At 46.4% G+C, this 70,532-nt stretch overlaps 3 protein-coding genes and 1 pseudogene across 4 annotated transcripts; all 4 read left to right on the top strand.

The window, feature by feature from the left end:
- The first annotated feature begins 3,476 nt into the window (after positions 1 to 3,476).
- Positions 3,477 to 12,830, top strand: MMP10 (matrix metallopeptidase 10). The gene is made up of 10 exons (XM_035008714.1): positions 3,477 to 3,581; positions 4,183 to 4,427; positions 4,521 to 4,669; positions 4,796 to 4,921; positions 6,358 to 6,522; positions 6,706 to 6,850; positions 8,270 to 8,403; positions 10,777 to 10,936; positions 11,569 to 11,669; positions 12,730 to 12,830. Exons 1-10 carry the CDS (start codon positions 3,477 to 3,479, stop codon positions 12,828 to 12,830), a joined length of 1,431 nt encoding a protein of 476 aa, XP_034864605.1.
- Positions 12,831 to 24,833: 12,003 nt separating this feature from the next.
- Positions 24,834 to 26,368, top strand: LOC118013055 (annotated as a pseudogene).
- Positions 26,369 to 41,746: 15,378 nt separating this feature from the next.
- Positions 41,747 to 50,915, top strand: MMP8 (matrix metallopeptidase 8). Its single transcript, XM_035008713.1, has 10 exons — positions 41,747 to 41,909; positions 43,678 to 43,922; positions 44,570 to 44,718; positions 44,806 to 44,931; positions 47,240 to 47,401; positions 47,761 to 47,878; positions 48,600 to 48,733; positions 49,274 to 49,427; positions 50,137 to 50,240; positions 50,397 to 50,915. Exons 1-10 carry the CDS (start codon positions 41,772 to 41,774, stop codon positions 50,498 to 50,500), a joined length of 1,434 nt encoding a protein of 477 aa, XP_034864604.1. The 5' UTR covers positions 41,747 to 41,771; the 3' UTR covers positions 50,501 to 50,915.
- A 4,234-nt stretch (positions 50,916 to 55,149) lies between these two features.
- MMP27 (matrix metallopeptidase 27) lies at positions 55,150 to 66,124 on the top strand. 2 transcript variants are annotated; one of them, XM_035008801.1, is made up of 10 exons: positions 55,150 to 55,277; positions 56,095 to 56,333; positions 57,371 to 57,519; positions 57,614 to 57,742; positions 60,358 to 60,519; positions 60,698 to 60,818; positions 62,268 to 62,398; positions 63,209 to 63,368; positions 64,639 to 64,742; positions 65,860 to 66,124. In XM_035008801.1, the coding sequence occupies exons 1-10, from the start codon at positions 55,176 to 55,178 to the stop codon at positions 66,102 to 66,104; spliced, it is 1,542 nt and encodes a 513-aa protein (XP_034864692.1). In that variant the 5' UTR covers positions 55,150 to 55,175; the 3' UTR covers positions 66,105 to 66,124. The 2 variants fall into 2 exon arrangements, with proteins under 2 accessions (XP_034864692.1, XP_034864693.1); XM_035008802.1 differs by lacking the exon at positions 64,639 to 64,742 and having other exon boundaries at positions 65,860 to 65,980.
- Positions 66,125 to 70,532: the final 4,408 nt, after the last annotated feature.

Genomic DNA, 70,532 nt, shown 5'->3' with positions numbered 1-70,532 from the left:
TTCCTACCAAAAAAAAAAAAAAAATCCCACCATACTGGTGAACCAACCCAACAATGAATCCGAATCCAAACTGAAAATATAGTAACATTATTTTGCGTATCCAACTACTATGAATAATAATGGCTATTATAGGTCACCATACATAATCACACTTTCTAATATTTACAGTAAGTACTAAAGCCACGATTCTGAGATAGGTCTAACCCCTGCTTTGACAATTTGTCTCCTTAGTGGATAGTCGTTTTCATGGCAAAAACTTGTGACCTAAAATCTTCACCTGAATTACTAGGAGAGAAATAAAACGGGTAAAAATTCAGCAGTAGGCTGTGTTCCCATACTGAAGCAATCAATGTGGTATTAAAAGCATGGGAAAGGAAGTCTCTGGCTTTGCACAATAACCCCAACCTGTAACAAGATCAGGATTTCTTTTTTTTTTTTTTAAAGATTTTATTTATTTATTTGACAGAGAGAGAGACAGCGAGAGAGGGAACACAAGCAGGGGGAGTGGGAGAGGGAGAAGCAGGCTTCCCGCGGAGCAGGGAGCCCAATGCAGGGCTCGATCCCAGGACCCTGGGATCGTGACCTGAGCCGAAGGCAGATGCTTAACGACTGAGCCACCCACGTGCCCCCAAGATCAGGATTTCTAATGAAAGAAGAAGTTGCAAATTACTGTGGCTGGTGTCATGATATGGCTGACCTGGGATCACGTGTGTGCCTACGATCTGAGAATCAGCCGTTGCCGGATGTTGAAAAGTGAGAGGTAACCAGTTTTCCAGGAATCGGGCCGTCTCTAGGCGGGGAGCACTGTGCATTTCTCAGGCTTAGGTACAGGACACGCTGAACCGTAGACTGCGTTCCATCTGGATGACGACCCGTGCGGCCCAGGTGCCGCAGGACTGACGGGCTCGATCTTTGCCCTCCCGTCGTGCTCCCTCCTCCGCTGCACTTCAGATAACTAACAAAGATCCTCTGTGGCTCACAGGTGGCGCCCACCTGAGATAACCACCCCGTGACCTCACCAGCACACCCCTCACTCCGTAGAAGCTGGCACCGGGGACAGAGGCTAAGTGTGTGGGAGAGTGGCGGGGCTGGCTCGTCCGCCTGGCGCCCCGGCGGGGGCTTGCCCCGAGTCGAACTGGGTAAACGCTGGGAGGTGGCTGGCTTTGTGTCGGGCACTGAAGCGCCTTCTCAGTCTGGGGGATACGCGCGGCCCTCCCCCCCTCCTGACACCAGGCCAAAAGCTGCAGGGGACAGAGCGGGGAGACGTGGCCCAAAAGAAAACCTGGGTTAGCGGGAGGATCCGATAGCTGAGAAGAGAACAGAAGCTAAAGAGGTGAGCTGTAGGCGATTTCAGGGGTGAGTCTCAAGAATGAGGAAAAACAAAAAGCGTCAAAAAACGTGTGAGAAAAGTGTTGGGGCGAGAGCCAAGGTGCACGAGCCAAGAGGCTTTTGGTAAAAATATAAGTGGTAATGGTTGATTTTTTTTTTAAAGATTTTATTTATTCATTTGAGAGGGAGAGACACAACACAAGGGGGCGGGCAGAGGGAGAGGGAGGCCCCCCGCTGAGCAGGGAGCCCGATGCGGGGCTCGATCCCAGGACCCCGGGATCACGACCTGAGCCCCCCAGGCGCCCGTAATGGAATAACACACATTTTAGGGCCTGGCATACAGTGGTGTATACCTAGAAAGATTTCAGCTTTTTTAAAAAAGGAACAGTTCTAGACTTGCCTGACCATGTACACACGTTAACGTGTTCAACAGCGTAACCAGTGACCTACTGGCAGACCCGGGACTCCCCCCGCTCCGGCTCCTTCATTGTGTCCAGGTGCGATGGGTTAGGGGTACGTCAGCGCACGCACCAGCTTCACTCCCGTGACACGCGTGCTTTGGTCCAGACAATTACAATCCCAGCTCTCGTTACCACATGAGCTTTCATGTGTCCTTCCCACAGCATGAGATCCGTCAACAGGACTTGCCAACACCAATGCAACGATGAGCCCAAGGGAGACAGGGCATCCCAGAGCTCGCTGGAGCGGTGCCTGCGAGCATCGCCAACGGCTGGTCAGACCAGCGAGCGTCGTCTGGTAAGCATTTGGGAGCCAGTAAGAGAAGACTCGTTCCCGGCATAAAACACACGTGACAAGCCCGTGAGTGAGGTTACATCCACCCCAGTTTTACAGATGACAGTAGCCCACAGAAATGATACACTTGCCCCGAGTCTAGCTGTCAGCCCCAGCCCGCGCCCAGGCTGACGGCCATCCACGCCACCGCACCTGAGCTAGCCCTGGCCCCAGAGCCGCCTCCTCCTGGAAGCCCACCCCGTGCAGTCGGCCGCTTCTGCGCAGGGGGCGGGTGGTGCTGAGCAGCTACTCCTGCACCCTCAGGAACTGACAGTCGTGTCACTTCGATGGGATACGTCCTTCAGGCACGGGAGAGATGATTTATCTCTAGTGGAGAAAATCAGAATTCTACTCTACGAAGATTTTAGGGTTCTCCATATTGATAGGTGGATTTGATAAAAATAAGTTATCGCAGACTTACGATGTGAACAACACCCCACTGGGCTGAGGGAGAGAAGGAGACAGAACGTTCGATGTGCGTGCGGAGGTGAGTGGTGACGGTGATCACTCCCTGATACAAATATCCATCCGTCTCCTCCTGTGCACTTGGTGGGGGAGGAAATGAAGATGAAAAGTTTTTTTTTAAAAGCAAAAAAGAAGGTAGGAGGCATTTTTCAGTCTAAGATACGCTTTTATTTATTCCAAGGTGATGAGGTTTTACAGAGTGGTTACTGTGAGCAAATCTTCCATTCTGAAATGCATAGCATCCGCTCAGAATGAGCGAACAAGGCAGGAGTATCCGTGTGCTCCTTCCTTCCTCAACAGACCCTCCTGTCCAGCACCAGCTTCCTCTGCTCGGTGTCCGCCCCGCCCCCCCAGGGACAGTAAATCCATCTGAAAATCAGTAATGGCTGAGGTCTGGAACTCAAGAAATGAAATACCTCTTCTAGGATCTTCTAGATAACAATGCCCACATTGAGACCAAAGTTATATCTGGAATCTCTTTCCATGCATCTACTTATTCCTAACTCGCTTGTATTTGAGTTTAAAATACAGTCTTTTTAAAAGAAAATGGCACTGCTTTCAAAATGTCTACACATGTGACATTTTACCAGGCTTTTCAGCTACTTCTCAGTAAACCCATCGAGGTGAATAGTCAATTCTTTTTCCTCTGTACGAATACAGAAACCACTTCTTGGAAATCAGTCATTCTTTCCTCATCCAAGTTTAAAAGGGGATGGCTTCACATTACACTTTTATGAATATTCTTGATGTTCAGATTAAAAAGAAAACACATGTGTGAATCATGCTGTTCAGATAAAAGCAGCATCCCCCTATAAAAGGGCAGCCACTAGATGGTAGACACAGAAGCCAATAGGCAGAAAAGGTGTTTTCTTGAGGTCAGGACAGGGAGAATGGGGCATCTCGCCACCCTCGTGCTGTTATGTCTGCCAGTCTGCTCGGCGTATCCACTGAATGGAGCAGCGAGGAAGGAGGACTCGAGCATGGATTTTGTGCAGGTACTTTGTGGTGGGAGCCACTGGCCAGTCCCAGGGGCAGGAACTAATGTGCCTGCTTGGTCTTGCCACACAAAGGATGCTTTGATCGGTAGTTACTGTGTTGGAATAAGTTAGCCCTGGGAACGTTAAAATGCTAGCAGTGGGTTGTCCGTACTTTTGAGCAGAGAAGGGAAGCAAGGTGCAGGAAGGGCATCGAATTCCTCCAGCTTGTCTAAGAAAATACTAGCAGCTGCTTTGGGGCTAAATGAGAGGAGCAAATGAGAAATGGGTGAAACTTCTCTGGCTTTAGAACTTCTTTGGTTGAAATAGGAGGAACACACTCATTTTGATTTTCAAATAATTTCAGGTAATAATGTTCATATTGTTACTTGTCATGTTTAGGCAAAAGAATTGATCCCACTTCAGTCTTGAACCAGGTCTATATTAACAGGATAAATTTCTGCCCCTTTTCTGCCTTTAAAAACCTTTCCTTTTCTATAGCTGGACGGAGCTCCTTTTCACATCCTAGATGGGTTGCTGACTAACTCTTGAACTACTTAATAATGCCAATTTGATCTTTTAAATTATTAGGTTGAGTTTTTGTTGTTTACTACTCCATTAGCAATACCTGGAAAACTACTACAACCTTGCAAAAGATACGAAACCATTTGTTAGAAGAAGGGACGGTGGTCCTGTTGTTGAAAAAATCCGAGAAATGCAGATGTTCCTCGGGTTGGCGATGACGGGGAAGCTGGACTCGGACACTCTGGACATGATGCGCAAGCCCAGGTGTGGCGTTCCCGATGTTGGGGACTTCACCACCTTCCCTGGCATGCCCAAGTGGAGGAAAACCCACCTTACCTACAGGTAATGGGTCCAAAGAGGTTTCCACGTACTACCGAGATTTTACAAAAGACAATCACAGGAGGAATAATGTCTTCTTCACTTTTTCTCTTAAAGGATTATGAATTATACACTGGATTTGCCGAGAGATGCTGTGGATTCTGCCATTGAGGAAGCTCTGAACGTCTGGAAGGAGGTGACTCCACTCACTTTCTCCAGGACTGATGAAGGGGAGGCTGACATCAAGATCTCTTTTGCAGTTAGAGGTAAAAAAAACAAAAAAACGAACATGAAATGCATCCATTTATCTAGTTGCTGTTGGGGGGGGGGGGGGGATGTTCCAAAGAGATCGTGATTACCTATCTTTCCAATAAAAACATTTTCTCTGTTAGACCATGGAGACTTTAACTCTTTCGATGGATCAGGACATGTTTTGGCTCATGCCTACCCACCGGGGCCTGGCTTTTATGGAGACGTTCACTTTGATGATGATGAACTATGGGTGGAGGATAAATCAGGTGGGTCACATACCTCTCTGGATGGCTTCAGGAATAATGTATAACACTATCCTAGAATACTTTGATTATTCAGAATGAGCACTAAATGTAACATCCTAATAACTACGATGTGTGAATGGGCATTTCATTATTTTATCTAGAAATGATTAAGGTAGAATGAATTGCATTGACTCACTTCCAACCTAAAATGTGCCCTTGGGGTTCTTCTTTTCTTTCCATTGGCCTCTTTTCCTCTTAAAAGATCAGGAAAAATGCCAGAAAGCAAAGGAAATTGTTAAGTCATCTATTTAAGTAAGCCTGTAACTATCTCTAGCTTAGGAGCTTTTTTCCCCCCTAAATTAATTCTGAAAGATTGTACTAGGTTTAAACACAATGAGCAAAATTAACTACATTTTATTTTTTTCAAGTGGCTTCTGAAGTTTGCAAACACATTGTTGAAACAATTGCTATTTTCAAGATTGTTTGGATTTTTAAAACAAATGCAAAGAGCATCTTTATGGAGAGTACAAACTTGTGCTGCAAGAAATGATCTTGCTTTATTTGAACAACTATTTTCTGCAAAATTACTTGGAGGCTTGATTAAATAATTTCTACTATTAATTTTAATAGAAGTTTTTATCATATAAAGAAAAGCTGAATTCAGCTGTGTTTGGGCTGCAGAAAACTGTTATTGGACATATTTTTGTTTTAAAATAAAGATTGTGGGCGCCTTGGTGGCTCAGTTGGTTAGGCGACTGCCTTCGGCTCAGGTCATGATCCTGGAGTCCCGGGATCGAGTCCTGCATCGGGCTCCCTGCTCGGCAGGGAGTCTGCTTCTCCCTCTGCCCTCTTCCCTCTCGTGCTCTCTGTCTCTCATTCTCTCTCTCTCAAATAAATAATAAATAAAATCTTTAAATAAAATAAAATAAAGATTGTACCTATCCCATGGCACCTACTCCTGGAAAGGTTTTTAACCACCAAAAACTATTTGATTATTTTGAAAAGGAGGAAGAACAACTCAGACTAAATCCCCACAGGAAATGACCAGTTTTGTTCCATAAGAGTTTGAGGAATAACATGAATCCTCTGTGACTAATGTCAACTGAGGTTACCACTGGCGTATGTTACTAAATTTGAACAATAACGGACTTTGTATTTCTAGAGACAATGAAGAGACACGTGTTGACATGGTAGTCTTGGGACCTCCAAAAATAATATCTTTTGGACACAGTGTTTATCATTGTCACTGTAGGTGAAGTGACCAGGTTTCCCTGACCGAAGAGAGACCTGGGGAGGAGGAATATGGTGAAAAGCTCTCAGATTATATTGACTTCAAGTGAACCTTGAAGAATAATTAAGTAGGGATTATGTCAATCACGAACCAGTCCACAAATAAGGAGGAGATGCCATGTGGTTCTCAGGATAGCCCGTTTGACTGGCATGTGTTCTTCCAATAGGAACCAACTTATTCCTGGTTGCTGCTCATGAACTTGGCCATTCCCTGGGTCTCTTTCACTCGGCCAACCCTCGCGCTCTGATGTACCCGGTTTACAACACACTCATAGACCTGGCCCGCTTCCGCCTTTCTCAGGATGACGTGGATGGCATCCAGTCCCTGTACGGTGAGCGCTGTTGGAACAGTCAGGCATAGCTTTGCAGGGATGGTCTTCGGGAAAACTTTAAAATGCTGCACGAAGCGTTTGCAATTCCCCTCAAAGTACCCTGAGTGTGTTTGGAAAGCACATACACGGACGACAGCATCGCAGTTGTCCTTCTGTTTGCCTCCCCGCATCTGTTCCCTTCAGGACCTCCCCCTGTCTCCCCGGAGGACCCCGTGGCGCCCACGGAATCTGTGCCTTCAGGACCTGAGACCCCAGCCGCGTGCGACCCCGCTTTGTCCTTCGACGCAATCAGCACTCTGAGGGGAGAAATCCTGTTCTTTAAAGACAGGTCAGACCAGAAGATTCCATTTCTCTCTCCCTTCTTTTGATGCACCATGCTTAGAAGGGAGAACAGAGACTTGACAGAAATGTTTAAAGAAAATATCTCCTCTACACTTTAACATCATTCAGATCTGGTTCTTGTTGCATTTTATCACCTCCTTAAAATAGTCCAGATCATTGTTTAACAGACTTACAAAGGATGATTCTGGGTCCCTAGAATTTTAAGCTGGACGAAGGTGTGGGGTTTTATCTGTGTTGTTCAGTGTTAGAGCCCCAGGGCCTAGAACAGGCCTGGCACACACAGTGAGTGAGACGAATAAGCAAATGAGTAATAGCTGCATTTAAATATCATCAACCATGCCATGCTTCAGAACACACGGGTGCATCTTTAGGAGTAGGACTATATCTTTACCTTTGCCAACAAACGCTACTATTTAAATTAATTAATTTCAGAAAAAGTGATCTATGCTTCTGGCACAATATTAAAATAGCACCAAAAGACACAGAGTGGAGAGAAAAATCTCTCTCCCACGTCTGACCTCTGCAGAGCCTCGTTCTCCCCATATGGGCAATCACTGCAACCCATCCTTCATCCCTTTACAGAGATATTCTATTCCCATACAAACATAAATAGGTGTATTTTTTCCTGCTACTTTTTTCAAAGATGTTAGTGAGTGCATAATATACATACCATTTGTGGGCTTTTACAATGGTGTAGGGGCCAAGGGCAGGCTGCCCCCAAATGTACCGCTCCACCATATGGATTATTTTAAATAAAAGTGACTCAAGAGCCAGCCAGGGCAGGAAGGACACTGAGACGGTCCTCTGTCCCCCTGAAAGCAGGAGATAAATGTCCAGGTGAAAGGTGCCCTCCTTGTGCCAGGAGGTAAAGACCCATCCTCATCACCAGAGATGGGACATTTGGAGCCCAGAAGGCCATGTCCACAACCCTCGTGACTTTTTGCTAATAGACTCACTCTGCCGGCCCAAGTCTGTTTGTTTACAATTCCTTAGTGACTGAAGCTCCCAAAGTTAAGTTTCCTTTGTCCTGTCAGTGCCTCACAGATTGATGGGCTCTTTGTCTCAAAAACTGCCCACCTTGGTCATTTCTTCAGGTCTCAGTATCGTAACAGGGACTCTGTGTGTACGTAATAAACTGGTTTTTTTCTCCTGTGCACCATCTCATGTAAATTTGCTTCTTAGTCCAGCTGGAAGACCCCCAGGGTAGAGAAGAATTCTCCTTCCCTTCAGTGAACACTACTAAGCTAAATAATTACATGGCCATGGATTTCATTACCCTGGGATCATAAGAAGGAAGACAGCCCCATACCGACTTCTGAGTTGTCATTAACTGAAAGAGAATATGTCCCTTTATATATCCATCTAAAGGACAAAAACCATTGTGATTAATGTCTATGTCTTCCAGGTATTTTTGGCGTAGATCTCACTGGAGCCTTGAACTTGAATTTCATTTGATTGCTACATTTTGGCCCTCTCTACCCTCAGGCTTGGATGCTGCATATGAAGTTACAAGCAAGGATATCCTTTTTGTGTTTAAAGGTAAGTGCTACATAAGATTTTAATTTGATGAAATAAATCCCATTGCAAAAGTTTCACCAAGACATGAATTTTCTCCATTAAATTAAATTTTGTGAGGTTTATTACTGCAAGACCTAGTATTGATGCTTAAATAGGACGTGTACAAAGAACATTATAAGTTTTATTTTAAAATATTCAATGAGACCTAAGTATGCTATCCCATGTTCATGAATAGAAAAATAGTAATAATGTAATATGGAAATGATACCATCAATGTAGTAAAAACGTCAACTTATCTATAGATGCAAGGAATTTTCCACTCAAATGCCAAAATATTTTTCACAGAACTTGACGAATTAACAAATTAACAAAGTTCTTAACAAATTAAGAACTTGTGTGGGAGAGCAAAGGCCAAGAATAGGCAGGATGCTCCTGGAGAAGAATAAGATGAGGAGGAATGTCCTGCATCGTGGCACTTGGGTGGATGAGATAATGCAGTGTCAGGGCAAGGATGGGTGCAGTAGCAAATGGGACTGACTGGGCCTCTCTGCTCCTGTATCACATTTGTAAAGTGCTGTTTCCACTTCCTCCACTGTTAATCTGCTCTTTGAGCTGCTATTACGTCTTGAGACAGTTTTGCTAACATATTTTTCTAGGAATTTAACAACTTCATTTTAAAAATAGACTTAATGAAACTTTCTGAGTGTTATTTTAATTATTGTTGAAGTTTTGTTCCCTTTGTCCTTCCTAATACTGAATCTTTGTGCTTCTCTCTTTACCAGTCTCTGGGACAACAGGATATGTAATAATTTGATTCATCCTCTCAGAGAACAGACTCTCAGCTTTGTTAATCCTCTCTATCGTATTTTGATTTTCTATTTAATTAGTTTCTGTCTGTATCATTATTGCCCCTGTCTGTGCTATCTTTGAATTTATTCTGTTGTTTTTTATAACTCAAGCTTGGTCCTTAACTTGCAGCCCTTTCTTCTCTTCTGGTATATAAACATTTATGCCTTTAAAACAGACTTACAAAGTCTTACCCCTTCTCAGCTTTTGCTTCATTCTTACAAGTTTTGTTGTATAGGATTTTCATTTTGTTCGTCTTTTAAGTTTTTTTTTTTCCGTTTTTAACTTTTTCCCTTGACTCTTAAGTTTTGGGGAGTATTTTTAAACCTCAAACTGGTGTGGGAATTTTTCAAAGTTAGGTATTGCTGACAATCTCACTCTTATGAGGAGTCAATGAAATATTGTGAAGTTGCGTTGGATATTGTAAAAGGTTCTATGACTCTGAAGTATTGCTATCATCCGTTAATTTAACTAGCACTTACTTAGCCTTGCAACATGCCAGGCAGTGTACTGGTTAGTGGAAGTCAAACCTAAAAGAGGCTCCTGTTCTAGAGAGAGTAGCAGAGACGCCGCCGCGAGTGTTACATCCAGTAAGAGCTGGGATTGAGGGAAGCTGGCCCTGGACCCACACCCAGGGCTCAGCAAAGACCCTGGGGGGAGATGACGTTTAGGATGCATGTTGAAGGAGAAGAACTTTGCTGTGTGGACAGGGGCTGAGTGTGTAGAGAGTAGAAAATGTCTTCAAGGCAGAAGGAGCTGTCTACACCGAGGGAAGACTCCATCTGGAGGTGCTCAGACAGGTACACCTCCCTCAGTTCAGGTGAGGCAAGAGAGACAACAGATGGACATTTTGGATTAGTTAACTGACAGGAATGTGAGGAAGGGATTCAGGGTTGACGTGGAGGGGAGGTGTGATGAAATAGAAGCACAAACGCTGATGGGATTCCACTGTCCTAATTCACTGAAATTTGGGTGGCTTCCTAAGGTATTCAGAAGAAGCCCAATCTGGACTAGTGACCATAAGAGACCCAAGGGAAAGTGTCCAATAAGTAACCAACTTATTAGTGATTCGAAGCTTACAAGAGAGTTCCAAGTTAGAAACTTAGATTAAAAGTCACCGGCAACAGGTAAGAGGATGAAAAAAGAGATGACAACCCACCATTAGTAACCCTGGCTCATACCTGGTTATATTTTTATACCAACATAGTGACCTGAGTAATATGGTGTGAGGAAGTACCCTTTGATGTTATGTGTAGGTATGGAACAGAGACTTGGACCCAGGACCAGTCACTGTAATTATAAACTGTAATAAACTCTAGTATTTATAGATAATAAATATATGACCCAGAAAGGACAGGGACCAGAATTAATGACTCATTTATTCATTCACTCACTGGGTGAGTATTTGTTAAATACTAGCTATCGCCTGGGCATTGGGTTAGCGGTTGGAATTAAAACCAAGGCTTCTTGTTTTCCACAAAAACATACTAAAATCTTCTAAAACCACAAGTCTTCACTAAAGTTTCTTGGCTTTCTTTTTTTCAATAGGAAATGAGTTCTGGGCCATCAGAGGAACTGAGGTACAAGCAGGTTATCCAAAAGACATCCACACCCTGGGTTTTCCCACAACCGTAGCGAAAATTGATGCGGCCTTGTTTGATAAGGAAAAGAAGAAAACGTACTTCTTCGTAGGGGACAAATACTGGCGGTAAGACTCAGATGGGATGGCTTTGTATGGAGGCCCGTTAGGGAAATTATTTGCTTTCTTTAAGGAAATCCCCCACTCCCACCCTCTAACTTGTTCTAACTTCCCACTTTCTGATTATGAAGAAGACAACTTACAGTTACTCAACTTCTCCAGTACAATAAAGGGCTCTCAGAATGGCTGGGCACTGGATTATAGATCCAGACACCAGAAGACATCAGGAGAGGCCACCTGAGTTCCAGACACCAGGCCACCATAGGAAACCCAGGTGTGTCAGACTGTAGAGACAAGGTCTACAGAGCAGGTGTGATAGAGAACCAGGAGTTTTTTAGCCAAGTGATTAACTCACTTCGCATCTCTTGTGTATGCAGTCCTCAGGCCTTTGTGGCAGAAAGGCATTTGGGCTCTGTGTCGAGGCTTAGAAACTTGACCTCAGACATATAGAGAAAGAACCTCTGTGGAATAGCATGATACTCTGGTTCCTGGAGAAAATGTTCGTTTCTGTGCTAGGCTTATAGTCCAGGAAAGTGATACATTTTTGTTTCCCCTACTTGAGAATGATCTGCGATTCCACACCGGGGAAGTAACAGTATGTCACGCACGATGTTGAGCTGTATTTCTTTCTCTTGGCACAGATTTGATGGAAACCAGTCCATGGAGCAAGGCTTCCCCAGACTAATAGCGGATGACTTTCCAGGGGTTGAGCCGGAGGTTGATGCTGCATTTCAGGAATTTGGTAAGGAGGTACTCCTTTTATTGCCCATGGGGACACTCGGGGGCATTTTATGGAATCAAAAGCATGAGGAGAATCCAAATAATTTTCAAATCATTTAGTTTGAGACTCTTTTTACTCTAACCTTCTGGACATTTTAACTTTCTAATTTCTGCAAACTGAGTTTAAATTTTATTTTTCCTGAATCAATTCCAAGTCTCTGTTTCATACCTACACATAACATCAAAGGGTACTTCCTCACACCATATTACTCAGGTCACTATGTTGGTATAAAAATATAACCAGGTATGAGCCAGGGTTACTAATGGTGGGTTGTCATCTCTCTTTTCATCCTCTTACCTGTTCTTCCCCATCCCAAGGGAATTTGTCTGGACTTCTGCTGCAGGCTGTAATTGCCTACATTAAGTCACGCATTTGTAAATAAATAGTAGTCTTCCCATATGCTCAAAATAGACAAAATTTTATTCTTGGTAATGGGCAAATGGGAAGGTACCACTTGTGCTGGTTCTGAAGGAATGTGCAGGGAGATGCCAGGGTTTGACCATCATAATGCTCATGAGGCTCACGATCTTATCGCTAAGATAACTTGACTTTAGTGTGTACGGAGAGGGAAATGGACCTCCAGGGCTTTGTGCTGTTGGCTGATTCTCTTGGGTCCAATGGCCTCCCAAGCTGCACCTTAGGACCTAGTATTTAAAGTAAGAGTATTTAAAATATGATAGAATCTTATTACTTTGGAGGTAGTGTAATCTAATGTTTTAAGAACACTGGCCTTGACGTCAGAGGAGATGGAGTTCTCCCTCCATCTTTAGATTAGAGATGCCACCTTGGGGAAACCGCCAACTCTCCCTAATTGTCACCTTTGTCCTCCTTAGTGACATCTCACACTTTTTCGGTAAGGAGAGATGAGACGAAGCACGTGAGCCCTTAGCACAGTGACACATTTATGAAGCACACGTCATAAATGCCATTCACTAATAGCTCACTCTTATTCCGAGTTATGCATGTTGCAAAATGGATTTACTTGAAGATGTCTCACTGTTTTCCTCGTCTATATTTACAGGATTTTCCTATTTCTTCAGAGGATCGTTACAGTTTGGGTTTGACCCCAATGCCAGGATGGTGACACATACATTGAAGAGTAACAACTGGTTATATTGTTAGATGAGAAATGAAGGATATAGATTCAAATGAGTATAATAATTATTCACCTAATTTATTATAAGTCAAAATGATGAGTTTTTCCCGACTGCAGTGGCCAAAGAAGATGAACTCTGTAGACACTTTTGTGTGTCCTGGAGCATTTATCCAGACCACTTCACTTGCTGTTGGGTCACACTGAGTGGAAGTGGGAGGCATCCGTGTGCCCTGGTCAGAGAATGTATCTCCATGGGTGTTTTATATGCTATTTAATAAAGATTTTTATTTTTGACCTGTTCCTTCTTTCTAGACGAATTCATTTTTAATATAACGACCACAGTGTGGACTGAGCACTTAACAGATGTTCCGCTAGCAGGTGCAGTGGGAACGCACGCTCCACGGATGGCGCCTATGACTGGCACGTACCCTCCCCCACTCTCTGGTCTCTCCACCCACAGGATGTTTATTTTCACCTCCAGATATCATAGGCGTTCCTTACACACCTAAGGAAGAAAGAGCTTAGTAGTCCTGTGCCTGGTCTGGACAAAGCTGGGAAATAGAATTCTAGAATATTGGCACTTAAGAAGCTAGCAAATCATCTAATGAATGTAATCACTTAGAGGTGAAATAAAACTAGTTTGAAATCCAGCCACCTCTTTTTTTTTTTTTTTTTAACCCTGACTGCCCTGGAGATCAAATTTCTCATATCCTCCTCACTCTTTCATTAAAATATTCTCTGGTTCCCGTTTTATAGATGGCAGTTCCTGAGTAATAATAGATTCTGTGGACATGCCAGCTGTGTGACAGGCTTATCATCACTAAGTTGTATGCTTCACACCACACCAGGTACCCTACAGAGACTTGCTCATTCTTTTACTGATTCCCTTAATGACAGACACTGTCTTGAGTACAAGGTGTAAGACAGTGAGGAAAACTCACTGAACCCAACCTCTTTGAGTTCTGTCTGGTGGGAGTAAGAAATCAGACACAACAAACACAAATTAATAGATAATTATAAATTATAAAGATGTTATTAAAGAAATGACACAATGATAAGGGAGAATAATGTTGGGGGTGGGAGAGAGCTACCAGTTAAAGTCTAGTTGTTCAAAAATGTCTCTCTGGGACAATCATGAAGCGGAAAAAACGCATCTAAATTCAGTTAGCCAGGCCTGGTGGGTGGGAGGAGATACACCATTCTAGGAAGAGAAAATGCAAAATAATGTCAAGGCTCAGAGGTGGAAAAATCTTGGCATGTTCCAGGGACTGCAAGAAGGTGGTGCCTGAGTTGTGTGTTGGAGGGTGGATGTGGAGTGAGAAGGTGTTAGGTAGGAAGAATCCAATCTTGTCCAATGTATTAAAGAGCTGTATCTTATTTTAAGTGCATTATGGATTTGTTGAAGGAGTTTCTAAGCAGAAAAGCGACATAAGCCAGTATGCAGGTTGAACGAGCACTCTAGCTGGAGAGAATTGGAAGGAAGTGGTGTTGGAAGTTGGAGGATAGGTTAAGGGATGCTTATAGGTGATGGGAGACTGGGACACATGATGGACTTATGATGTATCTTAACATCATTCAGATTCAGCAGTGGGTGGCTCGGAGGGCAAGGAAGGTGTTCAGAACCACGACTGGGTTTCTGGTGTGAGCACCTGCAGTAGCCTGGCTCTAAGGCAGTTGAGGGGGGCTTGGGAGAGAAGCTGTTTTGTGGGAGATGGTTAACAGTGAGGAAGAACCATCTCATTTTCCAAATTTAGCCATTTCTGTGAGGCAACCAAGTGAAGGCATCAGTGGGCCGTTAGGTGAAGGAGCGTGGAGCCCGGCACACCGAAGATGAGCTGTGGGAGACGGGGGGACGTCTGTGAAGCTGTGGGAATAGGTGGGGGTACGCGGGAGGCCGCAGGGAGAAGAGAGTGGTGAGGGACCGAATCCTCTGGCCTGAGCGTCAGGCTGGACCAGGCTGTGCTGCGGGAACGACGGCTCCCAAGTCTGCATAAAACGAAAAGCCCATCGTGGTGTCCGCGTGCGATTTCTACTCCAGGTTGTCCCCTTCAAGACCCAGTGGACGGAACAGCCACCCTTGGAAGCACAGTGTGCGGAGGGAAAGGGTTGCTGCTCTGTCTCTCACTGCCTCCTACAACTCCGTGGGGATGGGACACACGTCCCTCTGTGTACCTGTCGTTGGCCAGAGGAAACATGCCTTTTGCCTCCTCTAAGGCCAAAGACACACAAAAGCCACGCTGTCCTGCGCCTGAGCGGGGTCAGAAATATTTAGTCATCATGACCACAAAGGATTCTCTTGTGCAAAAATTTGTAACATTTAAATTTTTTCTTCAGGTATTTTACGTGAGATTTTTTTGAGTTGGAAGCACAAGCAGCCCAAAGTCCAAAGGAAGAAAACGTCATTTATTTACGGAAAAGTGTTTCTCCTCCCAGAGGTAAGCAGTGCTCCTGATCCCGGTGAATCTGTCCATCTATTCTGTGCACTTATGAGCATGTCCGTGAAGCCTTGTTTTACCCCCAAAGGGTAACCAATATTCTGATTTTGAAAACCATAATGTAACGAGCGTCATCTTCCACCTGTCACAGGTGGAAGTGCCCCTGCTGAGAAGCTCTGGAGCTGAAAGGTGAGGTTAGAGCACGCAGGGCTGGAGAGGCAACGCACTGACTGAGTCCCGTGAGCGCCGTCGGGGGCCATCCCGACGGGCAGTGCGGGTGCGGACGTGTGGCAGAAGTCTGACCGCCGCGTCCCGGGGTGATTCGGGTGTAGATTGCTTGGTTAGGCGGCTCACCGGCTAACAGAAAATGTCTTAGGGCGGGTTCCAAGAGTTTCCTGGCTCTGCGCTCAGAATGATGGTTTTCGCCTTCAGGCCGGATGTTCTCCTGGGGGCCTGGAAGCTGCAGCCTTTTTCTTTCTTCAATATGTTATCTCTGTCCACCAAATACGGCTCCGCTCTCCTCTGGGCGAGCTGCCTTCGTTCCCGGGCCACACGGAGCCAACCGCCGTGGGAAGGAGAGAGGACCCCCACGACCGGCTTAGACCGGCGAAGGGAGGAGATGCCTAATCCCAGCCTCATCCTCCTGCCTCCAGTGAGTGGGGGACGACAGAAGGGACGTAAAGACAGCAACATCAGCGTTTTCCACCTTGAATAATGGGAGGTGAGAAGGTGCAAAGTGTGCACAATCTCGGGGAGATGTTGGCAAAGAAAGTGCTCCCGAAAATGTTTTCTCTTCTGTTTCCAGGCTAACGAAGGCCTTCATTTGGTTGGGGGTAAGGAAAATGTGGAATTTCAATCTATAGGCCTATACAAGATGCTTTATATGTGCAATTCAGGTAGTCTTCGTCAGAACTGTAGTAAATAGTAATGTCTGCCTCTCGCAGAAACTTAGGCTCAGAAGGACAGACTTTCCTGGGATCAGCAACTGGTAGTCACACCAAGATTCTACTCCAGGACTCTGCAGTTTCAAACACCTTGCTCTTCCTGAGGCTAGATCAACAGACCGTACGCAGGTCAACCTAATCTAGTTTAACTTTGTCCCCATTAGGTGCTAGTTAATGTCGTTGCTTTTAAAAGGCACAGAAGTTCCGCTGAGATCGTGGCTCTCTGAGACGGCTGCATGACTTCCCGGGTTCTCCTGATTCTGCGGACCACAGTGTCGCAAAGTGGGTCAGGACCCCTGGCACCGAGACAAAAAGAGATTCTGCTCACCCTCAGAACTGGCAGAGAAGTGTTGGGCCTATGACACTTTGTGTGTGTTTAGAGATGTCAGGCTCGGCAACACTGAGTGGACGCCTCTGTTCTTGAAGATAGGAGGAATCAGACTCCTGCAGTTCTACCATTCCCTTAACATACACGGCCTTCCTGGACTTTTCATTCCTTCCTCCTCCTTCCCTGGTTCGGATAAGAGCACCACCTTCTTCTTGAAATCTCCGTCAACTTTGACTTGTTATTTGGCTCACAGGCACATTCACTCACTTGCCGTGTCCTCGGGACTCTGCCTGTGCTGTCTGTAGAGAGAGCAAAGTAAGGGCTTCGGCGGGAGAGTGGCAGAGGGGTCAGTCCTCACCACTGTCCAACCACATGCTCGTGCTGATGTTCCCCACCTCGCAGCCCTCTCACCTTCTCACCTGCAGAAGACCAGTCATTCCTCAAAGCCTGGATCATTGTCCACCTTGTCCGTGATAGCCTCCCACACAAAACTAACTCCTGACAGGGATTTGGTAAGTCTTGGGATCAGTTTAAGCAAAACCAATTTCTTAGAGCAAGAAACTCTTCCAGATGCGAGTGCTGATGAGGAGATTCAGCCCAGCGGGCAAAACACACATCCAAGGGGGTATAAAGCCGGGGCCAGTCACCGTGGAGTCAAGCTGATGAGATTTGAGGATGGGTCTGTGTAGAACCCCGCAGGTGGGGGGAACCCTGCAATACTGGGAAATCCAGGCAGGGAGATAGATTCCGACCCCACAGCAGGACAAGATCAGCACTGGGGTCGGTGGGTGAGGATTCCCAGTGGACGTGCAGTGGTTCAGGGAATCGGAAGAAATATGCCTTCGCCTAGAGGGAAGGACCGAGGGATTCTGGCTTTGGGGAGACAGAGGACTGCTGAGGTTGCAAACAGGCTGGGACTCGTCAGTAAATCGCTGTAGGGTGGTGGGAATGAGAAGGGAGAGAATGGAAGTGAATACAGTCTGAGTGAGTTTGGAAGGCGATCCCCCCGCACCCCGCCCGGCCCCAGATGAGAACGTAGCCCAGCCAGGGCCTTGGGATTGTCTGCAAGAACCTAGCTAAGCCGTAGCCAGACTCTCGCACCACAGAAACTAAAATAATAAACTAAAATAAGTAATGTATTAACCCCTAAGTTTGTGGTAATTTTAAAACCAGCAACAGCTATCTAACACAGTGAGCGACGTCAGGTGGAGTTACAGGAAGGTAGCAAGCATCCAGATAATTCGGGTCAAAATCCAGTTGTGCTACGGTCTGAAGGCAGAACCAGCGTACCCCTTTGGGAGCTCACCGTTTGCCAGCGACACCCTTGACATAAGACTGTGTCCAGCGTGAGCTTTAAGGCACATGTTTGGAGTAGGGAAAACTGGTCAGTGAAGCCCTTATGTGGTTCGGGCATCTTCCCCTTTCTCGTCCTGCATTTTACTGGCCTCCTTATCAGGCACCAAGCGGCACACAGCACTCGGAGTCATTAAGGAAATTACGAATGATGACAGGTTCGGTGTGTTTGAGTTATAAATGTCCCTCTCTTGCTATCGACAATTATTAGAGTACATGTGTTAAATACACCTGTGGGGAGAAATAGGAGAGTCCGAGCCCAACGGGGAGAGAAAGAGGAGAGGGATGAGAGACAGTGAGACAGGAAGGGGGTCAGGGAGAGAGAGAGACAGAGGGAGGGACAGAGAAAAGAGAAGGGGAAGCATGGAGGTGGTAAGAACAGTGTGGCCAAGAGCGCGTGAGCCATGTTGGAAAGGCACAGACATGATCCAGCCCTGAGCCGACCAGCGAGAAGTCTGACTTGGTGGAGGACTGAGGTGACATCGTGCAGGACTGCAGCTGGAAGTGACCCACGAAGCGACCTTGGGGTCAGCAGGGGAGAGCAGCCTGAGAGCAGTTTCATCCCAACCCTGGCGTGAGACGCAAAACCTGGCAGGAGGTCTTTATGCCTCAAATACGAGGGACAAGAGCGGCAGGCTGGTCCCCCTATGAGGCCAGCCCCAGGCGCTCTCCTCGTGGGAGCAGAGGGGCTTGCCTGAGCATGCTCCTGGAGGCTGGATGGCAGTTCTGCCTGCTCAGCTCCTGCACCCCAAGAACTCCCTCACCTCACAGACTCTGTGAGGTCTGCTGCAACAGAGACACTGGGCTGGGGACACCACGGACACACCTCTGCGCTCCGAGACTTTACACGCCCCAGAGGGGGACGGGGAAATGAGCGGCCTGGCTGGTTTGGTACCATTTGGTGCTTCGGCCATAATGGGGAAGCGATGCTGTGGGATCACCTAGAAGAGGCTCCGTCCCAACATCCAATACTGAAAAGTCCCTGGAGGCCACCAAGGGGAACAAACATCTAAGGGGAAAATCCCCGAGCAAGAATTGAGGAGGCCCGGGACGAGAGAAAGGAGAGCCTGGGGAGCTGCTTAGACCTGGTGCCCTAAATCAGGGCTTCTCACACCACCTGCAGGAAAGAACCCAGTTCTTAGATTTTCAATAGATTACAGGCCACTGTGTTTGTAAAATAGAATAAAAGGAATTACTAGGAAAAGGAAATGACAAAGACTTTAAGAGGGCCCAACTGTTACATTCCGTGGTTCTCTAGACCCAAGTTGCTTGTCTTCCTGCTGAAGTGTGGACTCGTCTCGTTTCCTGGGCTACTTCGCGATAGGACAGGGACCGACCGGCACGTGTACGAGTGGAGACAGGCGGGGGCGGGGGGCCTCAGGGAAGCCTCCAGCCGAAGCACTTTCCGGGGGGAGCCGGCGCGCAGACTCTTGAAAGCCAGGTCTGGAAATGACCCATGCACCTGACTCGGTGGTCACTGTGGAGCTTCCGCACCCCGAACCGTTAGCCCCAAGCGACTATTCTGACAGAGACAGCGGGCTCCTGGCAATGGGGACCGGGGGGCGGCGGGGGCTGGAAGAACCGATGGAGAAACTCAGTTTCCCTTTCTGCCGCTTCTTCAAAGAACTTGCTTATCGGGTGCGGTGCGAATCTCTACGGACTGACAATTAGCCCTCTTCTAGTTCAGTTTGATGGACAGGATTAAAAACAAGCAGAAGCTCCAACACACCCCAGAGGCTCTCCCCAACCTCTCCCCCGGCTCTCCATCGGCCTCCTCGCACTTCAGGTCTCCGCTCGGAGCTGCTTCTCCCAGATGCCTTGCACCTCATGCCCCAGGGCTCCCGAAACACTTCTCACACTCCGCTGTAACTCCTGCCTCCCGTTTATCCCGTACCAGGCTGCAACCTTCTTCAACTGTTTACCACTCTGGCCTCCTCAGGGGCGCAATGATGGGCATGACGTGGGTGGTCAGTAGATGATTGCTGAGTGAAGCAGAAACGGGTCGGTAATCCTGGGGAGGAAAGGACGCGGGACCTTGGAGTGGAGAGTGGGAATTACCGGCCATAGGTCAGGAGCGGGAGGGTGTCCTGGGGGCAGGGAATGGTGTGAGCAATAGCACAGAGCTATTGGTTAGAGGGATGCCATGCTTGGGGACTCCGAAGATGCCTGGTTAGACTCAAGGAAAGAATAGGCCCCTTTGATGTACATTTTGGAGATAACCTTTTGAAGTATTCCACTTGTCGACTTACAATGAAGAGCATGAAATTTTGTTCAGTATATGAAACAATCGAGTTAAAAGTCTCCACAAAGTTCATGTCACACATGACCTTATGTTTTTCATGATTCATTTGCCACATTCGTTCATTTGTTCATTCAATAATCATTCAATCACAGCATCAAATGCATTTTTTTGAGCCAGCAAAATGTAGATTGGAAGAGAAGGTCCTCAGCCAGGAAGCACACCGGAGTCCCCTCTGCTATTACAAGTCTTCAGTAACCTGGGAGGCACACGTTATGTTAGCCCGTGTGCAGGGCAAGGAATGACCGGGCCTCTGAAAGATGTAATCAAGGGAGATTCTCCATTATTTATTCCTATATAACAAAAAACCACTCTAAAACCTAAGGGCTTAAAAGGACAATCCGTCATGGCTCTGTGGGTTGACTGCTTCCAGCTCCCCCATTCTTGCTCAGGCTCTGATTGTCCTCAGATGAAGACTGGGGCTGGGGACATAGACCTGATCTCTCCAAGGCTGGGGGGGTGGCGCGGAGAGGGGCAGGAATGCATTTGCTTATCTGCCACATTGATACTTGGATTCGTACCAACTTGGTCCCTGCAAAGTCAGCAGGAAACACAGCTGTTTGGGGGAGAGTCCTTGGACTTGGTAAGTGATAGAGCACTTATATCTGAAGCTGATTTGTAAATGTACCGGTAAGCTTTTCTAACAAGATTAAAGGGGTGGTATTGCACTGTCATTAGTAAAACCGCAAGTTTGATTATGCAAGATGCATGACTTGGGGCACAGTTTATCTCTCTTAGAAACTCGCTGGTGTGGCAATTATTCTTAGACTTGTATTCGGCTCACGGTGGTGATGATCACAAGCAAGAAACACCTGACCACATGGCTCTTTCTTGGGCAAGGCTCCCAAATTTAGGGAAGACATGATTCAGAGGGCAGTTTGTAATGTGGATTCGGCTAAAAATATTTTTTGTTTTGTCTCGCGGCAGAAACAATTTAAGAGTCACATTTCCTTTAAGAAGTTGAAACCTCCTTTGAATGATCTCACCCGCCCCTCAGTCACTTCCAGGCTGTTTTTTTTTTTTTTTTTTTCAAGAAAACAACTTAGCATTTCTGGATCTGTTTCCCTTCTGTCATGTGAGAACATTTCATTAAGTTACTTTCTAGCAGAGGTCTTTCAATTCTAGGAAGAATCAGCTCTCACTGAGCAATGTATTTCAATGTGACAAGCATTGATAAATACACATGATTGCACTTAATTCTCCCAAAAGAACATTCCTCGGAGATATTATTCTTATTATCCCTGTTCTCCAGCAAAGGAGCCAATCTCCAGCCAAGTCCTCCTGGTGGGTACGTAAGCTGATAAAACCATATTTAATAATGATCTATCGTCTATCTCTCCATCCGTCTATCTTTCCTCCACAACTCATTCAGAAGCCAAGATGTCTGCATTGTTTCCTGATTCATACTTAGAGCTTGGTTGCCTGTTTTGGGGCCCAGAGACCTGAGTCCCAGACCCTCCCCCACTACGTTCTGTCTGCACACTCAGGCACGCCTCCGAATTCCTGTGAGGAGCTGGTTTCCTCGTCTATCCAACGCTCCATAGGATTGTTGCAAAGACAAGTTTAAGCTCATTTCGTAAAGGGGGTGAAGCCCTACAGATGCTAAATATTGTTCTTTTCCTCCAGAAGTTGACTAATTGAAGAAAAATCAATCAATCTCTTTTCAATGGGCTTTCTTCTCTTTCTTCCCTGCCTCATTCCTATCCCCTCTAATTGTAACAGAAACTTTCTGGGATCAAACTTGCCCTTCACACTGCCACTGCTCTGTCTCTCTTCCCTTCTTCACACCTCTTTTTTTTTTGGCAAGGAGAGCTTATAGTCACTCCTGCCACGGCCCAGCTGCCGCTTAGGACAAGACCCGTAAGAGCGGACCCAATGCAGGAGGAACACACGAAAGGGATGGTTGTTTCAGCTTCAATTTGTAAAAATGCTTGACTGTCTGATTAGATTCTGTTTATTTTACTTTCTTTGGGGTGAATAATTACTTAAAACATCCTACAAAGAGCAGGAGTGGGTGTTGAGGGGATGTTTCGAGCGCAACGCCCGTACGTAAGGACTGGTATCCCCCGCCAAGGTAATTTCCTTTCAGGTTTGACTCACTTTGTTTGTTTACATGCCAGGAACGTCTCCTCTCTGGTGTAATTTATGAAATAGTCAGGAAGATGTTCCGCACTGTGGTACATCAGTCACTGAGAGTGCAGTCCTCATGCGAGCCAAACTTCTCTCAAGGGTGGCTCTTCCCTAAGGAGTCTGAACCTAAATGCTGAGGTGTAGTTCAGCGGGGATGAGCGAGAACCTGGCTTCCTCGGCCCCTGCCCCCTGCACGGGGTCTGAGATGTGCGAGGGTGCTCAGGGCAGATCCTCGTCATGCTGCAATCCAGACGATGACTTGCTTGCTTGTGTGTCTCTAAAGTGTGTTTATTTCCTGCCTTTAGTCCTTTTTCTGTGAATCAGGTTCAGATTATGAAACAGATTATGTTCTGTTTTGCTGAATTTGCCTCTGCTTTGGACAAAGAGGAATTTTCACATGAAGCAAAACCTACGCTATTCTTAGGCACTGTATTTTTATTTTCCTAGGTTACTTGTGCCTCAGTCCTCATTTATTATAAGGCCCACTAGTTTGACCTGTTGCTTTTCTTCAATAAATCAACTCTTGGTCAGCTCTTTTCTTTAATTCGTCAACCTGTGGAACCGTGGGGCGTGCATGGGAGCCTCCTCTGGGGACCCAGGGGCCACTGTCTGTCACTAGTCCCTGGTTCAGGAAAACCAGAGCGGGATGGTAGTTCAAGCGGTAAAGTCTATTCTGCTAGAGTTATTGCAACAGAGGAAAAAATCTAGCACGAGGCTCACTTCTGAATATAGTGTGGGAAAGTGGCCGTGTGTAGCTGAAGAGCTAGGTGGGGGCCCGTGGGTGGAAAATGCTACAGGAAGCGTCAAGGTTCAGGGGAGATTCTGGCTAGACCAACTTGGCAGGATTCTTGCTGAGCGCAGACTGGGGTGATGAGACACTGAGAGATAGCAAGGGTTTAGTTAGTTTAGTTAGTTTCCCTCTAAACTGACTTAGCAAGGTTCCTGGCCAGTGTGGGCCCCCAAATTGATGGGACGCAAGGTAATGTCAGGGTCACTGCTTGGAGAGCAGAGATTAACAAAGCCCACGGAACACTGTGAAACTGAATTGCCTTGGAAGGAAAGAAGAGAGACACCTGCCAAAGACGAAGGAGCAGAAGAATCCACCATGAATATCCCGTCTACTTTGCACGCCAGGTTCATGGTGTCAGGGAAGGCAGTTTGCCTGTGAGAAGGGAGAAGCCATCGGGCTAGAGCCCTGGAGGCCCAGAAGATGTGTGTTTGTAGTACAGAGATACTAACCAGGTTTCCATGGATATCTGTGCTTAGGAGGAGGTTGGGTGTTTAAAGGGATTGCATCATAAAAAGAAGAAAAACAAGATCAAAGTGGGGTATGAGATCTGGCCAACACCCAGGAGGAGGAATGAAGGTTAAGGAAGGTCAGGGAACACAGGGTGCCTGGGGTCTCCAGGGAGATTAATGTCTCCGTCTTCTCTGCAACTGGGGCACTTTGTACCAATCTCTTACAGCACAAACACTGACTGACCCATTTCATGCGATATGAAAGAATAAGTAATTCTAGTCCAGTCCCACACATTAAATGTGTTCGGTCAGCCAGGAGAAGCCTACGGCTGAGAAATGAACCTCAGCCGTGGGTCTTTCGGACATGGCCTTACCTGGGACCTCCGCACAGCTATCCTTCCGGGTCCCAGGAACCAGACAAAGCAGGGTTGAAACTGAGTGATGAATTATAACACCTGCCTGTGGCCCAGGCAGCTTTCTCATCAACAATGTCACTTCAAGCTGATTCGTGATTTAGACCGTGCATGATCGTTATAAAAGCAAATTATATCAAGAAGCTTAAAAAAGCAGGAGGAGGGGCGCCTGGGTGGCTCAGTCAGTTAAGCATCCGACTTTTGGTTCCAGCTCAGGTCATGATCTCAGGGTCCTGAGATGAGCCCCACGTTGGACTCTGCGCTCAGGGAGGAGTCTGCTTGTCCCTCTCCCTCTGCTCCCCCCTCCTTCTCTCTCTCTTTCAAATAAATAAATAAAATCTTTAAAAAAAAGCAGGAGGAAATCCTTTGCAAATGGAGAAGCCAGTGATCCCTAGAGCCAGTCGTGGGGGGTAGAAGTGAAGGAGCAGGAGACACACTGACAGCCAGTCTTCCCTCACCCAGGAGCCGTGAAGGACTGGCAGAATCAAGCAGCGAAATCCAGTTGTTTCGAAGTCCATGGACTGTCCTGTAAGTTGTACATTATAGTGTAGATAGTGAGGCTCTTAAGATAGCACAAAATTAATATGAGAAAACAGCTATGTGGGATGAGGTGTGTCTCTTTGTGGATGTCCTGTTTGATCATAATCATAAGATTGCAAAGACAAGAAAAGATTCAAGATTAATCTACTTTATGTCACAATTTTTGAAAGCTGAGACCACAAATTGCAAAAAAGGGGGTGTGAAGCTTCTTGTCAGAGGTGAATCAGATAGCCTTTGTTTTTCTGGGGACGCCCTGGGACCGCACATAGAGCAGGGCTGCACCCAAAACCTGCCCAGGAGGTACGGAGACACTGGACGCCGTGGGCAGAGAAGGAAAGCGAAGACAGCATGCCCAGCCTTCCCGTTCTGCTAGTGCTGGTCTGGGGCGTGGGGTCCCATGGCTTCCTCGCGGCGACCTCAGGAACACGAGAGCAAGATGAGGAGGTGGTCCAGGTAAACGCTGAATTTCACACGCCACAAAGGTAGGAGCATTATGTTCTCATTTTTCCAACGTCAAAGGGTAGAAGCGCAAGCGAGCGTGGGATCCATTCTAGGGTAACTAGAACATAACAAAAACAAAAATCTACTTACCCACCCATGGACTTTCCTTCAGAGACAGAGGTAGAGGGATCCACAGAGAGAGGGAGCCCTGACCACCTTCACACCGACTTCCTGGGAAAGCTAGACTTAGCCACCACGCCAATAGTAAGCCTATGGAATCACTGCATTTGCAGACAGGATTTTTCCTCTGCACGAAATCTTCAAGGCAAGAACTTCTCTGTCACCACAGTGAAATCCTGAAGGTTCTCAGGAAGAAATAAGAAAGATTTCACGTCCTGTGTTTCACATTTTTTTTCTCTTTATCAGAACTACCTGCAGAACTACTACAACCCAAGGATTGGAACCAACAAATCGTAAGGCAGAGGAACAGCAGTTTGGTGACTGAGAAGCTGAAGCAAATGCAGGAATTCTTTGGGCTGAAGGTGACCGGGAAGATAGATGCTGACACCCTGAATCTGATGAAGCAGCCCAGATGTGGGGTGCCCGACGTGGCTCAGTACGCCGTCGCTGATAGGACCCTCAGATGGGAGCACACGCACCTGACCTACAGGTAACCAGACCCAGCACCAGAGCAAGGGCGCTCTTTCCCAGCGGAGCCGTAAGCAATGGGGCCCGACGTGTCTCTGTTTTTTTCCATTTTAAGGATTGAAAATTACACACCAGATTTGCCAAGAGCAGACGTGGACAGTGCCATCGAGAAAGCCTTTCAACTCTGGAGTAATGTGTCGCCCCTGACCTTCACCAAGGTCTTTGAGGGGCAAGCGGACATGATATCCTTTGTCTGGAGAGGTAAGCTCTTCTTGTCTCTTAAAACCATATGGAACTTCACCTCCCCTCCACGCCCAGACCCGCTCCACCGTGCTGAGGGAGGGGTGTTCCTAACGGGCTGTTGATTTTACCGGCCAAAGAAGGGAAGCATCATAGATGAAGAATGCCTTTGGGCTCCTTGTCACTGTTCTCTCCCCTCTGGGGGAAGCAGGATAGAAACGGGAATTTGCCGTCTCTTACCCGGTCTGGTCGGAGCAGCTCCGTTAGCCTCCGTTTCTTGTCTGCTTCCTGGGGGATTTCCGGGTGACGAGCCATCATGTAGGGAAGGGCCCGGCACGTCTGACGCGGCCCCTTGGTGCGTGAGACTCGTGTCCGGGGAGAAGACATGCTGGACATCAACCAGAGACTTGCCGCCAGCTAGGATCGGACCCCTTCTTTCAAATCAGGTTCTTCCTACGCACGACTCCCTCCTACGAAATAGCGGATCTCAGTGTCATTGCTGACTTCTGGCCATCGCTGTCCAGGGCAGTTGACACTGCTTATGGCGTTGTTAACAGAGATGAAGTCTTCTTTTTTAAAGGTAGAGCTTCTGGGGGGGGGGGGGTGTCAATGTTTCTATGAGTCCCATTTTCATCAGGTTCTTTGGCTGAGAATTAAGGGGGCCACTTAAGTCAAGAATCTTGAAGCAGATCTAACACACATGCAGTGAAAATCAGGAGGATTTAGGCACATATGAAGTTCCACACTGCCTTTCTGTGGGGTGGTGGCCTGTGGTTGCGCAGATACCCCGGCGAACACATACAAAGTCCTCCGTCAGGGCCCAGCCCAGCCAAGAGCCGAGAGGTGCCGTCCAGTGAGTCGCTCACCACAGGAGAATGTGTGGCCCGGCTGCCCGACCACATGCAGCCCCACACAGGCCCTGAGCTGCTGGGGGAGGGAGCCCACTCCACTCTGGAGAGATGCTCGGCTCAGGGGCACCTCACTGGGGAATAAAACCCTGCACGCGCCCCTCGTGAGCGCAGGTCTGGAGGGAAGCCTGCCGACTGTCCTCCAGAGTCCCAGGCAAAGTTTTCATGGTCGATTTTTTGGTTGACAGGGAGTAAATACCGGGCCCTTAATAGGGATCAGATGGCGCAAGGCTACCCCAAGAACATCTACCGCTCCTTGGGCTTCCCCCAGAAGGTAAAGAAAATTGATGCCGCTGTTCACGAGGATGAAACTGGGAAGACGTACTTCTTTGTTGCCAACGAGTATTGGAGGTAACGACAGACCCTTGGGATTCAGAATCAGATCACTCAGGGGAAGGAGAGTTGTCTTTTAAAATTATTCTCAGGGCGCCTGGGTGGCTCAGTGGGTTAAGCATCTGCCTTCGGCTCAGGTCATGATCTCAGGGTCCTGGGATCGAGTCCCGCATCGGGCTCCCTGCTCAGTGGGGGGTTGCTTCTCTCTCTCCCTCTGCCGCTCCCCGCCCCCACTCGTACTCTCTCTCACACACACAAAGAAATAAAATCTCTAAAATTATTCTTAAACTGTGCCAAACTTCCATCCTTTAGTGGTGAATGGGCGCAGCCAGACCGAGCATCCGTGAGTCCCCTACCTGGTATCATCTTGCCATGTCTGTCCTTGGAAGGCAAGGGACTTGTAGGGTGGAGTTTTAAAAGGAGATTAAAAGCAGGAGCATCCAAAAGGAACCTTCTTTCCCACAGCATTTCTCCTTGATAGGGCAGATAGTGGAGTCCGAGAGAAAATTTGAATCACATATTTAGAGTTGGTGCCGCTCTAGGAAGGGTCTAGTGGGTTCCAGTCTCCCATAACCCTGTTGAACTGGGACCCTTTCTAGTTAAAAGCTCCTATTATTTTCATGCTGGTGATGTGCCCACTCAGAACTATAAAAGCAGTTGTCGGTTTCCTATAAAATGAAAATAAAGGTAGCCCCCACCTCTCAGATTTATAGCGAAGATGAAATTATCTGTACACTCAACCTACTCAGAACAGTGACTTAACGCTTAATATTGAGTGTTATTTATTGTTATTAATCACATATTCTGATTTTTCTAATAATTTTTTTTACCAGGTATAATGAAAATACACGGTCTATGGATACAGGTTTTCCCAAAGAGATAGCTCATGGGTTTCCTGGAATTGGCAAAAAAGTTGGTGCTGTCTTCCAAGAGGGAGGTAAAGACCGTCCAGTTTCTCCATTTTTCCACCATAGAAATGACACATGGGCTGTTCCTTAGACATGAAATCAAATTGCATGTGTGAAAAAGTATATTTTTTTCAAGAGTTCATGTGTAAAATCACTATTTGTCTAATATTGTCACTATCTTTCATCTTATTTCTAAGGATTTTTCTATTTCTTTCATGGAAAAAGGCAGTACAAATTTGATCCTAAAACAAAGCGAATTTTGACTCTCGTGAAAATGAACAGCTGGTTCAACTGCAAAAATAAATGATGATTGACTATCACAAAGGAGAAAAGAAAAAATATATACTTCTTTTTTTTTTTTAAGATTTTATTTATTTATTTGAGACAGAATGAGAGAGAGAGAGAGCACATGAGAGGGGGGAGGGTCAGAGGGAGAAGCAGACTCCCCGCCGAGCAGGGAGCCCGATGCGGGACTCGATCCCGGGACTCCAGGATCATGACCTGAGCCGAAGGCAGTCGCTTCACCAGCTGAGCCACCCAGGCGCCCGAAAAAATATATACTTCTAATGAGCTCTGGGGAGGTGTTTTTCTGAGGGCCCACCAGATACTTCGGTATTTTATTTTCATCTCTTGGCAATACTGAGACACAGACATGTGAGTACCAGCTTGTTTAACCGCAATCTGAAGATAGTCTGTGTTAATGACATTGTGCTGTTTCACAAACTTTCACAATTTAGCTTCAAGTGAATGCTGAGGTCGTAATTCATCCTTAGGCTTAAGGAGGGAAAAGCTTTTTGTCACTATTCTATGCATTTTAGGCGATTATACTTCTCATAATAACCACATTCTCCAATGTTTTGTCTCTAGGTCAGGCCAATTCACAATGCAAGTATGTGGGAAGATAGGATGTACAGAATTCCAAGGACTTCCCATTGCATATGCATCACATAAAGGGAAGGGGCTGGTTGTTGGCCTTCCTCTCTTGTTTTGATTTCAAGCTAAGCCTTTCGGTCAAATATGGAAGGGATTGGGGCGCCTGGCTGGCTCAGGTGGAGCGCACACGATTCTGGACCTCAGGGCTGTGAGGTGAAACCCCACGTTGGGCACAGAGCTTACTTTTAAAAAAATAAAAATGAGCAGGTTTTAAAAACAATAATGATAAGGGAAGGGATTTATTGAGCTTTGGCTAGGGCTCCTGGTGGAAGCACGAGGTTAAAAGTTCTCAGCTATTCTTCTAGCTAACTTCATAAAGTTAGGAGCTTATCCCTGATTTCTAGCACGATGGGTCTTGTCCCCCGAGGAGCTGCCCTACAGAACACCTGGGGTGGGTTTCAGGTTACATTGTGCAGATGTAAGTTTGCGGAGCCTAGCTATTGCTGCTGAGAAAGGATCAATGTGATGCAAGTTGCCTTTTTTGCTCAAATTATTTCTCACAGGTTTTCTGGGGGAGCTCTGTGGTTAAGAGTACCTTGATTGTATAATGTGTGTTGTTGTTTATTTTTTTTTTCTGTTTACCCTGATAATAAATGCACACTCAGAAACTCTGGGCAAGACGCAAGCCAGCTGTGGGCCCCTTCCTTTGAACGAAAGCTGCGGAGTAAGGGGAGGTGGGTGCATCCTAGAATCAGACACAAACAGGGAGAACACTTGAGTGGGCAGAAGGACCCAGCTGGCATGGGGGGAGGCATCCTGTATGGGAGAGGCCCAGCGGCCTCCAAGGGGGCCGGGCTCTGGAAGCACATTCTGCTGGTGTTCCTTCTCTCCCACACGTTGCGTGGCAGACCTGGTGGCAGCAGGACCGCGAGAGACAAGGGATACGGTCAGGGCAGTGACCCCTATCTCACACACTGCAAAAGCTCAGGTCCCTACAAGGTCCCTCAAGCTCTGCCACCTTTGTGCCTCCTTCTCTCGTATTCTCCCCCTTGGTGGCTTCATTCCACAGCGGTGGCTTCTTTGCTGTTTTCCAGCACGTGAGATGTATTCGACCTCAGCCCTTTTCCCTGAGGTTCCCTCAGATGTTTGCATGGTTCCGTCCTGCACATTTTCTCCGGCTTTGCTCAGATGTCCTTCTTCGTGAGACCTTCGCTGGCCTCCTCTTTCAGTATTACCACGTGCGCCTCCCCTCCACACAGACATAAACACATTTGCGATGGTCCTACACAACTCCGCAGTTATCCCGTAGCCCCTAACACCTTCTAACATGGTCTATAATCCCTCATCACCTCTATTGTTCACCGCCTGTCTGCCCTCTTCGATGGAGGCTCCCTGAGAACAAGAGGCCATAGTTTGGGTCCGACTTTATTGTTGCTTTGTGTTGTTCGTCTGACTTACTGATATAATTCAAGAACCAAGTAAGGGCTCAGAAAATTAATAAGCTAATACAGAACTGATGCAGGATGCCAGCAAACCTGGGCAGTCAATAACAAGGTGTGTCATCAGCTTGACCAGCAATTGGAGGCCTCCAGCCTTCCGTCCTCCCCAGCCCGGATCCTGGAGAATCAGACATAATAGCAGCCCCCAGAAATGCTCAGAGCCTGAGACAGAATTTCTGAGTGGTTCCTGAGGGGGAGGACCCGCTGATGAGGATAAGAAATGAGAGCAGTTTGTGCAGACTTTCTCACCAAACACCCTGCCCCAAGCAGCTTCAATTCTATCTTCGTCCAGTTCACAGAGAACAAGCCAGGATCTGCCCAGGCTAGGGAACCTGACGGTTTCATGGAAACATTTGTACTACATATATCTGACAAAGGACTTTGACCCAGTATATATAAAAAGTTCCTGCAAATCAATAATAACATGACAAATAACCCAATTAAAAATGCACAGAAGTCTTAAATCAAACTAGTCATAAAGTTATAAACGGCCAATAAACACATAGAAAAGTACTTAACATCATTAGTTATCAAAAAAATAAAATTCTTATAAGGTATTATTATGAAACCACTAAATGCATTCATATTAATGACTGACAACACCAAATGAGGAGCTAGAATATTTGTACCTCTCATACGATATGGAAGTTGCCCACAAAGTTAAATGTTTACCTACTCCATGACCTCCTCTGCACATTCTCCTGGACTAAATGAAAATACAAACATATAAGAAGCTTGTTTAAGAAGGTTCATAGCTTTATGCATGGTAGCCCAAATCTGGAAATGATACATTCATACAATACAATATTATAGAAAAATGAGAGTGAATGATTTGCTAGTACACACAACAGCATAGATTAATCTGAAAACCATTATTCCACACAAAAGGGTACATTCTCTTGATTCCATTTATATGAACTTCATGATTAGGAAAAGTAATCTACAGGGAAAGAAATCAGAACAGTGGTTGGCTCTGAGGAAGCAATAGGGTTGGGTGAAAAAGAGCACAGAGAACTTTCTAGGGTGATGGAAATGTTGTAGTTCTTCATGAGGTGTGGGTTACATGAGCATGTATATCTGTAAAATTCACTGAATTATGCATGTAAGGTTTGTACACTTCACTGTATGTAATATCTCAAAAATATATAAATGAAATAGAAAGTAACAGAAAAAGGAAGTTGTGTTCATTATGTAACTACTAAAACAATTAAAAACAGTGGTTTACAAATCTTCCCAGAAACACTGGCCTAGATAGTTTTACTCATTTGTTTTGTCAGAAGTTCCTTTCAAGGAATACATCATTCCAATCTTGTGTAAACTCTTCCAGAGAAAACAGTGTATATTCTACCATCAGCACATATGGGGAAACTTTAGTGACAGTCCTATTAATACTTCAAATAAGAGAAGCCTGCCTACTTCATTGATACTTGGTCCACACAGTCCTGGAATTCTGGCCAAAAATCAGGACAAGAGAAATAACAAAGGAAAAGAAGGTAAAAATAACATCAGGTGTAAGGGTAAAAAGGGAAGAGTCCAAATTACCATTATTGGTAGACAATTCGGTCACTTACCTAGAAAAGCCCAAAAGAATCAAAACTCTTTGGACAGGACAGACATTTCAGTGTTTCCAAATATAACATCAACATACCAAAATCATGTTTTGATTCATATTTTGAAATCATTTATATTCATCTACACTCACAATCTGGCTACAGCAAAATCTATGATCTATGTAGGAAATAATCTAGCGAAAACAGAACAAGACCTCAATAAATAAAGTTTTCAGACCCTATTAAAGATAAAGGAGAAAAACTGAACACTGTATCCATGTATGGAAAGACCTAATACACTAAAGATGACAATTTCCCCCAAATTCATTTATAAATGTAATGAAACTTCAATTAAATCCCAATGGGATTATTTAGGGAACTTGAAACGCTGATTTTGAAGTTTTTACGAAGGAACTAATACACACAAGGAGCTAAGAGTTTTGACAAAGAGCAAGGACAGAGGGGGTCCCAGCAGACATGAAGCCATGTCAACGAGCCACGATGACACCAGGGCATGGAGCTGATAACGAAGCAGAGACAGACGCTAATGGAACCGAGTACGAGTCCAGAAACATGCCCTCGGTAGGACAGAGGTGGAATCACAAATCAGAAGGAAGAACATGGATTATCAAATAATGGCTTCGAGAAAACTTGCATGCTATGTGGGAAAATAAAGCCGGGTTCTAGCTCTCCATGAGGTGTTTGTGATTTCTACTCTTCACCACGTGTTTCCAGGTCTTCACCTGCGGGACACACAGAAGGATCACACTTTCTAGCCCAGGGCGGTGGTTTGGGGCCAGACCACTAGTTATGGACAGTGAATTGTGAGTGGAGGTGACGTGTGGCTCTTCTGGGCTAAAACATTCACTTGCTTTAAAAACCCTAAACATCCCCAAAATACAGCAGAAATCCTTTGTAATCTTACCACCCGACAATAAGCACCATTAACACTTTGGGTCATGCACTTCTGATATTTTTTTTTTAAGATTTTATTTATTTATTTGAGAGAGAGAGAGCATGAGAGAGAGCACGAGAGGGGGGAGGGTCAGAGGGAGAAGCAGACTCCCCCCCGAGCAGGGAGCCCGATGTGGGACTCGATCCCGGGACTCCAGGATCATGACCTGAGCCGAAGGCAGTCGCTCAACCGACTGAGCCACCCAGGCGCCCCGACTTCTGATATTTTAATGCTTCTGTTTTCCTCTATAAATATGAAAATACACTGTACACAACTTTTATCGCCCAGATTTTCCACATAGCAAATGTCATGATATTAAGTAGTCTCTCTATTGTATTAAGTGAAAAAGGACTTCTTGACCACCAAGTATGTGGATGCCCCGTTTTAGGCGTTTTGGATTCATTGGCAAAATAGTGTGAGCTGTGTTCATGGGGTTCACATTTCTGCTCAGGGAAGACAGATAAAGAGTAAATACAATTTAGAAACGAAGTACGTGGGAAGATGCCAGTGTTATGGGGGATCGCACAGGCTAAGGGGAATGAGGTGACGGGGAGGGGGGGAACCCATCTCTAGCGTCAGCAGAGGTCAGGTTAGTGCTCACTGACAAGGTGTCCCTCGAGGGGATGCCCGGGGAGGAGCGGGGCCAGGGCACCCGACGGCTGAGGAAGAGTGCTCCAGCAGAGGTCGTTAGCCAGGGTGGAGGCCCCAGTATACGGCATGCCCCACGGGGGCAAGGAGAACCCAGGGGGCGGTGCGGCTCCCCCTGCGTGGGGGGCGCCAAGCGCAGGAACGGAGGGAAGAGAGGGGCCTGAGCAGGAAGGTCCTCGGAGGCCGTTGTCCGGATAGGCCCGGTGCTGTGTCCAACACTGGAGAGAAGCAAGGAGACAGGCAGGAAGGCCGCTGTCCTGGCCACAGGGGCTGGCGGCTCAGGACCACAGTCCTTCCGTTCTCTGCACAAACGCCAGCCTTCTTGCAGGTGCTACGGGGCCCCCTTCCTGTTGGCGGCAGGTAGTTAGCAAGTCTTCAGCTGTTCTCTGTTTTCCTTCTACCATTTCCACAGCAAACTGTGACGCGTCTGGACTTGGGGAGCATCCTCCCTGGCAGAGGAGGTCCACCTGCCGTCCCTCAGCCCCTGAACTCCTTGAGAAGCTGCCCTGCAGGGAGAAGCCGTGGTCCTGTGGCCTCCAGACGGTGTCCGCCACGGTAGGACACGCCGTGCGTGAAGCCCGTCCAACAACATGGGGCCTGTCCGTGACCTTCTAAAACTGGGACCCGCCTGGGGACAGTAAGAAGATGCTCTTCGGCGGAAGGAGGACAACCCCGTGGCCGCTCGGGGAAATGTCTCACTCTGTGTTCTCGCCTACAGTAAACCGCACTTCGGTGAGCTCTGGCCGGGTGCGATGCCCAGTTGTCCCCCGAAGCTGCCTTGTTGGATCCCTGGCCCAGCGTCCCTAAACGAGGTGGTGGCCACGGTGGTTTCTGCTCGGGCGGCCGGCCGGCCACACAGCTCCCGCGTGGACCCCGGGCGCCCCCTCCTGGCCTCGCCCGGCCCGGCCCAGCAGCAGCTCAGCGCCGGCAGGGCCCAGCCTCCCAGGACGTGGGTCAGGCCTGGATGCCCGCGAGCCCAGCCTCGGGGCGCCCGAGTTGACACTGGGGGACACCAGGCCCGGACACCTCCCCTGCAACTAGGAACGAGCTTTCATCTGGAAGAACGCCTGCACGGAGGCATCAAAACGCTGACAGTGGGCACCTCCCCAGGAGGCCGGGGAGGGAGGTGGGCGTCGGGGGCGTCCCATCCACTTGTCGTCCTTCTGAGTGCTGGCAGTTGCTCTCTTTTTCACAGAAAAGGGTGTAGTCCTGTGTTACTAGACTCTTAAATGATTTTCAGAGTAAGTCTTGGAAGAGCACATCATTTCGGAACTGCCTCTCTAGAGCCCACGGCTGGCCCGCCAGAGAGTCTCACGGCCGTCGGTCAGGCTGCTGGTCCGCACCGCGTGCGGGCTGTGCCCTGGGCGTCCCTGGGATGTGAGGAAACCGCCAGGTGACACTTGGGGAAACCGAGGCTTCAGGACGTGCAGCGAGTTGTTCAGGGCCTCACAGCGGTAAGTGGTTCCTCGGGGATGTGAACCTGAGGCACAGAGACCAAGGAACTTGTCCAAGGTCAAGAAAGGGCACTGAGGGGTGAAAGTTCAAGCCCAGGTCTCCAGACCTCAGCCCCACACGCGAAAGAGAAAGTGGCCGCCTGTGAGGGCCCGCGGGCTGGCCACCTCAGGCTTCTCCATCCCCGAGCACTAGGCAGTCTCACTCGGGAATCTGGGAGAAGGGAGACTCAGAATATTCCTAGGGTGACCTCAGTGTAACATTTAAACCAGCAGCTCCTGGGGTGAAAAGTCAACTCCAGTCTATGACTTTGTTGAGCTTTAACGGAAATAGCTTCAGAGTTGGAGTTACGAAACCAAACCTGGGTCCCCAAATCCTCTTACATTACCCACCTGTTAGCTGTGTGACCTTGAATCATTCACTTAACCTCTCTGATCCGGTTTCTGCTTTAGACTTAGGAGATTTACACGAAAGTGACTTCACAAAGGCACTCAGGACAACACCTGACTTTTAACGGGTGTTGAGTGACTATTCAAGCACTACATTTTCAGCACTGAAAGTCAGAATGAGGACCAGAGTACGTGCAGGTTGTCCTGGGATTATAGGACATGCAGACCCACAGATCCTCAGGTGCAATCACTCCGCACACTTACAGACCACCCCCTCCCTTCCCATTGAGAATGACGGTCTATAGGAGGCAGAATAATGGCCCCAAGATGCCCACGTCCTGTTCCCTGCAGTCTGTGAATACGTTACTTTATGCGGCGAAGGACACTTTACAGGTACGACGAAGGTGAAGGCTCTGGAGATGGGGAGAGTGGAATGGATTATCCAGGTGCGCCCAATCCAATCACACGAGTCCTTAAACGTGGAAAACCCTTGTTGCTGCAATCAGGGCCGCGCGTGACGTGGGGAGACGCGCGGAGAGACCAACCTCGCTGGCTTTGCCGCTAGAGGAAGGGGCCGCGGCCCGGGCACGCCGGCCGCCGTGGACGCTGGAAACAGCAGGGAGGTGGGTTCTCCCCCGGAGCCTGCAGAACCGTGAGTCGGGAGCTAACTGGGAGCCATGAGCTAACCGGGAGCGGGGAGCCAACGCTGTCTTGTCTCAAAGCCGCTAAGCTTGTGGCAGCTTGTTATCGCCGCCATCGGAAGCTCGTGCCCCGGACTGGCCAGGCATAAGGGTGTGTGTGTGCTGTTTTTCTGCTATTTCAGGTTAAAAAGAAAAGTAAGTCGGGAAGCGTTAGCCGAGGCGAGGGAGAACAGGGTCGGGCGGGGACCCTGCGGTGTGGGCAGGAATCATTCGGAGGACTTCTCCGTGCGGGTGGGACAGGCGTGGTGAGGAGCAGTGCGTGGTGTATAACGAGGATGGGTCCTGGCGTCGAAATACCGAGAGGTGCGTGGACCCACCGCAGGGCGCTCACCGGGCTCTGGGAGGACGGACGCAACAGCAGAGTGTCCACCTGAGAGAACAGGAAAGGTCCTCTCGGTATTGCTGGGCGGGAGGCTCGACCGTCGGGAGGGGAGCAGATTTAGAAAACACAAGGCTCAGAAACCAGAACAACGAGAAATCGCAGCCACAGGCCAGGGGGACGGGTTGGGGGGGAGAGAGTTTTGGCAAATTCCCCGGGCAGCGTCCTGTCTCCAGGAGCACCGAGCAGCCTGGCATGGAGACGGCCATCGTTCCTGGTCTGTCGTCGGGCGTCTCAGGCTGGCTCGTGGACAGGCACGGACGAGCCATTCTCAACACCCTCCAGCTGGGAGGGGAAGACTCGGACACACGGAAGCTGATGCACAAGGTCGGGAGAGGTGGGTCACGGCTCAGGGCACCCCCTGCCTGCTCAGGGGCCCCCACACCCACTCACCTGGCTTCGTCTGCCCGTTGAACCCGCTCTCCCACCTGCCACCGTGAGACAGCGGTGAGTCCACTGAGTCCGCATGGTTGATAGGAGCCGCGTGGACCCCGGGGCACAAGCTGGGGGTGGCTGCTGTGTGTCCAGCCCGTGGGGGGACACTCCAAGCTGCCTCCCATCCTCCCCAGCCTCCTTCGTTCCCCATCCGTCCCCGCACAAGGAGGGCTGTGTCTCCTCGTCCTGGGCGAGGACCTAAGGCCGCCCTCGAGCCAGATCTTCACCAACTTTCACCCAAACTCCATGGCACCCTTGAAATGTCCTCCTGACAGCCCCACCCCACCCCCAACCCGGGTCTGCCCCAGACGCTGTGGTCAGAGGTTCGAACTCGGCTCAGAAACCGACGAGGACCGCGTGTCCCTGTCTGCGATGCGCCGGCTGCCAGTCCAGCCTGGCTCCGTGTAAGTTCTGTGGATGCGCCCCCAGAACCTTGTTAATCCCCACGCACAGCCTCTCCGCCTTTGCTCTGGGTTTCTGCCATCCCCACCCTCATTCACCCCAGGCTCAATGCCAACATTCAGCCCGTCGTCCAGAATGCACCTCGAGGGCCAGTCCTTCCACCAAGGCTTTGCTGGTCTCCTAGTAGGATGCGACTGTTCCTTCCTCTAAACCCTTGTTACAATTCCCGATCCTCTTTGCCCCAGAGTTGAGGGACCGATGCCCACATCGAACAGGCCTGGGCCCCACCCCAGAGTCTGACTCAGGAGCTGGAGCGGAGCCCGCTTATCTGCGTCTAATACAGATTCTGAGGAAGAGCCAAGACGGAGAACCATGGCCTTATTTTGAGTTTTTCCTCACTGTGCAAGCAAAGGACATACCAGGAAAGGTAGATAGGAAGGCACATTTGATCAGCTCTCTGAACCGTATTTTCATTACCTTCAAGATGGGGATAATAACCCTCCTTCCTTGGGTTCCTCTGAAGCCTCAGGGAGCCAACACGGTGCCCATCTAGGACCAGGTCCAGATGCGTGGTGCGCACGTTGACCTCCCCGGCCAGCCGACTGCCAGCCTAGAGCGTTTCGGGCACGATGATTGCTGTGATGCTTAACGGAACCGCCTGTGCTCCTGTGCTCGGCCCCAAGGGCATCTAAGTCGCCCACATGGTCCCTGACAGCACTGAGCTCGGACACGGAAAGAAACTGCATGGAAGCGGTTTCGTCACTCAGTGGCTTAACCACGAACATTTCTCTTTCTGGAAAAGAGCTTTTCGGCAGTGCTGACTCAACTCACAGAATGGGACACACGGCCTCCCCACATTCATCCCACACAAGGGTTGGAGGGCTCACACGGGCTCGGCCCTGCACCTCTGACCTCCCGATGCCGGTGAGGGAGGTGCCAACATGCGGGGTTGGAGGGTGGCACGGGAGACTCGAAAGAGCCGAGGTGAGCTGCTGAAAGTTGCATAAGCAGGGGAGTGGCAGAACAAAAAGTGGAGCCCGGTTAGTATAATTTCAAGGGCAGTATTCTTGACCCTTCGGCACAACTGACCCCAGCAATTATCCTGTTAACTTGATCAGAGTGTGAGCTCCATCCTGACCAGCAGAGTTCAAACATGCACGATGCACGGGACGTTCTCCCTTTGCTCACAGGAGTCAGACCAGCCGTGTGTTGCACTGGGGATGCCCCTGGGCTCAGGGCACCTGTTTCCCCGGCTGGGTCACAGTCCCCGTTGTGAACGCCGACTCCCGCTTTGAGATGTGGGCACATGTCCACCCGTCCAGACAGCTTTGCGAGCTGCCTATGCCCATCCCAGATGGCTGGACCCCAACCACCCCCCCAGGCCAACTTTATTTTAACTAAAGAGAAAACAAACTAAATCTTGCAATCCATTTCACCTCTTTGGGCCTAAAAACAAAGCTGAGCTATAAAAATACAAGTTGCTATCTCTGCTGTGGGATAGCACGTCAGATCATCGGACGAGGTTGCTGCTGGAGGGGGTGGCTTTACAGAAATAGAAAGTTCCTGCCTTGGATTGTCTCTGTCCAAAACTTAATTTCTTCCATCTTCTTACTCAGTCTGGAACTCCTGTTATATGGAAAAAAGCCTTCATTTTTAATAAGTCATTTGATTTCTTTTTCCTCCCTCTCAAGTAAGTTGACTCAAAAGACAAATAGCCTCTAAATTCACACTAAGGTGTAAATGACTGTTGGAAGATCCTTTCCCCGCAGCAGGTTTTCAGTGGGGAGAGGGCCTGAGGGAACTCTGGGCTCCACGCATCGGAAGGGGCGAGGCGCACACACCATGCGGGCACGCGGTGGCCAGGCGTGAAGAAGGGATTCGGAAAACAAACCTCGGTCGCCTTCTCCACCTCCTCCTCCTGGTGTCTGCTGTAGGACAGGGCTGCACAGAACCGTGCGCCCTGCGGGGGTCCTGGCGCCACCTGTCCCCGCACAAAGGTCCTACACTATGCCTGTCGCTTCCCAGGCTGTGCTTGTCCTCTCCGGGACTGAGCTAGTTTATAACTGCGAGTTCACACCTCTCACCCCCTTCACCCGTTTCTTCTCTCTCCCTGCCCCCTCCCCTCCAGCGGCCCCTTGCCCCCCATATTTGAGTCTGTTCCTCTTTTTGTTGTTCTTTTGATTTTTTTTTCCGATTCCACATAAAAGTAAAATCACATGGCATTTGTCTTTCACTTAGCATAACACCCTCTGTATCCATCCATGTTGTCACAAATGGCAAGATCTCCTTTTTCGTGGCTAATACTCCATTTTGTGTGTGTATCACATCTTTCTCCATCTATCGATGGACACGTGGGTTGCTTCCATATCTTGCTGTAAGTAACGCTGCAGTAAACATCAGGGTGCAGGTATCTTTTCCAATAAGTGTTTTTGTTCTCCTTGGGTAAATACGCAGAAGTGGATTACTAGAACATCTGGTACTTCTATTTTTTTTTTTTTTTTTTTTGGACAATTCTGTCTAACACAACATTTACAGAAACACCACCAGTTTTGGGTTCTTGTCTAAATCATACATTATGTTCAGAAGACAGTACCTTTATGAACCTTGTAAACAAGCCAGTGTATTAAAATAACTCAACACAGGGTAGACAAATGTTAAGACCTTCTTATTCAGTAAGAAAAGGTTTCTTCACTAAAGATCAAATGTGGAGGAAGCCGCAGCATGGTTAAGTTGTGCCCCCAGGGATGGCTGCGATGATCACGACCTCAGGGCAGCTTGGACAACCTGGGGGTGGGGAGCTTCCACATGCATACAGGGAATGGATTGCCCCATCTCTGCATGTCCACATTCTATTTCCCCTTCAAGGTCCAGCTCAGAGTCGACCTCCTCCATGAAGCCTTCCTTGATTGCACCTCCTCCACCATTGTTCTTTTTTTTTTTTTCCCCAGACTCCCTTAGCATTTGACCTGAACTGCTATTATTTTTTTAAAAGATTTTATTTATTTGACAGAGAGCGAGCGAGCACAAGCTGGGGAATGGCAGGCAGAGGGAGAAGCAGGCTCCCCGCTGAGCAGGGTACTCGAGCCTGGGACCCTGGGATCACGACCTGAGCCGAAGGCAGTCGCTTAACCATTGAGCCCCCCTGGTGCCCTGAGCCACTATGAACTTACTTCCAGCGATCTGGTACCCATCACAGCGCCTGACGTATGGTGGGCGGCAGCCAGCATTTGAGGGGATGCAGGAGTCTGCATGGTGAACATTAACCTGCTGCCCAGATACGCTCTAACCCGAGTCACAGTCTGGATTTTTACAAAGTGTGTGCGAGACCCCAGGAGGGACCCGAACTACTTACCATAGCATCTCAAAGGCATCGCTTACATATTCACACACGTCCTGTATCACACAAGTCGAGCACACATTTCTACACACACCACCACCCTTGCAGAACATATAAATACATGCAAGTGAGCACACGCAAAGACCACGTAGTAACATCATCTCATGCACATGGAGTCAGAATAAGTGGGAGCAGGTGACAGGATTCTAAAACCTGCCCTCGGGCCCCGGACCGGTGCAGCCACCTGGTCTGAAAACCCTCTCCTGAGGCCTTTTCCCCGGGGCGCAAACACACCCTCTCAGTCCTCCTCTGTGAGCCGGACCTGGATCCTCGGCTCCGTCGTGGGCCCGCTGCGCGCCCAGCGGGGAGAGCCTGCTGGGGTAGCTCTCAGCTCAGTGTCTCCGAACACCTCACTTGGGACTGAATCCCGGGCACCCCCCAACTTAGCACAAGTCCTCTCACTTCTCTGGATTTGATTTCACCTGCAAAATGCAGGAGTGCCAGCATCCCAAGGCCGTGGGAGGAGGTAATAGATGTACAGCGTGTACGTCCGGGACATACTATTCGACGGTCTGTTTATCATTATCACCGTCAGCACTGCTCTCCTCGTCCTTCCCGTGGAAAACCCAGCCTGCAGACTTCTCTAATGCACTGAAGCCCAAACCGCATCCCCCAGAAGCTGCCCCAGGACCCCCACCGGACCCTGCTTGGTGCCCGCTCGCCCCTGCGCCTCTCCTCACAGCGAGGGTGGCCGCCCACAGAGCTGCTCGAACGGGGCTCCCTGGTCCCAGGCTGGCGACCGCGAATCCTGCAGCGCCCCTGCCTGAGGCAGCAGAGCCTCGGCGCCTCCAACGCTCCGCTGAGCGTTACCCTCAGGAGTCAGCCCCACGCCTTCTCCTCGACCACACAACTTTGTCAATCTCTGACCCAAAACCCCAAGAGCAAAGAAGAGCAACTGGCGCTTTTTTTTTCTGTTGAAAGACACCCCCCGCCCCGTCCTGGAGAACTAAATCACATTATAACGTTGCAACAGCGTCCGCGCGTAATCAACCTGTGTTGCCTCACGTTCGCGATGTGGCAACTGCTGAAGACACGGCTTTATAAGGGACCAGCAGAGAGAGCAGTGACCAAGCCACGGTCCGGCGAGCTAGAGACGCCCACGAGGGGGCCTACCCGGAGGAAGCCAGGATGGCCGCAGCCTTGGCAGAAAAGGCCACATTGAACCTGAGGATGCTCCCCCCGCTGTTGCTGCTCTCCGCGCGGCTCGCGCAGGCCTTCCCGGTCCCCGGGGCATCCCCAGAAGAGAAGAACGCGCGAATCGTTCAGGTAAACGGACTCCCCGGTAGGTCGGTGCGTGACGTCCGTGTGGCTTGTCTCTTCGTCTTAGTCAAATCAGCCTGAAATGATGTGTGTGTTCTGTTTGAGCTCAAACATCTCGCTTCAGGAATCTGGGGGGTTCCTAGCTGGGCTCCTCAAACTCTGGGGAAATACTGCAGCCGAGCTGCCTCCAGCCGGGGACCCCGCTGAGAAGGAATGGTTTAAATTACAAAACTAAGTGGTTTTCTTTCTCACTCACCTAAGATGTTCCCCAGCCATTGTCCATAACCCAGTTACTCCACGCCTGGTGCTTTCTGTAGGGACTTGTCTCTGCAGCCAGAAATCTCAGGTGGACCGGAGAGCACGAGGACGGGCAATTAGAAGGAACTGGAAGTCAATTCCTAGCGCAATGAGATTTCCTACACCGGATTCTGTTTATAAGCAAACATGTTTATAAATGTTCATAAAGCAAAACCAGCAGCTATTTTCCATTGTTGTACGAAAGTCAGGCCAAATTTTAAAGAAACATCGGAGAACGTGGTCACAAACTTGTCATGCACAATTTCCTTAGCACTGCAGTTTCAGGAAAGCATTGTTCTTTTTGTTTTATCCTTTTCCTTTTTTCTTAAGTATCTCTTACAGTGGTAATAGGAATAAGCCCCCGGGGTTAATAGCTAGAGCTCAGTGAGTGTTGACTGCATACAGGATGCCCTGCTGAGCATCTCATTCATCCTCACTGCAACCCTGTGACAGGGTATTATTATTCCCACCTTAGAGACCAAAGTGAATCGTAAGTCCATTCAATGGTGTGTCCAAAAACTCAGTTAATCTGTGGCAGAGCTAAGATTTGAACCCAAGCCTCTCTGAATCCCACAGCCTGTAAGAGTACAAAGTGCTCTGTCCTGTGTCACCTGCCAGGTGACAGGTGTTCCCGGGCTGCTTAGGGCGAGAGAAGCCGTACAGCTGGTGTAGCAGCCCCCGGAACTTTGCCCCTTCCAGAGGGGCTGCGGTGGGGAAAAGGCTGACGCCGATGAGGGTGCTGTTGCCCCAAAACCAGTTTGGAGTTCTTCTTGTGAAATTGTCAGTTCTCATTTGAGAAGCATCAGGGATGGCTGGGACCTGAATTTGTCATCTTGGCAATTTCCCTCCATCTGCGCATGTCCGTGTCTTAGTGAGGATGATTAGACCTTATCAACAGTAGCGGAAAGGTAATTTTTTTTAAAAGATTTTATGTATTTATTTGAGAGAGAGAGAAAGCACATGAGAGGGGGGAGGGTCAGAGGGAGAAGCAGACTCCCCGCCAAGCAGGGAGCCCAATGCGGGACTCGATTCCGGGACTCCAGGATCATGACCTGAGCCGAAGGCAGTCGCTTAACCAACTGAGCCACCCAGGCGCCCCAGCGGAAAGATAATTAAAAGAGAATCCACATCGATGCAATGAACACCTGAAGAAATCAATATACACCAGCGCTCTTTATTTTTCATAAGTAGGAGCCAGTCTCCTGACTCTGTACTAGGGTTTTGCATGGGGACTTGGACCTCATCCTTTATGAAACACATGTTCTTTTGTATAAACACTAACCGGAGCGCTGGACGGAGGGGCTGTTCTGACCCATTGTCCCTGTTCTCTCAAACTCGACCCCAAATCCGTGTTGTTGCTCCTCCATCAGGTTATTAGCCTGTTAGAAGTCTGTGGTGGCGCAGGAAGGATGCACAATGCCCAGGGAGCCGAAGGTAAGGACACAGCAGGTCCCGTCACGTGTGTCTCTTTGTCCAGGATTACCTAGAAAAGTTCTACCAGTTACCGCAGAAAGGATTCCGGTCTGCGAGGCAGAACAGCTCTAGTGTGATTGTTGAGAAGCTGAAAGAGATGCAGCGGTTCTTTGGGTTGAACGAGACGGGGAAGCCGGATCGCGAGACGCTGGAGATGATGCAGAAGCCTCGCTGCGGGGTACCGGACAGTGGAGACTTCATGTTAACCCCGGGAAACCCCAAGTGGAAACAAACTAACCTGACCTACAGGTGACAGTTTGAGTTCCAGAACCCGACAGGGGTGTTTGTTGAGCATCTGTGACGTGCCAGGCACTGTCCCAGGATGTGGGATTCACGGGAGACAGGTGGCCCTGCCCCGGAGAGGCCAGAGTCTGGTGTGAAGGAGCAAAGACCCCACAGGCTCTCCTCACCTCACAGCCTGACGCTTTTGTCCTCCTTCTCCAGCAGCCTCAAGAGGATGATGGCAACATTAGGCTGTCTCTCTATGAACTCCATGTAGGACCCCAAAAAAGGCTCACTCATTGCTGGACAGCCTAGCCCCACGTTCCATGCCTCCTGATGATGACAGTTAACGATACCCAGTATTTGTTCAACACTGTGATGTGCCAAGTACTGAGCTGAATACTTGACATGTACTTAATCCCCACAACCACCCTATGAGAGGGCTACTATTTTATGATCCTCCTCTTATGAATAAAGAAACTGAGGTTAACGATAGGGAGGGACCTGTGCAGAGGCCACGTCTGTCTGCAGCCTTGACGCCTGCCCCCTCCCTAGGCCCCCTCCAGGGCTAGCTCCTCACATATACCCCTCACTCCCAAATGGAGAAGCGTGGTCCACTGTGGCCTGCCCTTCTAAACCATAACAAGTCCTCCTCCCGTCTCCTCATTTTGAAGGATTATTAAGTACACGACACAGTTGTCAGAGACCGATGTAGAAGCTGCTATTAAGGAAGCCTTTCAAGTGTGGAGCAAAGTGTCAACCCTGACCTTCACCAAGATCTCTCAGGGAGAAGCAGACATCGAGATCACCTTCGTCCAAGGAGGTAGGCTCGCAGCCGTTGTGCTCAGATTTGCCTTGCCTGGCTAAACTGGGACTCGGCAGGGACCTGAGACAAACTGTCTTGTTTCAGATCATGGCGACAATTCTCCATTCGATGGACCCAATGGGGTCCTCGCTCATGCCTTTCAGCCGGGCCAAGGTATTGGAGGAGACGCTCACTTCGATGCAGAAGAAACATGGACCACAACTTCCAACAGTAAGTTAACCAAGGTCGCATCAACATGCAGCTCTGAATTTGCTTTTCTCACATCAGAAGCCCCTCCCGCATACATACACACACACCCAAGTTACTGCAACATTTCAAACTCACACAAGCTGATCGTTTTAAATTTTTGCTACCTCATAATGCTAAGTAAATTTAGGTTTTAAAAAAGCCCTTGGGCTAAGTGCTGACCTTGTTTTCCTAGGACAGAAATCAAAAAGCTACAGACCGTGGCTAGATCCTGCCCCGTCCTGTTTGTATAAATAGTTTTATTGAAACAGGGACACCCTTACTGGTTCATGCATCACCTAGGGCTGTTCTCACAGCACAACTGAGCTGAGTACTTGCTACGGAAAGCACACGGCTCACAAAGCCTAAAATACTTACTATCTACACCTTCACAGAAGAAGTTTGCTGACCACTGCTTTAGGGTATGTGTTTCTTTGTAATATTCTGAAATTTAATGATGTTTGGAGGATGTCCTTATTTTTGGAAATCCAGAAATAATCGTGTTCATTTGGAAAACTATCCCACTTAGAAAACAGCCACCATGTTTTTCGTCGAGTTATTTCATTTCATAGAACTCTTTTTCAGTGGTTGTTGCTGTAGGACAATCCACCCCTTTCAGGAGGAGACTGATAATGAGAAGAGTCAGACCCTGAAGGGAAGAAGTGAGGATAAGGACAGGTATATGCAGACCACGTGGTAGTTCACAAGGCCACGGGGCAACAAGACGCCACAGAACGCTTTAGAAAATAGGAAAGGACCCTTTTATCTTTGCTTGGAACCTGCTCCTCCCACCATTTTCTCAACATATATGTTGTGAGTGTTTTTTCCACCCAAGTCCTTGTGCTAGGAGCTGTGTGTACCCAAAGATAACTAACACCCCACTACTTTGAATTCCTCTTGCCCTCCCCACTGGTGCACGTGGTCGTCACCTCTTACCTGAACTAAATGATCCAGACGCCCACGTGCTTCCCAAGCTCCCTATATCTGCTCACATTGCACCCCCAGGCCCCTTCCAAAATCTCTCTCTGCTCTGCCCCATGCCGCCCCGTCTTGTCTTTCAGCTGGAAGTGAGGACTTTCTCCTCAGAATCCCAACAGCCTTTGTTTCTCTTTCTCAGCTGCTCTCGTGCCATTCACGTCATTGACGTGCATCTCCCCTTCTAGACTGTGCATCATGGCAGATCCCCCCAGGGCCCCGCACAGCGTGCTCCAGGCCCTCAGAGAGGTTTTCTGAGATGCATTCAGGAATGCAAAAATGCAAGGATGTGCAGTCAGGAAGAAAGGTCTTGGAACACGGTAGAATTTCACTCGGATAGTTATCAGTAGGAAGCTGAACGCTGTCCTCAGAGCACAGGTCTTGCCATCAACCTGGATTTGGCCCCAGCTCGACCACTTACCAGTTGCCAGACCTCCAACGAGATACCCAAACTCTGTGGGCTTGCAGTTCCTTTACTGTAAAAATATTTCTAACAATACTTCACACAAATATTGTGAGGACTGAATCATATCACGCTTCCCCGCATGTAGAAAGTACTCAGTTTTAAGAGGTGGGCATGGAAGACCATGTGCACTGTGTATGTGGGGCAGCCGGAGTGAAGGGTTCACATCACACGTGTCTGCTGGGCAAGTGAGGGGTTCTTACACTTGGCCAAGGAGCTTGGGCTCTATCTGACAGAAGTGTGAGCCTTGGAAGTCAGGTTCCCAGCTGGGGAAGGCATTGTGCTCCTAGAAGTTAAAGATGAGGGAAGGAGCGGGGTTTGTCTCTTTCAAACAAGGGGGAGGGTGGAGAATCCTCGAAGCTACTTTGAGAACGGGAATCAGGGAGGAGCTGGTGCTGGCTGATGGGTGATCAGGGAGGCAAAGCAGGTCCGTCTGCATCCAAGGCTAATGGCAGCCCGGCAGGCTTCTTCTCGAAATGCCCTTGCACTGAGACTCTATCGAAGGGGCTGAGGGCCTGGGAGGCTGGAGAGGGCTGCGGAGCCTCACAGGACTGTGGGGCCTGCCATCCCTTCTCTCAGCCTCAGGTCCACATCCATGGAATACCTGAGTCAGAATAAAGGCAGTATTTCTTGGTTCTGAGATTTGATGAGAAGCTTCTCCACCTGAACCTACAACTCCTACCTTGATTGCTTCCAGCCTCTCTCTTCAGGTGCCTGAGGGAAAATGAGAAAGACAGGCATGGCAAGTGCAGTTTCTCCAGGCTCTGTTGGCTCGGAAGCCGCGTTCCTTGAGATCCTGTTGTCTCCGCCCTTGGATCCACTCGGAGCCACTGACCACACACGCTTGCATTTCAGATTACAATTTGTTTCTTGTTGCCGCCCATGAATTTGGCCACTCCTTGGGGCTCGCTCACTCCACTGACCCCGGTGCCTTGATGTATCCCAACTACGCTTTCCACGACCCCAGCACCTACAACCTCCCTCAAGATGACATCAACGGGATTCAGGCCATCTACGGTAAGGTCATCAGAAGAACCCTGCGTACATGGTGAGGCGTGGGCTTGTCTAGGATGTTCTTCGAGAAGAGGGATGGGATTAGGATTTTTAAGTAGAGGGTGGGGAAGGGGGGAGGCACAGAATTCAAATTGCTTTACTTCACAACTTAAACTGGAATGATCTCTGAAAATCACCATTCTGACTTAAAATAATAATAACTTTGAGAGGGCCAAATGTACAGTTACTTTAGTGCCTTGTGGGGTAGTCTGGTAGGGTTTCTCTTGTGAAAACCCTTTGCTTTCCTGAGTGTCCGAGGTACTCCAACAGTCACACTACACGGAAGCTTATAGAAAGCTTTGTTGTTGTTGTTGTTTTTTAAGGTCCTTCAAACAACCCTGTCCAACCAACCGGACCGACCACACCCACAGCCTGTGACCCCAGACTGACGTTTGACTCCATCGCCACCCTCCGTGGAGAAATACTGTTCTTTAAAGACAAGTATAAGACTGAACTATTTCTTCCTTTGACTTAACTTACTGGCATAACTTAGAGCTGGATTCTCATCGAGTCCCATGTTACATACCGCTCAGCTTTTCCTTCGAATTCTGTGCTTGTGCATCTCATTGCAATGGATTGTGTTTTCTGGGTAACTTGGAACATCCAGGAAAATTTAAAAAAAAAAAAAAAAAAAACCCGCAAAATGCATAAACATTCTGCTGTGGGTGATAGCGTAGCGGACCGGGCTCCAGGTGCTCGGGAACGTCCCACAGGGGTTTAGCAGACAGAGAAACCCCATCCTCGCCCACCCACATTCAGTCCAGTAAATGGGAACCATCACGTGATAAGCTGGGGGCAAGTCATCTCACCGGTTGGGTTTTTCAGTCTTCCATTGGCTGCTTTGTGACTGTGTGATCGGGGCCTGATTTACTTGTATTGCTTTTGCTGGAATACTCTAAGTATCCTCAGCGTTTTGTAGGAACGACAGTGAGCCTTGTCAGGGCGTGCAGAGGGGACAGGGCAAATGTCATCATAGAAGGTCATTCCTAGGACGTCCCCTAAAACCTGTGAAGTGCCCAGCAGGTGAACGGCATTGCTGCATGTTGGCTACGGAGCTCAGCACCGCCTCCACGACATCATCCTACCTCCCCGCAGGCTCGTGGGGCGGGCGCTCATGCGGGATCCCGGGCGGCTACCCACTCACAGCCTTGTGCTCTGCTAGGTACTTCTGGAGGAGACACCCTCAGCTGAGAAGGGTCGAACTCAACTTCATCTCTCTGTTCTGGCCGTCCCTGCCCGATGGTGTACAGGCGGCCTATGAGGATGCCGACAAGGACCTCGTTTTCCTATTTAAAGGTAACTGCCTACGTTTTCATCCTGTTTTAACTGTCCCTGAGGTGAGGGGAAGACTTCTTTGTGGTCCCTTCCAGGGTGAGGGGAGGTGAGCCCATGAGAGCAGGTACCCTGTCCGGACTTGGTCAGGAGACCTGGGTCGGGTCGGGTCCCTGCCCCAACTGCTGCAGGAGCTTGAGCAGCTAACCCTTCCCTGCTCAGCCCTGCTTTCCCAGCCATGCTGTTCCTCCTCCCTCGTCCCGGGTCTAACAGTCTCCGAGTCCCCGCGGCTGTGGGAGTGTCTCTGCATCGAAGGCTCGTGACTGAGCAAGTCCCCCAGCTGTGAGGCCCTGCCTGTCGGGCTGAGAACCCAGAACTATTATTGGCAAATGCTGGGGAACCACTGAGACTGTTACAGCCCAGTGAACTTGACCACCTTGGTCTTTTAAAGACTCTTGTTCCATTGTTTCCATGATGAATTTACACAAAGACTAAGAAGTGATACCACATTATGTTATGGGAACAGAAGGACTTTATCTAAAGTATAACCTGGTTTGTTGGCAGGCTGCCGGTACTGGGCTCTGAGGGGCTATGACATTGAGCAAGGTTATCCCAGGGTCATCTTAGACTACGGCTTCCCAAGCAGTGTCCAAGCGATTGATGCAGCTGTTTACTACAGGAGAAAAACCTACTTCTTTGTAAAGGACCAGATCTGGAGGTAAGGCAAACTATTGTTTCAGTTAGAGATTGAAATCTGCATATTTACCGTCTACAGACCGCGAACAACCAGCCATCTGAAGATTTTTAAAAACCCAGGGGATCTCTGATAGGCATTCTTTTTCACAAAATGATGGATGTTGCCAAGGCTTTTGAAAGTGTCATTTTTATAAAATTAAAAAGTCTTCACAATGGTATTGAGGATTCTACATCAGGAAACAGCAAACCTTAATAAGGCACCAGGAAGGGATGCAAAGAGAGAGGCTAATTCTCAGTTAGGAGTTGAATTCTAACACACTCAAGAAAATGCTATTCAGATAGCCTACAAAACGTGGTGCCCACATTGGACTTGTTACCTCACTATGCGGGGGGGGGGGGGCGGGGGGGGGGGGGGAGGAAGAGAGAGAGACTAACTATGTACCCATTAAGGAAATCCTCAGAAAATAAAACCCTTCTTTTGGAAAATAACACTGTGCTAGCCATCAGAAGCCTGTTTCAGTGTTAATGCTACCCAGGTATTTTTTAAATAGGATCGTACACTTAGGTAGAGAAGTCTACCATTCTTAGGCCCAGGAAATAAGACAGTATGAAGACCAAATGAGAAAATATGTGTGAAGACACTTTGTAAAGTATATGCAATTTAAAGAAAACCATTGTCGTTTTATACTATACTGGTTTTAAAACATGGGACTTTTTTTTTTGTTCATTAGATATGATAACCAAAGACAATCCATGGAACCAGGTTATCCCAAAAGCATAGCAAGTCTCTTTCCAGGAATAGGAAGCAAAATTGATGCAGTTTTCCAGCAGAACCGTAAGTAGAAAAAAAAACTAATAATAAATTTGTTTAAAGTTTTAAAATAACGGATTTGCATTTGAATGTTATTTGGGACAGGCATGGGGTCTTTTCAATTGAAAACATCTGAGATCCACAAACTAATTCAATACTTTATCTTTTTTTTTTTTACAGATGTCTTCTTTTTCTTCAGTGGACAGATATATTATACATTTGATCTTGGTGCTCACAGGGTTACTAGGATCGATAGAAGCAATCGATGGCTCAACTGCAGATAAAGCTGAAGCAGTCACACATATTTGCATCCATTTTCCGCATGTGGAAGGAAAGTCTAGTTTGCGTAGCCATTTTCCTGGGTCCTATTTATACTTCTCTCGACAATGAGTAATGCTGTTTGCTATCACTGTCCTCATTGGACCTCCCTTCAGTGGAAATACATTTGGAGTATCCTGTTGTCTCCAGGGCTGATTGAGTGCCTATGGATTCCATCTCAAGGGAGGAGATGAAGCCTTCCCTGTCACTTCAGTATTCACTATTTCGTTACTTGCTTACCTGACTTCCAAAATGCTTATATATGCCTAAATCTCCTTTATCTGCTACATACAATTCAGCACTGGGTTTTGGTGAAATGCAGAGACCAGGAACAGCGTAAACAGTCCCTCTTGCCTTTACTGAAAATGTAGTACTATTTTCCACTCTTGGAAAAAAAATATTGTTGATCCATGTTGTGGCTTGAATTGTGTCCCCCCAAGAGAGAGAGGTTGAAGTCCAATCCTAGGTACCTATGAATATACCCTATTTGGAACTAGGGTCTTCAAAGATGCAGTTAGTTAGAATGAGGTTATGCTGGAGCAGGGTGGACCTAGGGACTGGTGTCCTTGGAAGAAGAGAAGCAACACAGACACATAGCAGATGAGGACATGCGCGCGTGAAGACCAACCTGGGAATGGCGCTTGTAGAAAGCCAACCGTGGCCAGCAGCCACCAGAAGCTGGGAAGAGGCAAGGAAGGATCCTTCCTAGTGCCTTCAGAGAAAAGAATTTCATCCTCCCCACACCTTGGGTTTAGACTTGTAGCTTCCAGACCTGGGAGAGAATAAACTGGGTTGGAGCCTGTGGAGCTTCCTTATGGCAGCCCTGGGATATCTACCAGCTGGATACCATACCCCTGCACTTAAGAAAATGAGTCAACACAAAACGACAAAGTTGAACCCTCAGGAAGAATTACTGTCACCTTCCCCAAAAAGGAGCAAAAAGGGGAGGTACCACTTTCTCTTCTGTCTCCTCCCAGCTCTATCCTTTTAGAGTCTAAGCAAATGGGCTAGTGATTGGAACTGTTGTTCCTTATTTCTTCTTTTCCAGGGATACTCAGGAGGGCACACTACCCATAAGTGGGATTTACTGCACAAACCAAACAGTGCTGGGCACAAAATTCAATGACTCTCTTAAATTAAACTAAGCTGAGATGCATACATTTGATAGTGGTTCTTTTCTGTCAAGAACTTTAGGATTCTGGGACCATAATGGCTAATCCAGATATCAAAATCATTATAATGTCATATTTGCAGTTGTTAGAATATAATGCAGCTTATTACACATTAAATAAGTAAATTTTAAAATATATTTATTACTAACATTCTATTTTTCAGCTCATTTTTACATCTCACAGATAATTTAGTAATTTGGTACCTTATTCTGGTTCAAAAATTAAGTGAGTTCAAAATAGATATATTAAATGACTGACTTGTGATCTATAATTTCTTAAGATGCTACCACATAGTTCATATAAAGTATGAAAACATGGCAAATTTCAGTATATTTGCAGCCATTTATTTTCTTGTCAGCATTAACTTTTAGTTTCCATTTACAAAATATTTTGTAAATATTCAATTTCCTTTACAGATTCCCTCAAATATGTCAGCACATTTTTTCTCCACTTATTTTACAAGATGAGAAAACAAACTAGGATACACTAACATTCATTTATTCAACAATAAGTAATCACCTACATGTCCCAGGGACTGTGCTAGGAAAAAGGAGTGATAGAAATAATTCATTGCATCAAAATAACAAGTGCAAACATGAGAGTCAATTTCAGACTGTCATATTTTCTAAGACATCTTATGTCCCTTTTTACAAGCATGAAGATGGGAGATTCAGAACACCTGCTAGTTATGCTAGGTTCTTGCCCCAAACCTCATATATATACACACGTTGTTGAGATGAAAACCGAGTTCATACTATTTCTTTAACCATATTTCACACAGCAATGTGAAGTGAAACAAAGAATTCAAAAATTACTCCTTTTTGTAAAGTTCTCTTCTTGACAATATGTGGTATTTTCTGGCTGTTACACTGAAGTTTTATGTGAATACAAGAGCTCCAAGAATCTAAGCTTAGAATTTAAATAATGAGAGTACTTTTTACCTTGGGTTAAATTTCTTCGAAAGCAAAGGCTAAGTCCAGGCCTTGGTGCGGTTATTTTATTGGGGACATGTTCCCAGGAAGCAAGAGCGGGGAGGCAGGCAGAGTGAGGTAGAGGAGAAAACCGAGACAAGGGCGCTATCGAGGTTTCTACGCCGGGCAGCTGGGGCTCGGTGCCAGCTGAACCTCCTGAGATGCCTAGCCCCCAACACCTTTCACTGTTGAAATCTGGAAGGGAAGGGAGGCCGGGCATTCATCCTTCTGTTCCTTCGTGCATAGGGTGGCTCTAGGCTAACACTTGGGAGGAAAGCAGAAAGTACGCCAGAGGCATCTCCTACATCTTTGCTGATGGACGATTAAAATGATGGGAAATTGGAGAGGTCTCCTCTGGAGAAGTTTCACAGCCCAAGAAAGAAGACTTATACATACTGATGCTGACCTATGTTAACACCTTCTCCCCACTCCTCTGCTGCGATAAGACCCCAATTTCATTGAGGTCATAATACATCCAACTAACAATACGTTTTGTGGTCTTGCCTATGACCAGGTGTAGCCAGTGTTTAATTTCTTGCCAAAATGCATATGCAGAGTGTTGAGTGCGCTTCAGGAGAGGGCCTGGGAGCTTGCTTTCTCTGCCATCCCCGTTGCTGCTGCCCTATAACGAAGACACAACCATCAGAGCTGAGTAGCCACCTGGAGACCACGAGGCATTGCACTGAGAGAGCAGCGCAACCAGGTGGAGGCGGCCCGTATCCTCGGGGGTGCGGGGTTGCCATATGAACGCTGGGCTACCCCATCTGTGCTTCTTTTAAGTGAGGGAGAAATAAGTTTTTATTTTCTGAATCATCTGTTAGTCTGAGTTCTCTATCTAACCAAATCTTACCCCAGCTAAAGCATCACACGAAACATCTGAAACCTACCTCACCTCCCTGCAGTGAAGGTCATCTCATAGGGCTTCCAGTCAGCTCTCTGGTCTCTCATTCTTAAACAGATTGCACAGCACAGAGTCTCTAAACACGTGAAAAAACCTCCTAACATGAGAAATAGGCACCCAGAAAGAAACTTTGAAGAAATAGAGACAATTCTTGGAGCAAAAGAAAATGTCAAGATAGACTTAAAAATACTATACATTCTCAAAAGATAAGGTATACTCTACATCCAAACACCACTAGCAAAATGCAAGAAAATAAATAAAATATTCAGAGAATTAAAGCTCTTGGAACCTAAAAACACAACTGGGCTGGAAAATAATGTTGGCAGAAAGTAGTAAAATAAATATCAGGAGCACGGAGTTTCAGTCCACAAGGTCCAACAGATGTGTATTTTAGAAAAGGTAAGGGAAAATAGAGTGGGAAGAAATTATCAAAGAAACTACAGAGGAAATTTTTCTTGAAGTTTTCATAATGAAAGGGTCTGCCTTCTGCCCAGTAATGTTAATGCGAAAAGAAAAAGGAAAAAAGAAAAGAAAACCACATCAAGAGACATCATTATGAAATTTCAGAATATCTGCATAAAGAGAACATTCCCAACATTTTTCAGAAGAAAATACATCAAGAATCAGAATGAAAGACTTCCCAGCAGCAACACTAGATTCTAGAAAACAATGCAAGCGTGCTTCTAATGGCTTAAAGAAAATTTATTTTGGTCTGAAATTCTGTAGGCACACTCAACCAGGTGTCAAATGGAATAAGGGACATTCTTAGGCATGAAAAGATGGAAAACATTCATTTTCCTTGTACCCTCTACACTGTCCGCCCCGTCTCCCCCGGCAATCTTCAAGTATATTGGCGTCAGTCGGCCAGATCTCCCAAAGCTCATCTGGGCTCTCCTACCTGCTTCCTTGGGCTCTCCACACACCCCCTGTGTCATCCACATCCTACCCATTTCATTCTTCAAGAGCCAGCAGGAGCCCCACCTGGCTGAGCTGCTAGACCACACTCATCAGCGGCGATCCTACCTTGGGCTCTTCTCACGCTCTGGAATCTTCAGTGCACATTTCGCCGCTCGCCTCAGTTTCGTCTGGCATTAATTTCCCCAACGAGATTGGAACAGTGTCTTACTCACGCTTCAGTTTATGGTGACAGGCAAATAGCAGGTGCCCAACGCACATGGGCTGTTTATCCTAGTTCATTACGGTAATCTGACTCCTGATTCAATTGTCTTTTCGTGATACCTTTCTATCCAAGATATTCCGGGGTTTCGTTCAAAAGAAAATTACTTTGCAATCTCTCAAGAACTTCGAAGATAAGAAGAGCTCCAACTTTGCAAGGACAACAGTAACTTGGACGCTGGCTTCCTATTATATTCAATTCAGTAATGAACAGTGATTGTGTTTACTCAAAAACTGCAGATCATGATTGCAAAATCAAGTTAACCTAAGGGGAAAAAAAGCATATCATGACACACTTCATGGCAAATGTCCTTTTCTGGTATTAATTAAATGATGATACAAGCCAATTCATGCCACGTCTTACTCTTGTTTTCTAAATTCTGTGGAAACAGAAACAGGCTTCAACAGAAAAGAGAGAGGAATGAAGAGCCTTTTGCTTCAATTTTTGCTCCTTATAACGTTTTCTTCTGCATTTCCTACAGACCGAAAGATGGACACTGAAGAGAACATGAGGCTGGCGCAGGTACTGTCTCAATACACGTTAATAACGACTATCAATAAAAAATGAATTTTATTGATTGTCTTGGAACCTAAAAAGACAGCAAATTCCTACAAAAGATTCTGGTACTTTCCCCTAGCTCTAAGGACACCAAGTAACCATGTACAGGGTGGAGGGTGGGGGTAGGGGTGGGAAAGGAGGATTTGCTGCCATTTCAAGCAATGGGTCCAAGTGAAGACGGAGGGAGGAGAAAGGGGACAGCCCTGGGAGAAATGGAGATCTCTATATAAGAATGTCCATACCAACCAGGGGGACCCAACTACAATTTTAGGTCCCCTTACCCCTACGTGCATGACAAATACTTTGCCTTGGAGATTCCCTCTAAAAATCAGTCCAGTGAATTTGCCATATTTGGTTACATTAATTAAATTGGCAAAATGAACAATGACATATCTCTTTTAGAATTTGTTTTAAGGAAACACCAAAGTGAAAGTAGACGTGTAAGCTGTGTGATCCTTTAACACACAGAATCAGCTGATTGTCTTCCCTGGAGGGTTTGGAGTTCCTCCCGGGAGAAACTCCCTGGAGGTTTGGAGTTTTATAGGCTCTGGGGTTTGTATAATTCTGGTCACACACAGCTCAGCCACTTGTTGAGAACTGAAGAGGCAGGACGACTCTGCTTCCTTCCTTTCTTTTTTCCTCTCTCGCTCCTTCCTTCCCCTCACTACTTACTTCTTTCTTCCCACCTACTGCTGAAAAGGATTTCAGACGATTTTGTTTTATCCTGAGATATAGATTTGCTGTCCTGTAGTTTGTGTCCTTTTTTTGTCTCTTTGGTCAGGCATATCTCAACCAGTTCTACTCTCTTGAAATAGAAGGGAGTCATCTTGTTCAAAGCAAGAACAGGAGTCTCTTAGATGGCAAAATTCGGGAAATGCAAGCATTTTTTGGATTGACAGTGACTGGACAACTGGACTCAAACACTCTTGAGATCATGAAGACACCCAGATGCGGGGTGCCTGACGTGGGTCAGTATGGCTACACTCTCCCAGGGTGGAGACAATACAACCTCACATACAGGTAATGCTTCTGCACACTCTTTTCCCCCTAGTCCCCAAACACGGGAAGACAACAGTTGATTGCACCGAGCACTTCCTAGGTGCATGGCCCTTCATGGGTCTCATTTATTCCATCCTCCCCATGACACTGGCATGTAGGCACCACTGATGGGACCACCTGAAACACAGGGACACTGAAACAAAAGGTTATTTACCATCGTCAAGTCTTACCAGCAGACTGGCTCTGGCAGATATGCTTTACTCTCTAGCCTCGGCCACTTGCTTATAAACTCAGGACCAGAAACACAGCCATCTGACTGCAGCTGGTTGAAGGTACGGCTGGAGTATGCTCAAGAGAAAAGGGGAAGAGCCTGGAGCAACCCGTTCATGTTAGAGACACTTGTGGGCGAGAGTTATCAAATCTCAGGTAGACCCTGGGTGAAGTGAGGAGTTTGCCCCCAGGCATCTCAAGGAGAGGGGGCTGAGGTGCGCTTCCGACCGGAGTCGGTGCCCTTGACTGTGGCTCTCAAGCCCTCCTGGCAGGCCCCGAAGTGCTTCTCATAAATCTCTCTTCACTTCAGTCTTAGGGGTTAAAAATAACTTTAGCAAGATAGGGAATATAAACCAGAGGGAAATCTTTTCCTGAGTACTAACTCTTTAAAGCTCTCAAGGGAGACTCTTCATATATGACACATGCATAAGACTGATTTCCACAAGCCATCTGAGAAAGCAGATCTCCATTCCTGTACACAGCGAGCACATACCTGAGATTAATACTCTCGCTCTCAGGATATGATCTTAGGAAAGTCACTGACCCTCTCTGAGTCTCATTTGTTGAAGTGTTATTATACTCCCTGATGAACAGGGCGGATGACAGGACTGGATCACACAGCATATGTAAACGTGCTTTATTTAAACAGTAACGTATTATACCAATCCAAGAACAGCACGATACTATCCGTTACTGCAGCCTATGATTTATAAGAAAGGATCTTTTTGTCTTTGTGTGCCTACATGCATGTGTCATCACCAACTGATCTATTTTGGTGATTTGTGAAGAATCATAAACTACACTCCAGATATGGCACGAGCAGATGTGGACGAGGCTATCCAGAACGGCCTAGAAGTGTGGAGCAGAGTTACTCCACTGACATTCACCAAGACTTCCAAGGGGATTGCAGACATCATGATTGCCTTTAGGACCCGAGGTAAGGTTTCCAGCAGAGAAAAAAGTATGGCTATTTCCATCTCAGGAGATTTGGAGAGGCTGACATTTTCTTCCCCCTGTGAACTGTATCTCAGTCCATGGCTGGTGTCCTCGTTATTTTGATGGCCCCTTGGGAGTCCTCGGCCATGCCTTTCCTCCCGGTCTGGGTCTGGGTGGAGACACTCACTTCGATGAGGATGAAAATTGGACCAAGGATGGAGCAGGTGAGCCCAATTTTCTTCATGAACCAAATTTTATTATTCTAAAGAATCCCTGAAATAGCTTTGCAATTAGTTGCTTTTTGCTTCTCAATTTCCCCACAGTTTCCATATTCCAAGATGACATTGATGGAAGTGTTCAATATCTATTAGATAACTGTGCTTGTACAGGTCAGGGCCTTATCCACACAATGCCTTCCTACAGATGCTAATCCTTTCATGATCTGAGCATTCTTCGTGTACTTGCACACTCGTTCATACACCCACAATGCCTGAAGGTCCACTGTGGGCCTGGAACTGTGCAAGGCATTGGACAGACCACAGAGTTGTACTGGACAAGTTCCAACCCTTCAGAGCTTCATGATCTTGTATGATGTGAGGCCCAGACCACACACCACCCCACAAGGCAGCGTGTGCTATGTGTTGTTGCACCAGTGGTAGAAGTCATCTCTGGCTTCAGGATTGAGGAAGACTCTAGGGAGGTGGTAATTCTGAGTTAGTGATTGAAGGATGGTATTGTGGGCCCGTGGCCCCTAGACGGTCGATCTGAAGGCATGAACTTACTCTTCTAACACTTGCCCATCTGCCAAGGAATTAGACCCTAATCTTTGTTCAACCTATTCCTTCAGACCAAGTGAGTTGATTTTATTTCTTTTAATATGCCTGTCTGGTACTAAAATAAGAAAATTTTTATTACTTTTCAAACAAAAATCAAAACTTTACTATAGTAAAAATATGTGCATCCAACAAAGGAGCAGGCTCAGGAGACTTTAGGGTTCTCCCCACTCCATTTACTGTCATTGACAACAGTCACCTTGGGTCTGGTATCTGGTTTCCTGGGTCCCAGGAAAGCAGCTATGAGTCTCCTGATGTGTGGTATATAGGATCACACAGTTCAGTCCTGACCAAGTAACTCCAGAGAGTCTGTGGGTCAGTATTTGTAGTTTCTGCAAATCAGCACATGATAAGATACTCTACAATTTTGGTAAATGAAGTCAATCAGAAATCCTTTACTCAACATCCACCATGACCCAGGCTCTGTGATATAGAGTACATGATAGTGTGCGAGACTCAGACCCTGCCCTTGAGGGGTTTATAGTCTAGGGGACACACTCAAATAGCAATTAAAATCAGTATGACCAACATTGGGATAAAGGAAACTATAGCAATGTAGTAGGAGTGCATAAAAAAAATTGAACCCAAACACAGAGGTCAGGGGAGGAAGTGATACCAAACCTGAGTTGAAGGCTAAGCAGGAACTCAGAAAGCAAAGTGGAGTAGACAGTGCTCCGGAAAGAATAACCCAACCAACTCAAGTACCAGGGTTGTGGCAGAAATGGTGGACAGGATCCAGACCATGTAGGGTCTGAAAAGCTAGCATAAAGCTTTGGAAGTCATTGAGATGACCTGAGTTTGAATTCTTTTCAGAGTCCCGTGTCCCATCTTGCCAAAAGCACACCCAGCAATACTGAAGCCAGACAAGGGGCACCAGCAAAGGCCAGAGCAGAAAAGCCTAAAGGACCATTAAATAATCCCTGGTCATTCCATGTTTATTTTGTTCAAACATCACTGGACAAGACTCCATCACAGAAGGCTCAGCCTTTTCTTTAGGATCCATAGGCTGAGTTGCAAACCCATGGACAGTCTTCTATTTAGAACCTAACAGACTAGTGGGAGAGAGAGAGAGATAAAAAGGTGGTTTCACCGTGCGTGGTGAGACTTCCAATATGGGTGAATAGGAGGCACATCTAACCATTCCTCCATCCAAATACACACCTGGATACCCAGCAGCAGTTATTAAGCATCCACTACTGATAGGCAGTTCAAGAGTCACCGGGAATAAAAGGTGGCCAAGACACAGTCCCTGAAAAGATGCATCACTTCATGAAAGAAACAGTCAGTGCAGTCCCTTACGTGCTATGACAGAATTAAACACTGAGTCTCTGGAAACGCAGAAAGGTGCATTTAACTCAGCCAGGAAAGGAGGGGGCAAGTACGAGAAGCCTCATGGAGGAGATGATTCTAGAGAGGTTTCCTGAGCAACGAGTAGAAGAACTAGGCAAACAGGGATGGGAGAGATAATATTCTGGGTAGACGGGATGGAGGTAGTAAGACATAGAGACTAGAAGGAACATGGCACAGATGAGAGATGCAAATGATTGAGTATGGTTAGCTCATGAAATATGAGAACAAAATATGAGTCTGGAAAAAAGGCAGGGACTAGATCGTGGAGGGCCATGGTAAGGTGTTTGGACTTGATCCTACAGCCAATGGAGAACCTCTGAAGGATACAAGTAGGAGAAATGTGATCACATCCAGTACAGCCCAGCAACAACCAGAAACTGGTGGCTTCTATTTTTTTTTTTTTTTTTTTTTGTATTATCTATTTCTCACACACCTGTTTCCTGCCATTTGCTTGCTCTGGATCATAGTTCTCCATGATATGACTAATACCAATTACTAGTGTTGAAATATTTCCCAGATAAATGATGGAGCATATAACAATTACCCACTCTATGGCAAGCCTTTCCTTCTCTCCCCTTAGTTACTTCCTAATCTCAGATGCAACCATTCTTCTTTTGATTGACCCACATACCCATGTTTTTCCTGTTTTTGTTAAGGATTCAACCTATTTCTTGTGGCTGCTCATGAATTTGGTCATGCACTGGGACTCTCTCACTCCAATGATCAGACAGCTTTGATGTTTCCAAATTATGTCTCCCTGGATCCTAATAAATACCCACTTTCTCAGGATGATATCAACGGAATCCAATCCATCTATGGTGAGCAACCTCATAAATCTGAATATACGTGAACTAAATAGGAAACTTTCCAGAAAGGAAGTGAAAAAATCACTTCTTGAAATACCACCATGAAGAAAATATCCACTTGGGTAAGATCCTTCTGTGAGTATGTCCACATGCCTTCTTAATTCACTGTGCTATTCTGTTCTCATCAAAGGCAGTCTACCTAAGACATCTGCTAAGCCAAAGGAGGCCATTGTACCCCATGCCTGCGACCCTGACTTGACTTTTGATGCGATCACCACCTTCCGCCGAGAAGTAATGTTCTTTAAAGGCAGGTAAACCCATTCCCTTAAACACCTCAACTTCCTATGAATATTTTTCTTTTCAAGAGATTTGGAGGTAAATAGGGAGGAAATCATGGGGATAGTGGGGAAATGTTCCTTTTCCTTTTCCTTTCATAACCGCCCATACTCTTTGAATGTTTTACTATGTGTATATATCTCTTGCTTGTTTGATAAATTAATTTTTAAATGTTCTTAAGCAAATTTTTTAATTGCCATTGGATAAGAAGGTGAAGTAGAGTCATTTTCAGTGACTTCTTAGCTAAAATAATACACCAATCCCAGTGGTCCTGGAGCTGACCTATACCGTTTCAGGAGCCAATGGTTAAATTTGGGGGAATTTTGTAAACCACTTCACATCACTTCTGCAGCTTGAAACTGGCCATGGCTGGAGTATCTACACCCTGGAAATCAGCAAATGATAAAAATTAGGTCTTTTTTCTACCCAAAGAGCCAGCTGGTAAACATGAATGACCATGATTCCTTCATGTTGCATCAGTGAAGTCTTCGCTGTAGTAGGAACTCTCTTCTCTCCCCATGTATAACTTACTGGACTTCAGGGGCACCTGGGCGGCTCAGTCGGTTAAGCAGATGCTTTCGGCTCAGGTCATGATCCCGGGGTCCTGGGATCGAGCCCCGCGTCGGGCTCCCTGCTCGGTGGAGAGCCTGCTTCTCCCTCTCCCTGTGCCTGCCTCTCTGCCTACTTGTGCTCTCTCTCTGTCAAATAAATAAATAAATAAAATCTTTAAAAAAAAAAAAAAAAACTTACTGGACTTCAGTTGCAACATTTGTGTTTACCACGACTGTATTTTCAGAACAAAGGATTGAGACATAGACCATCTCACAAGTATTGGGGCACAAGGAAAGAATATTTGAAATCAGTCCCCTTCCACCCACAGCTATACAACACTCGGATGACATGCTACCACCACCACGCTCTGCACCACAGAGGCTGAGGCCACTTGCCAGGGACATCAGAGAGGGGCGGCCCAGCGTAGGAAGAGCTTTTTGAGTCTCATTCACGGATTCAGAACTTTACAGCCAGAGGGGAACATCTCAGGAAATATTTTACCCTGCAATGATAATACTTCTTTATTCTAGCAAACATCAGACCAAAAACTTTTTCTTAGATGCTTGGTGTTGCCTTGGAATTTTGAGTATTGCTGATTTGGCAAAAATGAGGCCATTGAGCACTCAGAATTGAGATTTCTGTGGGTAGGTTGCTACTCTAAGTTCCCAGGAGAGTGGGCACAAATGCATGTCCTTTGTAGTCACAGGGTAGAAGTGAGCTCACAACCACCTACACTGGCTGAGGAAAATCGTGTGAATGCTCTAAATTATTTGAGGAGAATGCTAATCAATTAAATAAAAGACAAGCCTAGGTTTACAGTGTTTCCACTGGAGTATAGGCTGTTTGTGGAAAGTGTTTTTTGTTCATCCCAGGCACGTATGGAGGATCTACTATGATATCACTGATGTGGAATTCGAACTGATCTCTTCATTCTGGCCGTCCCTGCCGGGTGATGTTCAAGCCGCATATGAGAGCCCCAAAGATAAGATCCTAGTGTTTAAAGGTAACTTTGCCCATCATGATTTTTCTTCTGTCTCTGGAAGCCTGAACTGATTGGTGGGTATTTTGGGGTAAGAAACACAATATTCGTACATGGGCCAGATGGAGAGTGCTTCTGCCATGACCATGGGTTCCTTCAAAAACAAAACTATCCAGGGGTTCTCTGTGGCTGTGAAGACAAACATCATCCCAACTACACGAGAGCTAAAAGAAACCTGTATGGTAAAAACTAAAAAACTATCTTTTTTTCTGCCAAATAAAGGGAACCCATCCCTCTTTTATATTCCTGTTTTACTACAGTTGTCAGATTTAGCAAATAAAAATACAAGATGCCTTGAATTTCAGATAAGACACAAAATTTTTTATTATAAGTATGTTCCTTGCAATGTTTGAACATACTTATACTAAAAATGAGTCATTGTTTTTTTGAAATTCAAATTTAACCAGAATCTTATATTTAAGTTATCAATGCTATTTTTATACGGATTTCATCAGATTACTTGCCTTTGAGAATACTTGGGGGCTGAAATCTAGGAGAACATGTCCAAACATAGTTGACTGTTTCGTCAAGAGTTAGAGAAATAATCCAGTGAAACCAAATGACATGCATACCAGTGAGCACACCCACTATTGGGGTGTGTTATTTGTGTAATCGTAATGATAAAAGCAGCTAAAGAAGGCAGTAAGAATAAATGGGGACATGAGACAACTAAATCCTGAGAGACGAGGCATCTAATTATTTCCAAATTTCTTAAGACATCTATTTTTCCCTCTGGGTATTAGATCAGAAGATAATCACTTTCTCTCTTCCTAGATGACAACTTCTGGATGATCAGAGGATACGCTGTCTTGCCAGATTATCCCAAACCCATCCATACACTTGGCTTTCCAAGACGTGTGACAAAAATTGATGCAGCCCTCTGTGACCACAGTGCCAGAAAAACCTACTTCTTTGCGGGCATTTGGTGCTGGAGGTAAGTTTGCAGACAATCAACCTCTTCACTTTATTCTGCAGAAAACATCCACATTGCACCGCTTTAACACGGGCAGAAATAAACCTAACCTATAGTCCTCTTAGGGTCAATTATGTGAAAGCCCATCTTGGGTAGATGACATCCACCAAACAAAAGAATGCTTCAATGAGTCCAAAGATCTTTCTCCAACATTAAAAAAAAATAAAGATAATTTTGATGGATTCCTGTCTTATGGTCCATATATACATGGAATATTACTCAGCCATCAGAAAGGATGAATACCCAACTTTTACATCCACATGGATGGGACTGGAGGAGATTATGCTAAGTGAAATAAGTCAAGCAGAGAAAGTCAATTATCATATGGTTTCACTTATTTGTGGAACATAAGGAATAGCATGGAGGACATTAGGAGAAGGAAGGGAAAAATGGGGGGGGGAATTGGAGGGAGAGATGAACCATGAGAGACTATGGACTCTGAGAAACAAACAGGGTTTTAGAGGGGAGGGGGAAGGGGGGATGGGTTAGCCTGGTGATGGGTATTAAGGAGGGCACGTACTGCATGGAGCACTGGGTGTTATATGAAAACAATGAATCGTGGGTCACCACATCAAAAACTAGTGATGTATTGTATGGTGACTAACATAACATAATAAAATAAAATTTAAAAAAATAGAATAAAGATAAGATAAAATAATAAAGCTGGTGATGCCAACCAAATTGCCAATAACACAAATGTATCTATAGGTCAAAATCTGTGAAAGCTCCAAGCTGAGCCCTTACTTTTCTTTTTTTTTTTTTTATTGCAATGTACTTATTATATAGTGCAATATTAGTTTCGGGTGTACAATATAGTGATTCAACACTTCCATACAACATCCTGTGCTCATCACAACAGGTGCACTCCTTCATCCCCATCATCTGTTTCCCCCATCTCCCCACCCACCTCCCCTCTGGTCACCACCAGTGTGTCCTCTGTAGTTCAGAGTCTGTTTCATGAGCCCGTACTCTGATTTAATAGTCCCTCAGAATAGCATCAGTCTGACTAATGATGTGGATTTTCCCCCTCATCATTTCTTGTTTTTGAGACACTACAAATGATTCAGCCAAACATAATCTTTGACATGTTTTTCATTATTGATCAAATTACTTTTCCCGTATGAGGGCTACTTTTTCTCCGCATCCCTATTTGACCCCAAGTGGGGCAGTGGAAGGATTAAGCTCCCTGAAACAAAGATCCCCTGGAAACTTTTCCAACCCCTGCATGCAGGTATGATGAAGTGACCCAAAGCATGGACAAAGGGTTCCCACGGAGGGTGGTGAAATTCTTCCCAGGAGTTGGTCTCCGAGTCGATGCTGCTTTCCAGCATAAAGGTGAGCATCAGTGCCTAACCCTGTAGGATACTTGGGAGACCTCACTGGCTGAGAGAGAAGATAGTACAGAAATGTAACTGCTTCCATTTTTTTTTTAAGGTTTGCACTATTTATTTATTTATTATGTTCAATTAGCCAACACATGGTAAGTACATCATTAGTTTTTGATGTAGTGTTCAATGACTCATTATTTGTGTAAAAGTTTTAATGTAATTTTGCTCTTCTCGAGTACCCATAAATAAATAATAATAATAAACTCTATAAATAATAAACTCTAACCAGGCAGGCATTCTCACAAACCGAATTAGTGAGTCCTGAATCATAGGTTCTGTTATACTATTTCAAATCCCTGCAAAAAGTTAATTTTACTTATCATTGATCCAAGATAGCCCTGGAAAGACATCCCCCTGAAGAGTTTTAAGTGTGAAAAATGATAAGCACATGAACTGGACAATGACTCTCAAGCTATTATGTGCATGGTTTAATATGTGCACTTGGGGGTTATGTGAGAAATGACAAATTCTTCAGAGTTCCTGAGGCAGATGTAGGACTGTGGGTGAGAAGCAGAAATCTACAGCTTTAGAAGCACCTCAGGCAACTTAAGGTCCAGTCTAGCTACTATATCTTCAGACTAAGACCATGGACAACAACCTAGAACATGGAGTAAACAGGAGTCTAAAAAGTTTCCTGAATGACACCATCTTTTATTGCAGTGAAATCTCACACAAAACCTTAACACCTAAAACAGACAGAGCAGAACAACCCAATGAAAATGAAGATATAGGGTCCAAGGCCATACCCACAGGGGACTTCTTCTCCCTCTTGCCAAGACTCTGTTCTGAAACCTAGTAGGAGAACCTCTGGCGTGAACCACAGTCTGGCTAGGAAGGTGGTGATCCCCTTGACATTCATGTTCAGACCTTGGCTTCTTCCTTGGGGAAATAAAAATAACAATATTTCTCATGTGACAGTAGTAAAGTAAAATATATCTAGATAATACGCAAGTTTCTGTTCTCTCCATAATGTTCAATTATTTTATTCTATATGCATACAGTTAACAAGTGTGGAGCCATCATAGAGTTGTGCAAGATAACTAATAATGATTCTCTCTCTCTAGGATTCTTCTATTTCTTCCGTGGATCAAAGCAATTTGAGTACGACCCCAAGGCAAAGAACATCACCAGAATAATGAAAATCAATACCTGGTTTCGGTGTAAAGAACCATTAAATGCATCATCTGATTTTAGTATCAGTGAGGAAGGAGTCCATTCAGGAGGAGCAGAGATGTTTTATCATAAGAACTTAAACTTGCTTATTTTTAGTATTGTTCATGTGCTGAAAAAAATCTATAGTTATCAATAAATTCATGGACCAAAAATAAACCTCCAGAGGTCTTTTAATCTGAATTCTCCTTCAAAGTGGAATAGAACTATTCTTTCACATAAGTCACCTGTCCTTGTTCTAGATATCTATTCAACAAAGATTCCACGGATATTTTCAGCTGCCTGATTCTTTTTACAAGAAGTTATCATGCATAAGCAAAACTCTCGCTGTACTTTAATCCTATTTTATGCTTTGTGAACTTGAAGAAGTAAGCCACGTATCTTATAATAACTAAATACTGCAGACATTTATTAAACCAATCTTTAGCAACCTATTTTGTCTGGACCTTTGCAGCTGGAGGCCCAATAAACTGCAACCCTCATCCCCACCCATATTCTGAAACCACTGAGAAATGATGCTCAGTTGGGAGAGAAAATGCCACCTTTTTTACTGATAAAACTTATATTAGTAAATGTACCTGTGGGCAAGCTAGGTTCCTAATATCAAATTCTAGAAGAAGACGTACTTACACACAAGTCATGGGGAGAACTGGAAAGAACCAAGTCTCCCTAAGAATGTGAGTCTTCTATAGGTTGCATGGAGCCCAAAGAGAAAGAAAGAGGATGGAGTTACATGTGCCAAGTTTCTGTTCCCAAATTCACCAATCAAATAAGTTATTCCACCTGCCAAATAGGAGCGCGAGCCTCGAGAGATAAAAGAGGTATTACACGACAGGTGCTCCCCCAACAATTAGGAAACTGGTAGGAGAAGGAAAATAGTGTTCCCTCTAACCTCCCAAGCATAGGCCAATGCATTTAACCATTCCTTAGAGAATTTAAAATCAGATTTTATACACACCGATCTCATATACAAGAAACATAGACTTTTCCTCCCTGTGTTTGAAATATTGGGTTTCACCTGAGCCAAAACCTATAGATGAAAAGTTCCTGTCCTCTTTGCTACACTATGTATTTGTTGAGTTTCTAAATTCTTAATGGTTAAATTTTACCTTTCCTCCCTCAAAACAAAAGTTTGGCTAAGCTCTTCATGAATTTTCTGACCCAGAAAATGGGAGGTTGTCCGTTGAACTTGATTCTGATGAGGTGATAGATTGAGCAAGTGTCACCTAATAGAAAATATGCATAGAAAATCTCAGAAATTCCTATAATCACATTCCCTACCTTGAGTTCATTGTTCCCAGATTCCTATTAGAAAGGGACATAAAAGAATTATTGCATGTTTGAAATAGAAAGTAAATTTTAAAGAGTACAGCTTAATACCTAGCATATAGTAGATATGCTAGTCTTTGTAAAAAAAAAATAGTGTTGGAATAATCAAATATCCATATATACACACAAAAAGAACCTCGATCCCTACCTCACATGGTTCATAAAAATTAACTCAAAATGAGCCATAGATCTCTAGTAGAAGAATCAAAAATATAAAACTTCTAAAAGAAAATATTTAAAAAAATATTGTGGCTTTAAACAGAGATTTTGAAATAGGGCATAAAAAGCATGAACCATAAAAGAAAACACTGATGAATTAAATTTCACCAATACTGAAAACATTTGCTCTTCCAAAAAACATTAAAACAATGAAAAGTCAAGCCACACATTAGGAGAAAATATTTTCAAAACATGTTTCTGATAAAGGACTTGTATCCTGAATATAGAAAGAATTCTTCTAACCCAAAAAGAAGACAAACAACTCCATTTTCTTAAATGGCCAGAATATTGGCTGAGTGGCAAATAAACACATAAAGAGATGTTCAACATCTTAATCATTTAGGAAATGCTAATTCAAACCACAACGAGATACCACTACATACCTAACAGTATGGTTCAAATGAAAAAGACTGAAAATACCAAGTGCTGAGAAGAGGTCGAGTAACTGGAACTCTCTTGGAGTGAGAATAAAAAGTTATACAGCCACTTTGGAAAGCAGTTGGGCTACTCCTTATAAAGTTAAACATTCACTTGCCATGTGACCTATGACCCCACTCCTAAATATTTACCGGAGAAAAAATGAAAACACGCTCATGCAAATGGTTGTACATGAATGTTAATGATCGCTTTCTTTATGACAGCTGAAACTGGAAACAACCCGAATGTCTATCAATCGGTAAACGGACAAACTGTGGTCCATCCATCCAGATGGCGGAAAACCACACGTGGAACAATATGGAGGAATCTCGAAAGCCTTTGGTAAGTGAAAGAAGCCAGACACAGAAGACTCACTATCATATGATTCCCTTTATATCTAAAAATTAGAAAAGGCAAAAGTAAAATGATAGAAAACAGATCGCTGCTTGCTGGGGTGGGGAATAGGGAAGAGACTGAACACAAAGGAACGTGAAGATGGAGATGTTCTGTGTCACGATTATGGCGGGGGCAACACTAATGAGTATATTTTTTAAGACTGCATGAAGTTGGGTGCCTGGGTGGCTCAGTCGGTTAAGCGACTGCCTTCGGCTCAGGTCATGATCCTGGAGTCCCGGGATCGAGTCCCGCATCGGGCTCCCTGCTCGGTGGGGGGTCTGCTTCTCCCTCTGACCCTCCCCCCGCCATGTGCTCTCTCTCTCAGTCTCTCCCTCTCAAATAAATAAATAAAATCTTTAAAAAAAAGAAAAAAAGACTGCATGAAGTTAGTGAACTGCACTATTTGTTAATTCTACTTCATATCACTGATTAACAAGAGCAGTGCGGCATAGCGCTGATTCTCAAATGTTGGTCAAGCTTCTTTTGTTTCCTTGTGTCTACTCTCAGTTCTGTGGCATGAATGTCTGTGATATTATAATTTGGGGGGCATCTGAAATTGCACTCAGATTTGCTTACGAGCAGTTACTTTCTGCTTGAATTTCAAGAAAAATATTGATCCATAGGAGAGGACAAGATTCAATTATAAAACAATCTTATTTTAAACCCAGTGGGATATCTAAAAGCACGGTTTTCTGAGGAATACAGGTTGACTATTAGAGCTATATTAAACATTTATAAGAATAACTCAGAGTCAGATGGTATCACTCAGCCTTTGAAATTTAAGTAAACTTGACTTCCAAAATCCTATAGGGATTGTAAGACCCTCCACCAAGCAACTGTCCCTTCGCCAGGCCACCTCCCAGCCACGTCTCCTGGGCCTCCAGGCCCTCTTCTCTGTCTGACCCCCTCCCTGCTTTGCCTTCTATGAGGAACCCACGTTCCTATTATTTTTTTGTTTAGAATGTATAGCAGGGAAACTCCCTTTGTTTTATTGTCTCTTCAAGGGGCTATCAAGGCCTCTGCTTTCTTGGAAAAGCAGCTTCAGAAGGCAGGTTTTTCTCCTAGAGGAGAGCACCAGAATGCAAGTTCACCTTCCTTCATGAAGGAAGCGTTTCAGTTTCCCCTGGCTAGCCGGGAGGCTGGGCGGGGTCATGGGCTCTGGAGCCAGACTGCTCCGGTCTGTGGCGCTCCTCGTCCACCTGGTAGCCAAGGGACTTCGGGCGAGTTCCTGAGCTCTCGGTGCCTCAGTGCCTCGACCTGTGAAAGAGCATAGTAAGAGATCCAGGCTCAGAGGGTTGTTCAGAGTGGGACTAACGGGTCACCTTAGGATTTCAGGCAGAGCACTTGCCATCATTATTCAAATGGGGGAGCTGAATAACATATCCCAAAGTACAAACGATTGGAAAAACGAGAAGCTGATCTCAGAGTTTCCCGAAATCGGAATAAACTAGGAAGCAATTCGTTCCCAGCTGTGCCATCCACTTATTGGGAACAAATTGACTGGAACAACAGAGTTTGTTTCAATTTGCTGTGTGCGCCAGTTTTCTCCAGGGTCTGTGAGCAGGTCTGGAAACAAAGAGCTTCAAGAGCAAGCATGACCAGGACCGCGTCGACAACAGTTATGCCTGTCGGAGATCTGAGCCACGGACAGGGAACAGAAGCGAATTCACACAGAGAGAGGTATTGCACTCTCCTCTTGCCTGGAGACAAAGGGAACGCGCCGTGACCTTCCTGCTTGTCGGGGCCGCTCTCCTTCCGCGTTCGCCTGAATGCATCACTTGTTCCCCAGGGAAACGGAAGAATGTTTTTCTTTCGGTCTTGAAGATATTTTAAACACATGACATATCTTCAGGCTGAAATTCAGTCCCTTGTTTGTCTTCGGGTATAAAGAATCCTAAAAAGGAAGTTCAGTAGCTAAAAAATATCTTTAACTTCCTCAAATTGGTCACAGAATCATAGACCTTAAGTCTATATTCACTCACTACCCAGATACCGCTATCTACCTGAAGTTTCCACAGGAAAATAAAAATCCAGCTTTCCCTAATAGGAGTCACTTAAAATGTGATCTCTAGAAGAGATCAGGAAAGTATGGACAGAATAGTCCACGCTGGATTTCCCTTAAAGGGAAAAGTTTCCAGAACAGAGAAATGTTTCTGTCTGACCACTCTTCATAGTTTCATGCAGCTTTTACTGCTTAAGTGACCAT

This window comes from Mirounga leonina, unplaced genomic scaffold (assembly GCF_011800145.1).
Source record: "Mirounga leonina isolate KUSES-001 unplaced genomic scaffold, KU_Mleo_1.0 Mir_153, whole genome shotgun sequence".
NCBI lineage: Eukaryota > Metazoa > Chordata > Mammalia > Carnivora > Phocidae > Mirounga > Mirounga leonina.
The sequence above is the reverse complement of the archived record's forward strand: the minus strand, read 5'-3'. Positions and strand labels throughout refer to the sequence as shown.

What these genes read in the sequence shown, in the direction of transcription:
- MMP27 (XM_035008801.1), top strand. Translation starts at nt 55,176, where the DNA reads ATGAAGAGCCTTTTGCTTCAATTTTTGCTCCTTATAACGTTTTCTTCT. An exon ending in GATTGCCTTTAGGACCCGAG is followed by an intron (nt 57,520 to 57,613) that starts GTAAGGTTTCCA and finishes ACTGTATCTCAG; the next exon opens with TCCATGGCTGGTGTCCTCGT. An exon ending in TTGGACCAAGGATGGAGCAG is followed by an intron (nt 57,743 to 60,357) that starts GTGAGCCCAATT and finishes GTTTTTGTTAAG; the next exon opens with GATTCAACCTATTTCTTGTG.
- MMP8 (XM_035008713.1), top strand. Translation starts at nt 41,772, where the DNA reads ATGGCCGCAGCCTTGGCAGAAAAGGCCACATTGAACCTGAGGATGCTC. An exon ending in ATGGACCACAACTTCCAACA is followed by an intron (nt 44,932 to 47,239) that starts GTAAGTTAACCA and finishes CTTGCATTTCAG; the next exon opens with ATTACAATTTGTTTCTTGTT. An exon ending in CCTCGTTTTCCTATTTAAAG is followed by an intron (nt 48,734 to 49,273) that starts GTAACTGCCTAC and finishes GTTTGTTGGCAG; the next exon opens with GCTGCCGGTACTGGGCTCTG.
- MMP10 (XM_035008714.1), top strand. Translation starts at nt 3,477, where the DNA reads ATGGGGCATCTCGCCACCCTCGTGCTGTTATGTCTGCCAGTCTGCTCG. An exon ending in CGAGCATGGATTTTGTGCAG is followed by an intron (nt 3,582 to 4,182) that starts GTACTTTGTGGT and finishes CTACTCCATTAG; the next exon opens with CAATACCTGGAAAACTACTA. An exon ending in ATGGGTGGAGGATAAATCAG is followed by an intron (nt 4,922 to 6,357) that starts GTGGGTCACATA and finishes TTCTTCCAATAG; the next exon opens with GAACCAACTTATTCCTGGTT.